At 33.5% G+C, this 56,941-nt stretch overlaps 2 protein-coding genes across 2 annotated transcripts; both read right to left on the minus strand.

Annotated features, from left to right (window-relative positions):
- Window positions 1–10,181: 10,181 nt before the first annotated feature.
- On the minus strand, window positions 10,182–11,504 carry LOC128180242 (uncharacterized). Its single transcript, XM_052848169.1, has 4 exons — window positions 11,264–11,504; window positions 11,093–11,170; window positions 10,650–10,886; window positions 10,182–10,426 (listed from the first exon to the last, which is right to left on the minus strand). Exons 1-4 carry the CDS (start codon window positions 11,493–11,495, stop codon window positions 10,182–10,184), a joined length of 792 nt encoding a protein of 263 aa, XP_052704129.1. The 5' UTR covers window positions 11,496–11,504.
- Window positions 11,505–49,767: 38,263 nt separating this feature from the next.
- LOC128180226 (uncharacterized) lies at window positions 49,768–51,617 on the minus strand. Its single transcript, XM_052848155.1, is given in 4 exon segments — window positions 49,768–50,020; window positions 50,690–50,926; window positions 51,134–51,211; window positions 51,365–51,617. Coding segments are annotated over 4 exon segments (813 nt in total). The 3' UTR covers window positions 49,768–49,775.
- Between the last annotated feature and the right edge of the window lie 5,324 nt (window positions 51,618–56,941).

Here is a 56,941-nt window from a genome sequence, read left to right on the forward strand (position 1 = left end):
CCAGCACTGTGTCCAAGGCCACTGTACACCACTGTACATCAATGTATGACCAGTACTGTATCCCAGGCCACTGTACACCACTCTACACCAATGTATGACCAGCACTGTGTCCCAGGCCATTGGACACCACTGTACATCAATGTATGAACAGCACTGTATCCCAGGCCACTATACACCACTGTACATCGATGTATAACCGGTACTGTATCCCAGGCCACTCTACACCACTGTTCATCTATGTATGACTGGCACTGTATCCCAGGCCACTATACACCACTGAACATCTATGTATGAACGGTATTGTATCCAAGGCCACTATACACCACTGAACATCTATGTATGAACGGTATTGTATCCAAGGCCATTGTACACCTTTGTACATCATTGTATGACCGGTACTGTATCCCAGGCCACTGTATCCCACTGTACAGCAATGTATGACCAGCACTGTATCCCAGGCCACTTTTCACCACTGTACATCAATGTATGGACAGCACTGTATTCAAGGCCAGTGTATCCAACTGTACATCAATGTAAGACCGTTACTGTATCCCAGGCCACTGTACACCACTGTATATCATTGTATGACCGGTACTGTATCCCAGGCCACTATACACCACTAAACATCATTGTATGACCGGTTCTGTATCCCAGGCCACTGTGTCCCACTGTACATCAATGTATGACCAGCACTGTATCCAAGGCCACTGTACACCACTGTACATCAATGTATAACCGGCACTGATCCCAGGCGACTATACACCACTGAACATCATTGTATGATCGGTACTGTATCCCAGGCCACTGTACATCAATGTATGACCAGCACTGTGTCCCAGGCCACTGTACACCACTGTACATCAGTGTATAACCGGTACTGTATCCCAGGCCACTATACACCACTGTATATTAATGTATGAACAGCACTGTATCCCAGGCCACTGTACACCACTGTACATCAGTGTATAACCGGTACTGTATCCCAGGCCACTGTACACAACTGTATATCAATTTAAGACCGGTACTGTATCCCAGGCCACTGTACACCACTGTACATCAATATATGACCAGCACTGTATCCCAGGCCACTATACACCACTGTATATCAATGTATGACGAGCACTGTGTCCAAGGCCACTGTACACCATTGTACAGGTAACCGACAAACACTGTACATTACCATCACGCACTGTACATATGTTGATAAGTTAAAACTTTTTTAAAAATATTTACTTTGTTTTAAAGTGCATATTTTATGACAAAATCTAGAATATTTTTTATTTGTTTAAATTCGATACAAGAGAATCCAATTAGCATCAAAATTATAAACAGCTTATCAAATTGAAATAAAGCATTTTATCCTGATTTGAAAATTACTGTAAAAGTGACAATATTTTTGCAGTGAATAAAAATAAATCCTGTAAGAAAATATATGTGAACATTTTTTTCAACAAGGAAAAAATCAACATATAGCGCTCTCTCTCTCTCTCTCTCTCTCTCTCTCTCTCTCTCTCTCTCTCTCTCTCTCTCTCTCTCTCTCTCCCTCTCTCTCTACTATCATTAGTCTTGCGTGACGCGATTTCAAAGGTTGCGGACTCTTTGCGACAAAAATGGACGTTGCCTTTGTTTTGCCAACAGAAATAACAGAGTGATGTTTGTAGATGTAGAAGGGTTTTAAAAAGGCGTTCGAACACTTTCATTATTCACTGTACATTTAACTGAACTCTTTTCCGTATTAACAAATGCATCCTTTGTATATGGGGAAGTACATGATGCCGGGATGGCAAAGAAAAGATCCTTCCCAATTTTTTGCAATCTATAAACCTTCCTCCTGTATTTTTCGCATATTTTTTTTTAGCAAATTTTTAAAATGTCACCAATACACACGTTCTTTGCAAAGAGCAATCTATATTTATTCAATTTGCAATTCTTACTTAATTGTACCATTTTTTGTCAGAGCAACAGTTTTGACACAGAAGTCCATAAGGATAGACGCATCCTAAAATTCTTCCGTGTTTGTTGTAAATGGTCCTAGCATATTTTTACAATGCTTTAAGCACACCTACTGTACTTTGTTTCATACCTATGGTCCAGCTTCTCTGAGGTAAGTCTATGTTGTTTATAGCTATTGTGTTATTTAATACTATTGTCGTATAATTATTGTAACTGTCTTGATTCATTCATTCACGAAGTTTTTCGGTAATTTTAACTTAAAGCTTTTCACGTTAATTATTACATATTTATAAAAGCTGTTAATTATATCTAATAATACAGTCCCTGAAACGTTCTACTTGTACTTTTTAATTTTTGCGTGCGTTCAGGATGTGTTTATTGTTCAAAATGATGCTCTCTCCGCTCCTCTCAAGGCTTGCTCATCCTTTGCAAAGAGTTATACCGTGTGTTCAGTATGCGCTCAACTATCGTTAAGCGCTTGCTCTGTATTTGCGCTGTATCTTACTTATAACTGTATGACTGACTCTACTTATTTTTCGTTATATAAGGGTAATTTCATATATTTCGTTGATTACCTGAGAATCGCCGTAAACAAAATGATTCCCTTCAAAAAGATGATTCATCGGATCAGTTCGATGAACTGATAAACAAATTTTCGGAACACTTAGACAGTTCTGATAACCAAAGTAAAAAAATCTAAAATATTCCGAACAAAATCATGAATATTCATAATTATTTGATTTAATTCTTGTTTTATGTCCTTTTTGATTTGCTATACTAATTTCTCTTTATCGTATAACATAACTGGCCTACGATACAATTCGACGTGCGTGCAATTTAATTTATATACTTTGACGTTATATTACAGTAAAACACGGTTATAGCGAACACGCTTATAATGAATTGACGCTTACAGCGAAGTCAATTCCATTCCTCAAGTCTCTATTTCATGTTGTAAACTTGACGGATATAACGATTTACGCTTATAACGAAGTTAAATTGGCCGTCCCTGGGACTTCGTTATAAGCGTGTTTTACTGTAGTTATACCCTTTTGGATACACGAAGAAATATGTTAACTTAAACTTTTTCTGATTGATTGTATCGTATTAATAAAACAGTTAAAGTATACCATTGAGGGAGTCAGTAAGATTCCTGTTCACATCTAGCAAGCCTATTTCCATCGCCTTCACCTCGGGTAATAGACTTGCTCTTGGGAAACTGGAATCTTGCTGACTCCCTCAATGGTATACTTTAATTGTATACTGTCCTTTTTAAATAAACAGTGATAACGTAATGCTACTGTCATACATCGTGTCTTTACATCTGGTGATATGGGATATTCATATGCCCATATTAATGTAGGTAAAAGTACATTATAATAAAATAGTTTCATCAGTTTAGAATTTTAAAATTGATATACCGTGGAATCATTTTTAATTCTAGGGGTCAATGTTCGTGTGTAGCCAACATTTTTTTTTGGTTCGTGGAGACGTGATTTCGTTGGTAGCAAGTTTGGAATAGTTTTAATACATATTGAAAAATGTTGGTATTTATACGTTCGTGGGAACGTCAATTCATGGGCTACCCACTAAAGCTACAAACATAAGCCCCCTACGAACAATTATGATTTCATATAATTCATACACATTTTATATATTTTACAATATTTGTCTTAAAGAATGTGTTTTGAAATATCTCGGGTAGCTAGAAATAATTAAAGCTAAAGCGAGATTCAAACGCATGACTTACAAATTTCTAGTTCACGCTCTAATCTATTGAGTGACTCTATAAGGTAACAATGTAGAGTGAAATATTTGTAAAACTATACTTAATTTTATTGTTTATTTCGATGGGAAGCTCCCAACATAGAGGTGCCCCTACCACTTTAAACGTCAGTGGTAATAAACACACATGGACTATATACATTTATTTGAGGAAAAAAATACGATCACTTTATAACCAGAAAATAAAAATCAACATCGATTTCAATAATAATTTATAAAATCCAGTATATCTTTTAAAAAAAATGAAAATAAAAACTGCAAAAATGTGAAAAAAAATTTGTGTTATGTATACTTTGTTGGAAGTAATTTTTCTAAAAATAGGACAAATACCTAAATAATATCTATTTATAATAACGTAGAATCTACCACCGCCAAGCAACAGATACCGCACTATAGAAAACCTCCGTGCATCAGGTACCGTACTATAGACCAACATTCTGCATCTGGTACCGTTCTTTATACCACTGCCCTGCAACAGATACTATACTATAGACCATCTCCCTGCATCTGGTACTGTTTTTTTAGACCACCGCCTTGCAACAGATACTGTGCTATAGACCACTGCCCTTCTAACAGATACTGCACTATAGACCACCACCATTTCAACAGATACTGCACTATAGACCACCGCCCTGCAACAGATACTGTACTATAGACCACCGCCCTTTCAACAGATACTGCATTATAGAACACTACCCTTTCAACAGATACTGCACTATAGACAACCGCCCTGCAACAGATACTGTACTATAGACCACCGCCCTGCATCTGGTACCGTTTTATAGACCACCGCCCTGCAACAGATACTGTACTATAGATCACCGCCCTGCAACAGGTACTGTACTATGCACCACCGCCCTGCAACAGGTACTGTACTATGGACCACCGTTTTATGCAACAGATACTGTATTATAGACCACCGCCCTGCAACAGATACTGTACTATAGACCACCGCTCTGCAACAGATACTGTACTATTGATCACCGCCCTGCAACAGATACTGTACTATGGACCACTTCCCTGCCACAGGTACCGTACTATGGACCACTGTCCTGCAACAGGTACTGTACTATAGACCACCGCCCTGCAACAGGTACCGTACTATAGACCACCGCCCTGCAACAGGTACCGTACTATAGACCACTACCCTGCAACAGATACCTATTTATAGACCACCGCCCTGCAACAGGTACTGTACTATGGACCGACGCCCTGCAACAGGTACCGTACTATAGACCACCGCCCTTGCAACATATACTGTTCTATAGACCACCGCCCTTGCAACAGATACTGTACTATAGACCACCGCCCTGCAACAGGTACCGTACTATAGACCACCGCCCTGCAACAGATACCTATTTATAGACCACCGCCCTGCAACAGGTACCGCACTATAGACCACCGCCCTGCAACAGGTACCGTACTATAGACCACCGTTCTGCAACAGATACTGTACTATAGACCACCGCCCTGCAACAGGTACCGTACTATAGACCACCGCCCTGCAACAGATACCAATTTATAGACCACCACCCTGCAACAGGTACTGTACTATGGACCACCACCCTGCAACAGATACCGTACTATAGACCACCGTCCTGCAACAGATACTGTACTATAGACCACCTCCCTGCAATAGGTACCGTATTATAGACCACCGCCCTTGAAACAGATACCGTACTATAGACCACCGTCCTTGCAACAGATACTGTACTATAGACCACTGCCCTGCCGGAGATCCACTTGTCTCATGAGTTTTTTGGGTTTTGTTTTTAACTGGAAAGAACATGTGATTTTTTTTATTTATAAGGAATTTATTGCAGGGCGGGAGTTTTTATTACGGTACAAGATGTTGTGGTTGATAATACGGTATCTAATGTAAATTGGTGGTCTAGATTATGGTACCTGTTGCAGACAACTAGTAAATTGTACGGAACCTGATGCAGGACGGTCGTTTATTAAAGAGTACCTGTTGCAGGGGAGTGGCATATGGTACGGTACCTGTTACAAGCGATTATCTATACCTAACGGTACCTGATGCAGGGAGGTGATTTATAATACGGTACCTGTTGCAGGGGTGGTGATTTATTATACAATTCCTGTTGCCAAGAGGTGGTCTATAGAATGGTATATTTTGCAAGGCAGTTGTCTGTAGAACGGTACCTGATGCATGGCGGTGGTCTATAGTACGGTACCTGATGCAGGGCTGTAGCTTATAGTACTGTACCTACTGCAGGGCGGTAATCTATAGTACGGTACATGTACCAGATGCAGGGCGCTGGTCTATAGTTCTGTACCTGATGCAGGGTGGCGATCTATAGTACTGTGCCTGTTGCGGGGCGATGGTGTGAGGTATGGAACATGTTGCAAGGCGTTGGTTTTTAAACCGGTAATTGATGCAGGGCGGTGATTTACAGTACAGTATCTGTTGCATGGCGGTGATCTTTAGTACTATATCTGATGATTGGCGTTGGTGTGTCCTAAAGTATGGTACCTGTTGCAGGGCAGTGATGTATTGCGTTGGTATATAGTAAGGTACCTGTTAAAGGGCGGTAGTCTATAATACGGTTCCTTTTGCAGGGCGGTGATATATAGTACGGTACCTGTTGCGGGGCATTGATTTATAGTACAGTACCTGTTGTAAGGCGGTAGTCTAAAATACGGTACCAGATACAGGGCGTTGGTATATAGTATAGCACATGTTGTATGGTGCTGGTATATTAAGGTTACCTGTTGCATGGCGGCAGTCTATAGTACGGTAACTATTGCAGGGCGCTGGTGCATAAAACGGTTCTCGTTGCAAGGCAGTAGTTTATATTACGATACGTACCTGTTGCATGGCGGTGATCTATAGTACAATACCTGATGCAGGGTGTCGGCCTATAGTATGGTACCTGTTGCAGGGCGGTGATCTATAAAACGGTACCTAATGTAGGGTGGTGGTCTATAGTATGGTACTTAATGCAGGGCGGTGATCTATAGCACGATAGAACATAAATATTTTATAAAAATATCTCCTTAGTGAAGCACTTAAGGGTGTTGTTTACTGAGGGTTTGAGTTCTCAAATTAATGCACTACTAGGGGTTGAGTTCTCAAATTCGGATTGTTATAAAGTTCAATGTCAGGAGTAAAAATTGATTATTTATGAAATGAATAATTGTTAACATAACATTCGATATGTTTACTTTATTATGCAGTAAGACTCCGGCAAAATTGCACATTTTTGCCAAACAGAGGAAATTCGGACTAAATTTTGCAGATTTTGTTTTCTTCTGAAACATTTTTGGCAGTACTCTAATAATAAAAGTAAGGATTTAATATTTTAGTCTTTATAATTTTGCATACTTTCTGTTGCTTTTACCTCACTTATTATTAACTCAAATGAATGACACGAATTGTGAAAATATTGAAAAATGCTTAAAAACGATAAAAGAAACCATATCTCAAACTTTTGACCAGTGACCTCATACAAATTGTATTACAACAGAATAAGGTCAGTATAAGTAGTTTAATGCTATATATGTGTTGCATTATCGTTATTCAATTTTTTGATCAAAAATGGGTAGGAATTTGAAATCTGATAGGAGAAATTCGGTCTGGAATATTTTTAAAAATTGTCGCCGATATCTTAATGCTTTGTATCTATTTAGTGCCACTACCATTCATTAACTGTATTTCATTTTTTAAAGTGTTTAATTATTAATAATATTCTTACAAATCTTAATAACTATGTAAAATTTTATGAGATTTTTCTTGATTTTTTTTTTTTTAAATATTCAATGACCATTTACTCAAAATGTAGGTCATTGACCTATTTTTTATGAAAATAACACTACAATCAAAGGTTTGTACCATACAATTGATTCATTAACATTAGTGGGTTTTTTTTCATTCTGAGGAAACGTCATCCCTAATTCAAAACCCTAAAAACTGCGAAAAACTGAGGTTTATTCCCCCTATATTGTTTTTTTTTTTTGGTATCCGGTAAAGAAAACCCATAGTAAACACCTCAAACATACACCGATGTACTCATACATACTATTCGCACGCTAGATTGATGTTCCGCCTTCTTATTCAAATAAAACGATTTACCATGACCTACAGGTTTACTTAATTGATATAGTATGTTTATAATTTTTTTTAATGTTTCCATTAAAACAAACCATGCTTGAATTTGTTTTTTAGTTGAATTTTATCAATATTTTCCTTTTAAACGGTGAATTTCAATTTCGGTGTTTAAAAGGGCCAATTCGTAGTGGTATGAATATCCCCTCTTTTGCAATGTGATCTACAATTAAACCATACAAGTATACGTTTTAACTGCTGACAGTTGGCTTATGCAAATTAATACTGGAGTCTCGAGTTATAAAAAAAAGAAAGGATAAAAGGATTTTATTCCCAGACTTTTCTGCATTTTACAAAAGGATAATTTTACAAAATGATAATTTACAAAAGTGTCCTTTGATTTACATTGTTTCCCCCTAGATTAACATGTAGATGTGAAATATATATACGATTGAAATGCTTAGCCATTTTAGAACTAAAATGTGTACGAGTTAATAATTAACAGTTTGTAAGCAAGATAACTTATACCAGCACATGGAAAGATAACTCCTGTCTGCCTCCATGCAGGCGGAACCGGATAGTCACAACCTATAATGCATCACATTACACATCGGAATATATTTATATATGGCTGAAAATAAAAAGAAGTATTCCTTTTAAAGGAATGATCGGCCATGAAACACCATTGGTCAACTCTGTTAATATAATATACGATACATGCAGTGAAATATATATAACACCGTTTTGATGATTTCCGAAATGGCAAGGCATGAATGAACTTTACACTTAGTAGGCGAATCATGCTAACGACTAATAGTCCTACGCATATGTGAAAAAGACGTGATTTGAATCATTATTTATGTAACCCTATAAATGTTTTATTTTCAGGTTAAATGATAAAAGTAACGTTTATAGTTATATACGTCTATTTATAGTTTAAAATAAGGCTGTCATTGCATAGAAAATAAAATAGTGCAAGGCGCAATGCGTGCGCAAATAGTTAAATTTGCCTAATGCCTCATATGGACACAACTGTGATCGGCTGAAGCCGATCACAAAAATAATGATTCAATAATAGCGCCAGTGCTATGTTTCTCAGTAAGGGGAGGTTGTGTAAATGGAACAGTAGCACGCTTTATTTGATATCAATCAAAGTTTAAATTATGGAGGATAAAGAGAAGGATGAAACACCAGACTACATTTTAGAAAAAAAAGAATTATGATTGAAACAAATAAATGGGTGAAGGAATGAACGCGCTAATGAACGTTCTTAAACAACTCGCTGACATTGCAATCACATATACAGATATTTTGCACAATTGAATCTGATAGAAACGGACGGAATTCTAATGAATGAATCTGACTCATTACGAAGTTACTTAGGATGGGTTTCTTTTCTGGATGATTTTGAAATCTATAAGAAAGTCAAAGTGCATCTTCGCCGACAGGCCCCCTTCCACTAAATAAACTAATCATACGAAGACGGATTGTTAACAAAGTACAACAACTCTTACAGGTACAAACACAAATAAAAGGAAATAAAACAGAATGCCTTTTGTAATTCCGAAAAAACAATCTAAAGCTTTTTCATGATAAATTGTTTTTCTCATCTTAATTTTAAGAAAACTTTTTTTTTTTATTATAGATATATGATTTAAACAACATAACAGTGTTGTTTTGATATCGGTCCTAGTATCAGCCTAGGTGGTTGGTATCGTCCCGATCCCTTCAATTAAAACAACAGTATGATTTCTTGTATTCATAACACACCTCCAGGTTTTTTTGTACCTACGGTTATGCAAATTTATCGGTTTATATTGAAGAGGGTAAAAAAGAAGTATAGTTTTTGTAAGTAAACGATATAATAGGGATTCTAGGTGAAACAAAAAATATATATTCTATTGTTCTCCTATTTGTTTAGCAAAATCGCAATTTTTAAATTTGTAACATTGCATTTGATCAGTATAACGAGGTATCGAACAAAATTCAGTTATTGAGCAAATTTAGTTGTCGGTAGTGTTATTTCATATTAAGACTGGACACGGATATCAACATTACCGGAATGCATCTGCAATGTAGTAAAAACACAATATGCCCTTTATATATTTATTCTTTGGAACAAACAGCACAGACAAATTCTCTTCCCTCAACATAGATTGGACACTTTAAGGAGCCACAACGAGCCTCTACGGAGTAAAACAGGTAACCATTTTTTTTAACAAATCAATATTACCAATACTGTTGTATGTTATTTCACAGGAAAAGTAAATTGGAATGTTCTTTGTAATTGAACGACAATATTAGAAACATATATCAACATTTCCGAAAAAAACTTGTTCAACAAAGAAAAACACAAGACAAGATTTCCTTTATATATTTATTCTTTGGAACAAACAGCACACACTAATTCTCTTCCCTCAACGTAGGGTGGACACTTTAAGGAGCCACAACGAGCCTCTACGGAATAAAACAGTCTACCGTCTTTACTAGAATGACCTCCATGTAAGGTATCTGGATGTTCGTCAACACATGTATACATTGAACCAGCTGCATGACCATAATATCCAGCCATTAGGTAACCATGGTACTCTAACTTCCATCCTTTGTAACACGTTTTTCTGGCTACAAAGTCATCAATGTTTATTTTCTACACAATAATAACAGAATCTAAACAGTTTAAAAAAAAGTTTCATGTCTATCAATTTGTAAAATGATAACAAACATTTTTACTTTCTTCATAAGTAAATCCAAATTATCGCCCCCCCCCCCCCTTCACATAATAAGGACATTTTTTTTTATTTTTTTTTTTTGGGGGGGGGGCTTTTTTGCAAACATTTTCACTAACCGGGAAACATTTTGACGACATATCTATTTCTAAGAAGGCAAACAGCACAGGGTACATCATGATCATAGAATGTGTGTAGGTAACCGGGAGAGTTGTGTGTTTCGTATTCCGCGCCATAAACAAGAGCTCTGCCTTCATCAGTTCCATCACTATAAGTCCCCCACTCTGGATCTCTTGGTAAACACAGAAGATCAACTGCTGCACCTTTATGATTATACCATGAACCACCAGTGAAACCTTACGAAATCAGAAAAAAATATTATGATAATATTTTGTTTTTCTGTCACTTTTTTTATATTAACATTTTAAAATAATCACAAGATTATTTTTTTTCATTTAATTTAAAAAAAAAAAAATACAATTTCGAGACTAAAATCATAAATTCGGCTGTAAAAAATGTTTCTCATGGTGTCAAATAAGAGTATATTTTAAGTTTATTTTACCTGATATAACTAACTCAGCATCCGAATGACATGTTTTCTTTCCCCATCTTGTGTAAACAACGCTACTATTTTTTGTTTCTAAAACATAATCATTAATGTAAGAATCGTACTTGTAAAATTAGATTCTTAAATACTTCTATTCAACTACATGTCATAAAAACATATATCTACCTTGCATTTTTTGTGCATCAACCTCTATTTTTTCTTGAATCGTTTTCAATGATTTTTCAATTTGATCAGTAAAACTTTTGAATTCCCGCTTCAAAGCCTCTACTTGATATGCTCCTAGAGCAGAAGACAGTTGTCCTGTCAGATAACCCTGCATCATGTCCTTACAACTTCCATTGCCTGTTTCAGCCCGAACTTCCAGTGCAAAAATCAGGAGAATAGGAGCAACAATCATCTGCAGTACATTTAAAATCAAAATTAATTTTGTCAGGACTTAACATCATATCTATATAACGTTACTCTAAGTTCTATATTATTATGAACGGATGAGAAAATATAATGATAAAGTTAATTGTGAAAGTCAACTTACCATTATCAATCCTTAAACTATCACGTATTGTCTATATCAGAAAGTATTTTAGAACTCTTTATGAACGGATGAGAAAATATAATGATAAAGTGAATTGTGAAAGTCAACTTACCATTATCAATCCTTAAACCATCACGTATTGTCTATATCAGAAAATATTTTAGAACTCTTTATGAACGGATGAGAAAATATAATGATAAAGTGAATTGTGAAAGTCAACTTACCATTATCAACCCTTAAACTATCACGTATTGTCTATATCAGAAAGTATTTATATATGTCACAAGAGAGTAGCCACAACATCCGATGACTTTGTTCAACCTACGCATTTGTAAAATTCTAATCAGATCGAAATTAAATTGTAATTGTATACCAAGCCCAGGTCTTGAGTTACACAATCGAATATAATGTGCGTTAAAAAAACTTTTGACAAAAACTATCCTTACTAGCTTATGACATATTTTATCATCTATTTCTGCAGTTGTACCAGTTAAGATAGATACATTTTAAAGCTATTTTCAGGTCGGTTAACGTTGTGCAACGCCTTCCCAAATATTATAAAAATATCACATTTGAATTTTTGTTTAATCGAGAGTTTAATAATAATTTTCACAATTTATTCCCAAAGACGTGTGTATTAATTATTCTTTTAGGTATAAACTTACTGAATCTAGTATTGTAAAACTAATTTGATTTAATTATATTTTTCCTTAAATAGAGAGGATAACTTCAGTAGAAAAAATGTGTAAATATCGCAACATCAAGAATGTTTTGTTCTTACACGTCTACGATAATGCTCACAACAAGAGATTCCTACAGATAAAAATTGCCAATAACACAACAAGGATAACTGACTTATGAATTAAGTTCATGGAATAAATCTCATTTGTGGTTTGAAACAAAACAAAGCAATGACAAAGTCAGAATGGCCCTTTTTTAATATTCTTCTCCATGTGTGCGAACACGTGTAAGGTCATATAGGGTTAACCGTATCCTGTTTCATAGAAAGTAAAGTTATATCGCGATAGGAACGTGTTTAATTAGTAAACCTGTATTGTGGACAGAGTGAATAGCGGCGGTAAATTGATTTGACATTTATTATTCCCGGTTTTGCAAAATACATTTCTCAAAGATTTGTTCTATGCTTATTAATTGATTTTTTAAAGTATGAATATGTACATGTTTATTCAGGCATTTTTAAAACTTAATACATGTATATTATTAATACAGAGAATCAAATAGGATTTTAAAAAAGAGTAAAACATCATTTTAAATTTAAATTATATTTCAATAAGAGCATTGCACACCTTAGGTTTTGTATACATACAATTGTGTAAATTAGTTTATTTTTTTAAGCAAGTATCGATACTAAAAGCCGGAAAATTGGTAAATAAAAAATAAAAATATGACATTGAACAGTCGATTTGTTCCTGAGATACATGTATGAGTTTTTGAAAATACAGAATACTTGATGTTGGCGACTGAAAATCATTTTAGAAATTCACCAAACGCATAAAAATGGACACATATACGACCAACACAAAAGGTACAGATTGAATTTTTGAAATGTTGAAATAGATATAACGACTAATTGTAAACTGTAGTACAAATAATTTTCCTCAAATCATGACGTGCAGATACGCAATGGGCGTGAACATCATGACACTCGGGATCTACTCGATTAACTACTGCTATCAACATTGTGAAGTGCCAGTCTGACATCTTATTTTCAATGTTACGCAAAGTCCTTATAAGAATATTTTTTTATCTTAAAAATATTTATTCAAAATTAAAAAAAAAAAAATGAATATTTAGTTAGCGATATGAAGCAACAGAAAAAAGTTCTTTATCGTTTCGGGGATTTTTTTTTAAATATCATTAAGGCAGAGACTATTCTAAATACAGTTCTTAAAACATGGTTTAGATTTAATGTTTACATGGCTTCTTTTGACATACATCAAGAAATTGGAATTAGGATTAATCAAGAATTTTGTTAGAAGTATGTGGTGCTTCTGACTAATAAATGGCATAATATTTTACAAACAAGGTGTTTGTCGGACAAAAAGAAAAGAACCAATCGATTTATAAATCAATCAAATAAAAAGATACTCTCTCTCTCTCTCTCTCTCTCTCTCTCTCTCTCTCTCTCTCTCTCTCAACTATATGTGATACCTCGATATGTAGGCAAACATGCCGTTAACTCTATCCGTTACTTAGTTGATTTATAGAAATACGATTATGCGTCAACAAATCATATTTATTTTGTCAACATGTCCTCATGCCGTTAGATTAATGTGTTGTAGCGCTACCGAGCGTGCGGTCTTATTTCTCAACTATTCTCTATAAATTAATCCATTTTAATTCACCTCTAATTTCCTTCTTTGGTAGCGTAAATAAAAGTCCAATTATCTATTAACAAATTTTTTTCCGTTTTCTTACATATTAACAATTTACACAGACATAGGTCACTTTCTAAATCTGCCTCTCGAACTACTCTACTCTGTACATCTCTTCTCACTCACGCTTTTACCCATATATATACATAACGGGGGCAGCTCCGCTGGAGCTGCTAGTACCCGGCAGCTCCTCGGTAGCTGCCGGTCAGTGATTACGTAATACACATACACACGCTTTAGTTGACAAACAAATCACTCTCTACAGTGTCATATGATACATAAGATAATAACTACCGCGATACTGTGTACACACTGGTGAGTGAACTGTACTGTAAATTCTTAGTTAAAGTCCTAAGTTATATAATAAACGCGTTTAGTTTTGACAAGCATGCATTTTATAAAACAATGACTAAAAGTCAGCGTTGACGATTTTATACTCTCGCGATCTCATGCAAAACATTTAAATGGCGGTTAAGTACTCTCGTAAAATAAGGAATCTACAGTAATTATTAAACATTTTAATGTAGATTTATGAAAAAAAATATGTTAAGGTGTAATAACATATATGTTTTTTAATTAAGGTCTTCCGTTTCCAACGGAAGACCTTATAGTGATTGTAATGTTTCTTTTTAAGGTCTTCCGTTTCCAACGGAAGACCTTATAGTGATTGTAATGTTTCTTATTAAGGTCTTCCGTTACAACGGAAGACCTTCTAGTGATTGTAATGTTTTTTATTATTATTAAGGTCTTCCGTTTCCAACGGAAGACCTTATTGTTACGCGGGTAGGTTAAGGCAACTTTTAGTTTAATGACCGTCAGAATTATGATCTATTTGAAAACTGTTTATTTTTATGAAAACAGTGTGTTATATTAATACCAAGTGAACGTGTTCACCAAGATATTATTTTTCTACTTCGGAATCGACTCGATCTTTGAAGCTGCCGTGCCATGGTATCACGTGACAGTTATAAATAGATCAATTTTTTACCTTAACAAAAAATCAAAAAGTGTAACACTACCCCGAAGTTCATTTGTCTGTTTGTTACAATAATTCGATCGTCAATTAGTTCAGGTTTATTAGTATTACTGCTAGAATCCTATTGTTAATCGCATAAAATAAATATTGTAAATATTTATCGGAAACCCTCTCAACTTCTATAATTTCATTGAAAATATTACGGATATTTCATTTAAAACAACAATTCACAGGATTCTAGCAGCACTTTTCAAGTAGTTTAGGTCATACACCGTTGATATTTAACAAAGTCATCTTTCATAATATCCGGGGTAGTGTTACACTTTTGCCTTTTTCTGTACATACTGACAGAGGAAAGGCTGGTCAAGCCATATAAATGTCGATATGCTTACCTTATAACACTCGCTGATTAAACAAAATATCCATGCCTGTATTATCCTGATTATATCCTAACTGACACTCATCTAAATCTTAGGTATCTGTATTAAATAAGTCTTATTTCGGCATTGTTTACACTGCATTCCGATGATTTGTCTCCCGACATGATCTTCTCTATTAAACATGCTTGTGACGTCATCAATGATAATTATACGTAATAGAGAAAAATCAAAGATATATTCAGTTAGAAGAGTTTTTAGTGATATTTTATGTCTGTAGTTTTTATAATTTAAACCAGAGATAAAGTTAACATCGACATGTTTCTGAGTAAAATATGACATCATGCTGCTTATTGTGACGTCATATCGATCAGAGGAATTTGATCGCTGTTAGTTGCCTTATCATACCCGCGTATTGCTTTGTTTCTTTTTCACTATTATTTTTATTCTTTTTTTTTTCTGTCACGTTTTCTCAAAAATGCTTCAGCCAATTTTCATGAAATTTTCAGATCTTATTCATGATAAAATTTGTAAGAAAAGTATACGGACTCTTTTTGGTCGTCACTTCCGGTACCAAGATATTAAAGATTTTACGTTTTTGCTTGTTCACGATTTTTCTCAAAAAGTATTTACGATAGAACCTTCAAATTTTCAGAGAAGGTAGAGAGTGAACGGCCGCAGTGCCCTTCGCATATCCGAACGTCTGCCGTCACTTCCGGTCGTCACCGGAAGGAAATGAAAAACCTTAATTTTTCAAATTTTTAGATTTGAATTTTATTTATGTTTTTATTCGATAGAGACGCTTAAAACACTTCAGAATATGAAATTCGTGTTAAAATCGATCCAGGCATTCCCGAGATTTTGAGTTCAAAAGTTCTGAAGCGAGAGTCCGCGTAGCTCAGTCGTTAGAGTGTTGGACTTGTGCCCAGGCGACCCGGTTCTATCCCCGAGTGCCGATTATTTTTTCTTCCCTAATTTTGTTTTCTTTAACGATTTTACCTTTAAGATGATTTCCGTTTTATTGTTATCATAAATAAAAATAATAACAGCTTTTTTAGTACAAATATAGAGCTCGTTTTTGTCAGCAGTTCGCATCGCCGCCATCAAAGACATGCCGCCGAAGCGCCTCTGCAGTACGACCGCATTAGAGTTCACTGGGTCGCTTTGCCGGCATCAAAGAAATGCCGCCATTTCAATGCTGTATGCACACAACATTTAGCAATGCACCAACGTTATTCTACATGGCTTTAAAAGGAGGACTTATTAGTATTTGTTCACATATATAGATACACGCTAGCATGTATGCATGCATTTATTGACATACGTTGCTGATATATTGATTCCCTAAACACTACAAAAAACTAGAAAATCTCTCTCTCTCTCTCTCTCTCTCTCTCTCTCTCTCTCTCTCTCTCTCTCTCTCTCTCGTACATAAGAACTAAGTACAGGTAACATGCAGTAAATTGGATAGAGGCTAAATGTACATTGGCGTCCAAAAATTATACCTGTATTTATTTCAGGTTACGGGATAATGTCTATGGATTCAAATAATTTGAAATTCATTGTTAAATGATTGTCTTCTTACTGATTGGAAGTCAACGCTAAAAAGTCATTTTTATTAAAGATGGTGTACTTTTTCCTTTTTTTGTGCATGTCTATATACTGATACAAATATGTTGCCTGTCGGGATTAAGAAAAACCTCCGAAGTTTATACACGTAACTATACAAACGAACGGGTGACTGCGACAAGGTTTAAAAACTGACCACCCGTTTATGAATGTTTGAGCCTAAAATAAATAGATGTAAAAAAAATCAATAGTTACATCTGTCAAACAACGCTTATATATTGTTCTAACATATGTATTTTATTTAGAAATTGTGTAATATGTGATATTTAGAATTTAATATTCTACGTTTAATAAAGCAGTCAACGACCGACCCCCCCCCCCTCTCAATTCATAAAATCATTCAGTTTTTCTGGCCCGATTTTACTTGATCTTTGATCTTGGGCCTTTAATTTTAACTAATTACCATTCTAGATAACGGTACTAATTACCAGATTAATTCGTTCATTAATAACAGAGTTATGAAGTTTTTGGCATTTGAGTTTCAATTGTCGTGTTTGACATGTACTATAAAAAAATTCTTAACTTTCAAGCCCTTCGCTCAATCCTAATGAAAATTTGTGAAAATGAACCTCGGACCCCATTCTTATTGTCTGTGAAATATGCAGCGGATTGAACAATGAAGACAAAATTCCTGAAAAAATGAAATGGTGCTTATTGCCTTTACCTGGAAATTAAATTTACACAGTACACGCACCGACCCCCCCCCCCCCCCGCCCCTTCCTATTCACAAAATCATTTAGTTTTCCTGGCCTGATTTAACTGGATCTGTCATCTTGAACCTTTATTTTCAACCTAGTTCAAGTCTAGATTACTGTACTGATGACCAGACCTATTCGTTCATTTTCAAGAGAGTAATGGATTTCTAAGAGAGATATGAATTTTTGGGCATTCGAGTTTCGATTGGCGTGCTTGACATGTACTGTAGAAAAAAATTCTAACTCCCGAGCCCCTTACTCAATCCTAATGAAATTTTGTGTAAATGTACCTCGGACCCCATTCTTATTGTCTGCCAAATATGCAGCGGATTGAACAATTAAGAAGAAATTCCTGAGATCAAACGGCGAGTATAGCCTGTACGGGGACTTAAAATTTACACAGTACAAGGGATGTAAGCAGCAGCGTAATATTTCTGTTGCATGTATATTTCTTGTTTTCCGTTTAGTCTGTATCTACGATAGCGTGTGAACTACTTATGAATGTTAGAACTGTGGAAATTACTGTCATCGAATTTTTACCGAATAAATTTACGTGTTACTGATTTCGTTATTTCTACATTTATAAAGATTTTATCAATCCTGCTGAAATAAAACAGTCAAACATAATAGTAAACGACACGAAAAAACATTCTCAACACTGAAATACATGGGTAAAATGCATCAGTCATTGTTTTAGGACTTCCCCAAATTGTTGTTAACCGAATCCGAGATCCACACCTCAAAATTCTATTTTCGATTTATTTAAGACGAAAATCAAGCTCGGGTCTTTTCACCCCCCCCCCCCCTCCAGACACAAACACGCATCAATATTTCAAATGACCTCGCACTGTTACCAAACCTGAATAGTCAGACATCTTACACGTTGTTTTTCATCTCATACAAAAACTCAGCTCCTCTCCCGGGCGGAAACTCTCAAAATTCAAAGACAAATTCGGGAATTATTTCGCGTCAGCCATGTTTTGAGACACCTGCAAAGGCTGTGTGTTCTAATCTCGCCGGAGCCAAGATTTGTTCTTTCTCTCTATTTCTTTCTCTCCTTTTTGTCTAATTTTCTAACTAAAATATTCAAAATAAAAGGGTGTTTGACTGTAGTACAAGTTGAAAAACACTCTTTAATTAAGATTTAGAGAAAAACAGTGTTTTATTATTAGGGTCTTCCGTCTTCAGCGGACGGAAGACCTCCTCGTTGCTCGCAACGAGATCGTGTCTAGTTATTAAGGTCTTCCGTTTCCAAAGGAAGACCTTATAGAGATTGTAATGTTTTTAAGGTCTTCCGTTTCCAACGGAAGACCTTATAGTGATTGTAATGTTTCTTTTTATTAAGGTCTTCCGTTTCCAACGGAAGACCTTATAGTGATTGTAAGGTTTTTTATTAAGGTCTTCCGTTTCCAACGGAAGACCTTATAGTGATTGTAATGTTTCTTTTTATTATTAGGGTCTTCCGTTTCCAACGGAAGACCCTCTTGTTATTCTTCGGTTTCTTTTTATTAGGGTCTTCCGTTTTCAACGGAAGACCCTCTTGTTATTCTTCGGTTTCTTTTTATTAGGGTCTTCCGTTTTCAACGGAAGACCCTTTTGTTATTCTTCGGTTTCTTTTTATTATTATACTTTTTATTTTTTTTTCTGACTCCTTCTCGGCTTTATAACTCAAAAAGTTTACAACCGATTTTGACGAAACTTTCAGAGATTATGTGCATTCATTATATCTAAAAGTTTGTAAAGTTTCTTTGAAAACGTCACTTCCGTTTTTACGTTACGTCATTTTTTAAATTTTCAAAAAGTCATTTAGTCCGCAGCGTTTCTCAAAAATGCTTTAAGATAGAGGCTTGAAATTTTCAATGCTTATAATTTAATCGATTTACCTCTGTAACAAGGCTGGAAATGAAAATCTGTCACTTTCGGTCGAAACCGGAAGTGAAACAAATTTTTCGGAAAAATGAATTTTCTGATCCAATCAAAAATGAATATGTGTTTTGTAGAGCTTATTAAGCTGAATCTAACACTGAAAACCGTTTTAAAATCGGACGATGCATTACAGAGATATCGGGGTTTAAAAATTGATTTTCCCGGAAATTATGATTCCGCGTCCTTGGTTTCAAAAAAAGCATAATGTTCAAAGTAAAATTAACTCGTACCAAAAATAATTGTCAAGTCGTACTTGAACACATTCGTATTTTTTTTGTTAAGTCGTTCTTGAAATCAGAAAGGTTTTTGTTAATTCGTACTTAAAATCATTCGGATTTTGTTAAGTCGTACCAGGAATAATTCGATTTTTTCATCTTTTTATTTTTGTTACTCTTGTTATTGGTTTAAGAGCTCTGCTTCTTACAGGAACTTCCAGCTTTACTTCCGACATTAACGGGAGACCCACTCGTTGCTTTGCAACGAGCTTTGCTCTAGTTATTATTATTAGGGTCTTCCGTTTTAAACGGAAGACCCTTTTGTTTTTCTACGGTTTCTTTTTTTTCTTATTCTTATTATTATTATTAAGGTCTTCCGTTTTCCAACGGAAGACCTTATTGTTTTCGTTCGGTTTCTTTTTCCCTATTATTATTTTTTTTTTTCTTACAAAATTTGTGCAGGCGATTTCTCGAAAATGGCTCAGCCGATTTTCGTGAAACTTTCAGATCTAATAGATATCAATCCGAACTTAATATACATTTTTTTATTTTGATGACGTCATTTCTGTTCTTGAGAAAATGACGTTTTAACGATTTTCAGAGGGTCGGTTTGTCCAGGGATCTCCTCCTAAACGGTAAAAGATATTGAGTTCAAACTTTCAGGGATTGTAGACAAGAGATTGTAGATGTGCTATTTGGCGTTCATATTTGTCATGCTCAAAAGGCGTTTAAGCTCGCCTGGTCCCGAAAATTGAGACTAAAAAAACGTCGTAATTTTTAATGGTTTTCTTAGTTTATCTCTTTTCTGAAAAATATTTTGTTAACACTTGTAATGCACAAAAGATTTATATTTATAAGACCTTTCATTTGATATAAAGAAAAAGGGGCTGGCCCCTCAAATTAAAAGCCTAAAGGGCTCTAAAGTCTTTCATCTGTAGCTCTTTACTGAGTGATATTTTGTGAACAGTTATATTAGCAAATGTGTTTATCTTACAGTTATGTATCCAATAAATGTAATGATTTTATCATGTGTTACGTAATTAGGGGTTTTTAGGGGCCAAAAGTCCAGAATTTTGATCACCCATATCTCAATAAGGAAAAATATTTTGAAATAAAGTATAGAAGTAAAGATGCTCAAAATGATGTACTAAATAATATGCAATTTTCAAAATTTCGTTAAATGGCCCCTATAAGGAGTTATGGGATCGGCCCCTAAAACGTTCTTTCCCATATATCTCAAGAACGGTAACGAATTTCTAAACACTTCTTGAACAAAATGTGTTGAGATTTTAATGACCTTTTATTTGATATCAAGAAAAAGGGGCTGGCCCCTCAAATTAAGGGACCAAAGGGCTCTAAAGTCTTTCATATGTAGCCCTTTACTGAGGGATATTTTGTGAAAGGCTATAGAAGCAAATATGTTTATCTTACAGTTATGTATCCAAACAATGTAATGATTTTATCGTGTGTTACGTAATTAGGGGTTTTTAGGGGCCAAAAGTCCAGAATTTTGATCACCCATATCTCAGAAAGGAAATATATTTTGAAAGGCAGTATAGAAGTAAAGATAGTCAAAATGATGTACTAAATAATATGCAATTTTCAAAATTTCGTTTAATGGCCCCTATAAGGAGTTAAGGGATCGGCCCCTAAAACGCTCTTTCCCATATATCTCAAGAACGGTAACAAATCTCTGAACACTTGTTTCACAAAATGTGTTGAAATTTAAATGACCTTTTATTTGATATCAAGAAAAAGGGGCTGGCCCCTCAAATTAGGAAACCAAAGGGCTCTAAAGTCTTTCATCTGTACCTCTTTACTGAGGGATATTTTGTGAAAGGCTATAGAAGCAAATATGTTAATCTTACAATTATGTATCCAAGCAATTTAATGTCATGTGTTATGTAATGAGGGTTTTTTAGGGGTCGAGAGTCCAAAACTATGACAACCTATATCTCAAAAAGAAAAAATATTTTGAAATGCAGTTTAGAAGAAAAGATGCTAAAAATGATGTACTTAACAACATGCAATCTTCAAAATTTGGTTCAGCGGCTCCAATAAGGAGATAAGGGACCGGCCCCTAAAACTTTTTCTTCTAAGATATCTCAAGAACAGAGACGTTTAAACACTTGTTGAACAAAGCTCTTACACCTGTAACAAAATAGTATCTGGCCCCCCTAGAATGTAGACCCTGTTTTTTATTCTAAATCATGTTTAGCTGTTAAATAGCAAAATCAAGATAGAACATATATCTCAAATTCCAAAATCATACGGAAGACCTCCTCGTTGCTCGCAACGAGATCGTGTCTAGTTCTTTTTATTTTTTTTCCAACTCAAATATTTCAAAAACGCTTGCATCGATTGTTTTGAAATTTACAGGTGTAATGTGTATCTAAAAGATCTCTATGATATGAAAAAATTATTTGATGACGTCATCAATTTCGTCAGATATTGACGTTTTTCACGTTTTAAAAAGTGATTTTGTCCGGAGCTTTTCTCATTTTTGATTTAAGATAAAGCTATGAGATTTACAGAGAAGATAGAACAATCGTTTTACTTATGACATAAGGCTGGAAACTCAATTCGGACACTTCCGGTCGAAACCGGAAGCAAAACCAATTTTTTTGAATTTTCATGTTTTTAAATTTTAAATATTTTACGTACGTATCTTACAGTAATTTTCATGCTGAGTTCAAAACTGAAATCCGTTTTTGAATCGGACGATGCATAACAGAGATATCGGGGTTTAAAAATTGATTTTTCCGGAAATTTTGATTCCGCGTCCTTGGTTTAAAAAATAGCGTTTTGTTTAAAGTGAAATTAATTCGTACCAAAAATAATTGCTAAGTCGTACTTAAACACATTCGGATTTTTTTGTTAAGTCGTTCTTGAAATCAGAGGGTTTTTTTTAAGTCGTACTTAAAATGATTCGGATATTGTTAAGTCGTACCAGGAATAATTCGATTGTTTTCATCTTTTTATTTTAGTTACTTTTGTTATTGGTTTAGGAGCTCTGCTTCTTACAGGAACTTCCAGCTTTACATCCGATATTAACGGAAGACCCACTCGTTGCTTTGCAACGAGCTTTGCTCTAGTTATTATTCTTTTTCTTTTCTTCTGACTCCTTTTTTGCTTCATAACTCAAAAGGTGTTTAACCGATTTTTATGAAATTTCCAGAGATTTTTGCAAGTTGGCGTCCCTCAAATGTATTAAAATTTTAAAGAGAACGTCACTCTCGTTTTGACGTGACGTCATTTTTAAAAATTTAAAAAAGTCATTTTGTCCCGGACTTTTCTCAAAAATGCTTTAAGATAGAGGCTTGAAATTTTCAATGGTTATGATTTGGTCGATTTACCTCTGTAATAAGGCTCGAAATGAAAATCGGTCACTTCCGGTCGAAACCGGAAGTGAAACAAATTTTTCGAAAAAATGAATTTTCAGATCAAATCAAAAATGAATATGTTTTTTGTAGAGCTTACTTAGCTGAATCTAACACTGAAAGCCGTTTTAAAATCGGACGATGCATTACAGAGATATTGGGGTTTAAAAATTGATTTTTCCGGAAACTGAGATTCCGCGTCCTTGGTTTAAAAAAATAGTGTAATGTTAAAAGTAAAATTAACTTGTACTATAAATAATTGTTAAGTCGTACTGTAACACATTCGGATTTTTTTTGGTTAAGTCGTTCTTAAAATCGGAAAGGTTTTTGTTAAGTCGTACTTAAAATCATTCGTATTTTGTTAAGTCGTACCAGGAATATTCGATTTTTTTCATCTTTTTATTTTAGTTACTTTTGTTATTGGTTTAAGAGCTTTGCTTCTTACAGGAAATTCCAGCTTTACTTCCAACATAAACGGAAGACCCACTCGTTGCTTTGCAACGAGCTTTGCTCTAGTTATTATTATTATTATTCTTTTTCTTTTCTTCTGACTCCTTTTTTGCTTCATAACTCAAAAAGTGTTTAACCGATTTTGATGAAATTTTCAGAGATTTTTGTAAGTTGGCGTCCCTCAAAAATATTAAAGTTTTAAAGAGAACGTCACTCCCGTTTTGACGTGACGTCATTTTTAAAAATTTCAAAAAGTCATTTCGTCCCGGACTTTTCTCAAAAACACTTTAAGATAGAGGCTTGAAATTTTGAATGGTTATGATTTGATTGATTTACCTCTGTAATAAGGCTGGAAATGAAAATCTATCACTTCCGGTCGAAACCGGAAGTAAAACAAAATTTTCGAAAAAATGAATTTTCTGATTTAATAAATGTATATGTGTTTTGTAGAACTTATTAAGCTGAATCTAACACTGAAAACCGTTTTAAAATCGGACGATGCATTACAGAGATATCGGGGTTTAAAAATTGATTTTCCCGGAAATTATGATTCCGCGTCCTTGGTTTAAAAAAAGCATAATGTTCAAAGTAAAATTAACTTGTACCTAAAAATTAATTGTTAAGTCGTACTGTAACACATTCGGATTTTTTTTGTTAAGTCTTTCTTGAAATCGGAAAGGTTTTTGTTAAGTCGTACGTAAAATTATTCGGTTTTTGTTAAGTCGTACCAGGAATAATTCGATTTTTTTCATCTTTTTCTTTTTATTACTCTTGTAATTGGTTAAAGAGCTCTGCTTCTTACAGGAACTTCCAGCTTTACTTCTGACATTAACGGAAGACCCACTCGTTGCTTTGCAACGAGCTTTGCTCTAGTTATTATTCTTTTTATTTTTTTTTCTGACTCCTTTTCGGCTTTATAACTCAAAAAGTTTACAACCGATTTTGATGAAATTTTCAGAGGTTGTGTGCAACTATAATACCTCAAAGTTTGTGAAGTTTCTTAGAAAACGTCAATTCCGTTTTTACGTTACGTCATTTTAAAAATTTTCAAAAAGTCATTTTGTCCGCGGCGTTTCTCAAAAACGCTTTGAGATAGAGGCTTGAAATTTCCAATGGTTATGATTTAATCGATTTACCTCTGTAATAAGGCTGGAGATGAAAATCTGTCACTTCCGGTCGAAACCGGAAGGGAATCGACTTTTTCGAAAAAATGAATTTTCTGATCAAATCAAAAATGAATATGTGTTTTATAGAGCTTATTTAGCTGAATCTAACACTGAAAGCCGTTTTAAAATCGGACGATGCATTACAGAGATATACGAGTTCAAAAAATGATTTTTCCGGAAATTTTGATTCCGCGTTTTTGGTTAAGAAATTAGTATCAAGTTCTTGGTTAAATTAACTTGTACCTAAAAATTAATTGTTAAGTCGTACTGTAACACATTCGGATTTTTTTGTTAAGTCGTTCTTGAAATGGGAAAGGTTTTTGTGAAGTCGTACGTAAAATTATTCGGTTTTTGTTAAGTCGTACCAGGAATAATTCGATTTTTTCATCTTGTTATTTAAGGTACTCTTGTTATTGGTTTAAGAGCTCTGCTTCTTACAGGAACTTCCAGCTTTACTTCCGACATAAACGGGAGACCCACTCGTTGCTTTGCAACGAGCTTTGCTCTAGTTATTATTATTCTTTTTATTTTTTTTTTCTGACTCCTTTTCGGCTTTTTAACTCAAAAAGTTTACAACCGATTTTGATGAAACTTTCAGAGATTATGTGCAATTATTATACCTTGAAGTTTGCGAAGATTCATTGTTAACGTCACTTCTGTTTTTACGTTACGTCATTTTTAAAATTTTTAAAAAGTCATTTTGTCCGCGGCGTTTCTCAAAAATGCTTTAAAATAGAGGCTTGAAATTTTCAATGCTTATGATTTGGTCGATTTACCTCTGTAATAAGGCTCGAAATGAAAATCTGTCACTTCCGGTCGAAACCGGAAGGGAATCAAATTTTTCGAAAAAATGAATTTTCTGATCAAATCAAAAATGAATATGTGTTTTATAGAGCTTATAAAGCTGAATCTAACACTGAAAACCGTTTTAAAATCGGACGATGCATTACAGAGATATACGAGTTCAAAAAATGATTTTTCCGGAAATTTTGATTCCGCGTTTTTAGTTAAGAAATTAGTATCAAGTTCTTGGTTAAATTAACTTGTACCTAAAAATTAATTGTTAAGTCGTACTGTAACACATTCGGAAAGGTTTTTGTTAAGTCGTACGTGAAATTATTCGGTTTTTGTTAAGTCGTACCAGGAATAATTCGATTTTTTCATCTTTTTATTTAAGGTACTCTTGCTATTGGTTTAAGAGCTCTGCTTCTTACAGGGACTTCCAGCTTTACTTCCGACATTAACGGAAGACCCACTCGTTGCTTTGCAACGAGCTTTGCTCTAGTTATTATTATTATTTTTCTTTTTCTTTATTTTTCTGACTTTTTTAAAACTTAATATCTCAAAAAGTTTTCAACAGATTTACATGAAACTTTCAGGGATTATGTAACATTATTGTGCCTCAAAGATGATAAATTTTTAACTACAACGTCACTTCCGTTTTTACGTTACGTCAATTTTTGAATTTTAAAAAAGTGATTTTGTCCAGGGCGTTTTTCAAAAACGCTTGAAGATAGAGACTTGGAATTTTTTGTGTTGAAGCATTGATCGTTTTTATTTAGACATCAGGCTGGAATTTAGTTTCCGTCACTTCCGGTCCAAACCGGAAGTGTTTTAAAATTTTCGAATTTTCGATTTTTTTGTTTCAATTTCAAATGTTTATGAGGTTTGTAGGGTTGGTCATGCTGAATACGAAACTGAAATCCTTTTGAAAATCGGAAGATGCATTACAGAGATATCGGGGTTTAAAAATTGATTTTTCCGGAAATTTTCTTTCTGCATCCTTGGTTTAAAAAATAGCGTAATGTTCAAAGTAAAATTAACTCGTACCAAAAATAATTGCTAAGTCGTACTTGAAAACATTCGAATTTTTTTTGTTCAGTGGTTCTTAAAATCAAAAAGGTTTTTGTTAAGTCGTACTTAAAATCATTCGTATTTTGTTAAGTCGTACCAGGAATATTCGATTTTTTCATCTTTCTATTTTAGTTCCTCTTGTTATCGGTTAAAGAGCTCTGCTTCTTACAGGAACTTTCAGCTTTACTTCCAACATTAACGGAAGACCCACTCGTTGCTTTGCAACGAGCTTTGCTCTAGTTATTATTATTATTCTTTTTCTTTTCTTCTGACTCCTTTTTTGCTTCATAACTCAAAAGGTTTTTAACCGATTTTTATGAAATTTCCAGAGATTTTTGCAAGTTGACGTCCCTCAAATGTATTAAAATTTTAAAGAGAACGTCACTCTCGTTTTGACGTGACGTCATTTTTAAAAATTTAAAAAAGTCATTTTGTCCCGGACTTTTCTCAAAAATGCTTTAAGATAGAGGCTTGAAATTTTCAATGGTTATGATTTGGTCGATTTACCTCTGTAATAAGGCTCGAAATGAAAATCGGTCACTTCCGGTCGAAACCGGAAGTGAAACAAATTTTTCGAAAAAATGAATTTTCAGATCAAATCAAAAATGAATATGTTTTTTGTAGAGCTTACTTAGCTGAATCTAACACTGAAAGCCGTTTTAAAATCGGACGATGCATTACAGAGATATTGGGGTTTAAAAATTGATTTTTCCGGAAACTGAGATTCCGCGTCCTTGGTTTAAAAAATAGTGTAATGTTAAAAGTAAAATTAACTTGTACTATAAATAATTGTTAAGTCGTACTGTAACACATTCGGATTTTTTTTGGTTAAGTCGTTCTTAAAATCGGAAAGGTTTTTGTTAAGTCGTACTTAAAATCATTCGTATTTTGTTAAGTCGTACCAGGAATATTCGATTTTTTTCATCTTTTTATATTAGTGTCTTTTGTTATTGGTTTAAGAGCTTTGCTTCTTACAGGAAATTCCAGCTTTACTTCCAACATTAACGGAAGACCCACTCGTTGCTTTGCAACGAGCTTTGCTCTAGTTATTAAGGTCTTCCGTTTCCAACGGAAGACCTTATTGTTTTCGTTCGGTTTCTTTTTTCCTATTATTATTATTATTTTTATTTTTTTTCCAACCAATTTTGTGTACGCGATTTCTCTGAATCTACCCGACCGATTTACATGAAACTTTCAGGTCTGATAGATTATGATCTGAACCTTATTGGAAATTTTTTTTAATGATGACGTCACTTCCGGTTTTGAGTTATTTACAATTTAACGATTTTCAGAGGGTCGGCTTGTCCAGGGGTAAACTCCTAAACAATTTAAGATATTGAGTTCAAAATTTCAGGGATTGTAGACAAAAGGTTGTAGATCTGACATGTGGTATATATATTTTCCTGTGACCAAAAGCGCCGAAGCTCGCCCGAGCTCGAAAATTACAGTTAAAAAAGCGTCGTGATTTTTCTTGGTTTTCTTTCAATATCTCTTTCTTCGAAAGTATTTTGTTATAACATGTAGAACAAAAAATCTTCAAAAAGTCAAGAGCTTTCATGTGACATCAAGAAAAAGGGGCTGGCCCCTCAAATAAGGGGCTGAAGGGGCTCTAAAGTCTTTTAATGATAACCTTTTACTGTGAAATATTTTGTGATACATTATAGAAGCAATTTTGTTTATTTTAAAGGTATTCACCTATACATTGCAATCATTTACTCCTATGTTACATAGTTAGGGATTTTAAAGGGCCAGAAGTCCAAAACTTTGATGCTCAATATCTCAAAATGGAGGAAAATTTTGAAAAGCAATATTGAACAAAAGATGCTCAAAATATTGAGTTTAACAATAATCAACCATAATTTCTTTGATATGCGGTCCTTAAAGGGAGTTACAGGGTCGGCCCCTAAAACGACCCTCTCAAGATATCTCGAGAACGGTACAAAATTTGTAATTAGTTGTTGAACAAAAAGTGTTTGAATTGACAAGAGCTTTCATTTGAAATCACGAAAAAGGGGCTGGCCCTTCAAATAAGGGGCTGAGGGGGCTCTAAAGTCTTTTGATGATAACTTTTTACTGTGAGACATTTTGTGATACATTATAGAAGCAATATTGTTCATTCTAACGGTATTCACCTATACTTGGCAATCATTTACTCCTATGTTACATAATTAAGGATTTTAAAAGGCCAGAAGTCCAAAACTTTGATGCTCAATATCTCAAAATGGAGGAAAATTTTGAAAAGCAATATTGAACAAAAGATGCTCAAAATATTGAGCTTAACAATCTGCAACCATAATTTCTTTGTTATGCGGTCCCTAAAAGGAGTTTCTGGGTCGGCCCCTAAAATGACCCTCTAAAGAGATCTCGAGAACGGTACAGAATTTCTATCACTTGTGGAACAAAATCTGTTTGAATTGACAAGAACAGTCTTATGACATCAAGACAAAGGGACTCATTTACTCCTATGTTATGTAATTAAGGATTTTAAGGGGCCAGAAGTCAAACACTTTGATCCTCAATATCTCGAAATAGAGGAAAATTCTGGAAAGCAGTATTCATCAAAAGATGCTCAAAATAATGTGCTTAAGAATGTACAACCATATATTGTTTGTTATTTGGACCCTAAAAGGAGTTTAAGGACCGGATATAAACACGATTTTTTCCAGGTATGACAAAAACGGTAACCAATTTCTAAACACTTATTAGCAGTACACAAAAATACCTAAACTAAATTGAATTAAAAGGAACTGATCCCTCAAATAAGGGACACCAAAGGGATAGATAGTCTTCCACCCATTACACTCATAGATTCCGCCTTCTTTTCCGGATACGTTTTGTTGACGAAGATCAAGAGTAAGGTCATTCCTTATTCTAAAAATCGGACGGAAGACCTCCTCGTTGCTCGCAACGAGATCGTGTCTAGTTATTATTATTATTCTTTTTCTTTTCTTCTGACTCCTTTTTTGCTTCATAACTCAAAAAGTGTTTAACCGATTTTGATGAAATTTTCAGAGATTTTTGTAAGTTGGCGTCCCTCAAAAATATTAAAGTTTTAAAGAGAACGTCACTCCCGTTTTGACGTGACGTCATTTTTAAAAATTTCAAAAAGTCATTTCGTCCCGGACTTTTCTCAAAAACACTTTAAGATAGAAGCTTGAAATTTTGAATGGTTATGATTTGATTGATTTACCTCTGTAATAAGGCTGGAAATGAAAATCTATCACTTCCGGTCGAAACCGGAAGTAAAACAAAATTTTCGAAAAAATGAATTTTCTGATTTAATAAATGTATATGTGTTTTGTAGAGCTTATTAAGCTGAATCTAACACTGAAAGCCGTTTTAAAATCGGACGATGCATTGCAGAGATATAAGGGTTTTAAAATTGATTTTTCCGGAAATTTTTATTCTGCGTCCTTGGTTTAAAAAATAGCGTAATGTTCAAAGTAATATTAACTCGTTCCAAAAATAATTGTTCAGTCGTACTTTGACACATTCGGATTTTTTTGTTAAGTCGTTCTTGAAATCAAAAAGGTTTTTGTTAAGTCGTACTTAAAATCATTCGGATTTTGTTAAGTCGTACCAGGAATAATTCGATTTTTAACTTTTTATTTTAGTTACTCTTGTTATTGGTTTAAGAGTTGTGCTTCTTACAGGATTTTCCAGCTTTACTTCCGACATTAACGGAAGACCCACTCGTTGCTTTGCAACGAGCTTTGCTCTAGTTATTATTTTTTTTCTTTTTCTTTTTTTTCTGACCCCTTTTCGGCTTCATAACTCAAAAAGTTTTCAACTTATTTCAAGGAAACTTTCAGGGATTATGTGCAATTATAATGCCTCAAAGATGTTAAAGTTTCCATAATAACGTCACTTCCGTTTTGACGTTACGTCATTTTTAAACTTAAAAAAAAGTCATTTTGTCCGCAACATTTCTCAAAAACGCTTTAAGATAAAGTCTTGAAATTTTCTGTGGTTTTGAATTTGGCAATTTACATGTGCAATAAGGCTGGAAATAAAAATCCGTCACTTCCGGTCGAAACCGGAAGTGAAACAAATTTTTCGAAAAAATGAATTTTCTGATCACATCAAAAATGAATATGTGTTTTATAGAACTTATCAAGCTGAATCTAACACTGAAATCTGTTTTAAAATCGGACAATGCATTAAAGAGATATTGGGGTTTAAAAATTGATTTTTTCCGGAAATTTTTATTCCGCGTCCTTGGTTTAAAAAATAGCGTAATGTTCAAAGTAATATTAACTCGTACCAAAAATAATTGTTAAGTCGTACTTGGACACATTCGGATTTTTTTTGTTAAGTCCTTCTTGAAATCAGAAAGGTTTTTGTTAAGTCGTACTTAAAATCATTCGGGTTTTGTTAAGTCGTACCAGGAATAATTCGATTTTTTTCATCTTTTTATTTTAGTTACTCTTGTTATTGGTTTAAGAGATGTGCATCTTACAGGAACTTCCATCTTTACTTCCGACATTAACGGAAGACCTTTTTGTTGCTTTGCAACGAGCTTTGCTCTAGTTATTATTAAGGTCTTCCGTTTCCAACGGAAGACCTTATAGTGATTGTAAGGTTTTTTATTATTATTTTTTTTTTTCTTTTTTTGTCCACAAGATTTCTCGGAGATGGCTGGATAGATTTTTTTGAAATTTATTGGAATGAAAGAGAATGATAACATCTCTAGGCGTTTTTTTCATTTTTTCAAAATTCATTTCCGGTCGTCCGTTTCCTGTCCCGCGTTGAAAAAGCTTGTCACCACGAGATCTCAAAAACGGTAAATTTTTGAACACCCAAACTTTGTGGGATGATAGACCTATAGTTGTTAATGTGTTTAAACTATTTTGTTTTGTTCGTCGTAACTTCCGGTCGTCACCGGAAGCACTTCAAAAATAATTATTTTTACGCATTGAATTACTTTTCCATAGAATAAACATAGAACTATAATTCTAAACATAAGTTATCTATGCGATGTTATATCAACAAAAAAATTCTACTTCCGGTGAGATATCTCAATTATCTCAGGTAGCTTTTTTAAAACATATTTTGTACCCGCGAGTTCTCGGAAACTATAAATGATCAAATCATGAAACTTTCATGAATGATAGACATTTGATTGAAGATATGTTTAACCGGTTTTATTTTGTCTTCCGTCACTTCCGGTCCACACAGGAAGAGTTAAAAAAAATCAAGCTGTTTATAAGTTAAACGGTTTTCTTTTGATATTTTAAGTTTTTTTGATTAACAATTATGTACAAAAGGCAAGTATACAAGAAATATTTAATGCAATTTACACTGCGCACTTCCGTTTGTCCGTTTCCTGTCCCGAGACAAAAAACCTTATTTCGACGAGATCTTAAAAACGGTAACAATTTGAACAACCAAACATTGTGGGATGATAGATCTATGTATGTACATGGGTTCACATTAGTTTGTTTTATCCGGCGTAACTTCCGGTCGTCACAGGAAGTACACCCAATTTTGATTTTTTAAAAATATTTGGTTAATTAGCATGGAAGAAACATTTAAGCTATAGAAATACAAAAGTTCATATACACATTATAAATAAACAACAAAAAGTTCTACTTCCGGTGAGACATCTCAAATATCTCAGGTAGCCTTCTTTTTAAAAAAACAAAGTACCCACAAGATTTCAGAAACTGTGAGAGATCAAGAAACAAAATTTATATGTATAATTAACATTTGATTGAACATGTGTTTAACGGGTTTCATTTGGTCGTACGTCATTTCCGGTTCTCATTTGAAGCGTTCAAGGAATAGAAGTTTTTTTTTAACTTTAGATTTGTTTTAATATTTTACTTAATTTGATTAACAGAAACGTACCGTAGGTAAATGTACTAAAATATCTACTTTTAATTTCTAAAATCACTTCCGTTTGTTCGTTTCCGGTACCGAGACTAAAAACCTTTGCTCAAAGAGATATCATAACTTAAATTAAAACTTGAACATCAAAACTTCGAGGAAAGACAGAACAATGTATGAAGATATGTTTACTATGTTCTGTATGATCCGGCGTAACTTCCGGTCGTCACAGAAAGTACTCAAAAATTGACATTTTGCCTTTTCGTTTTTTTTCTTTGGAATTCTTTTACATTATATGTTATATCCACTTTCTGTTTACAAGAGAAATGGATTTTGTACAGATTAATACATGAGGAACGGAAGACCTTTTTGTTGCTATAGCAACAAGAGTCTAGTTCTTATTATTATTCTTATTTTTTTCCCCGTTTTTCTCAGAGGTGTTAAATATATTTTCTTGAAATTTTCAGGAATGATAGAGAATGATAATATCTCGAGATGTTTTTTTATTTTTTGAAAATTCATTTCCGGTTGTCCGTTTCCTGTACCGCAACGAAAAAGCTTGTCACCTCGAAATCTCAAAAATGGTAAAGTCTTGAGCAACAAAACTTTGTACGATGATAGACCTGTGTATGTAGATGTGTTTAAACTATTTTGTTTTGTTCGTCGTAACTTCCGGTCGTCACCGGAAGCATTTCAAAAATAGTTTTTTTACGCATTAAATTCATTTTCGAAATATATAAGTATAAATCTATACATATGTTATCTATGCAATGTTAAGTCAACGAAAAAATTCTACTTTCGGTGAGACATCTCAATCGTCTCAGGTAACCTTTTTAAAACACATTTTGTACCCGCGAGATCTCAGAAACTATAAGTGATCAAATCGCGAAACTTTCATGGATGAAAGACATTTGATTGAAGATGTGTTTAACCGGTTTTATTTTGTCTTCCGTCGCTTCCGGTCCACACCGGAAGAGTTCAAACAAATCGAGCTGTTTATTTGTTTAACTGTTTACCTTTGACATTTTTTTGTTAGATAAATGGTAAATAATCAACAAAATTCAAGTATACAAGAAATATTTCATACAATTTAAATTGAGCACTTCCGCATGTCCGTTTCCTGTCCCGAGACAAAAAACCTTATTTCGACGAGATCTCAAAAACGGTGACAACTTGAACAACCAAACTTTGTGGGATGATAGACCTATGTAAGAACATGTGTTAACCCTATTTTTTTTTTGTTCGGCGTAACTTCCTGTCGTCACCGGAAGCACTTTAATTTTTTTTCTTCATATTTTATTCATTTTACACAAAATGAAAATATCAGTATACAATCTTACATATGTCATCTATATAATGTTTAATTAGCAAATAAATTTTACTTCCGGTGAGATATCTCAAATATCTCTTTGTAGCTTTCTTTTTTACAAATTTGATATCCGCGAGAATTTTGTCATTGTAAGTGATTGAGACACGAATCTTTCATGATTGATAAAAATTTGATTGGGGATATGTTTAACGGGTTTAATTTTGTGAACTGTCACTTCCGGTTCTTACCGGAATGGTTCAGACAAATCATGTTTTTAACAAGTTTAACTGACTTTCGTGGGTGTTTCATCTAGCCTGATAAACAGTGATGTACGTTAAGCAAATGTACGAGAAAAGCCATCTTTTGTTTTCATTAATCACTTCCGTTCGTCCGTTTCCGGTCCCGAGACAAAAAATATTGTTTTATAGAGATCAGAGATGTGAACAACTAAACTTTGAGGAAAGATTGACTTATGATTGTACAAATGGTTAAAATTTTTGTTCAGTTCGGCGTTCCTTCCGGTCATCACAGAAATTACTTCAAAAATTGATTTCTTTTTCATTCCCGTTGTTTTTATTAGAAGTAACGTCTGGATATATCATTCACAATAATTATCATATCCACTTTTTTTTTTCTATGTGAGAGAAGCAATGTCTTACAGTTGAATTGATTCATGTATATCAAAACGGAAGACCTTTTTGTTGCTTTTGCAACAAGAGTCTAGTTAAGGTCTTCCGTTGGAAACGGAAGACCTTATTGTTTTTGCTTTGTTTCTTTTCCTCTATTATTATTATTATTTTTTTTTCTCCCACGTTTTCTCGAAAACGCTTCAGTCGATTTTGATTAAACTTTCAGATCTTCTTTATGACAACATTTGTAAGAAAAGTTCGTGGGATTTTTTTGGTCGTCACTTCCGGTCCCGAGATATTAAAGATTTTATGTTTTTGCTTGTTCACGAGTTTTCTCCAAAAGTATTTAAGATAGAACTTTCAAATTTTCAGAGATCGTAGAGAGTGAACGGCCGCAGTGTACTACGCATATCCGAACGTCCGCCGTCACTTCCGGTCGTCAGCGGAAGGAAATGAAAAACCTTAATTTTCAATTTTTTGAACTTGAATTTTTTTTATGTTACTATTCGATAGAGACACTCTAAAAACCTCTGAATATGAAATCTGTTTTAAAATCGATCCATGCATTCTCGAGATTTTGGGTTCCAAAGTTCTGAAGCGAGAGTCCGCGTAGCTCAGTCGTTAGAGTGGTGGACTTGTGTCCAGGCGACCCGGGTTCAGTCCCCGAGTGCCGATTATTTGTTCTTGCTTAACTGTGTTTTGTTTAACGATTTTATCTTTATAATGATGGATTTGAATGTTTTCCGTTTTCTTTTTGTCATAAATAAAAATAATAGCGGCTTTTTTTCAGTACAAATAGTTAGCTCTTTTCTGTCAACTGCTCGCTAAATTCGGACGATTGTCGCATTGCCGGCATCAAAGACATGCCGCCGAAGCACCCCTGCAGTTCGACCGCATTAGAGTTCACTGGATCGCTTTGCCGGCATCAAAGAAATGCCGCCATTTCAATGATTGTATACACACAACATTTAGCAATGCACCAACGTTTTTAGTATTTCACATGGCTAAAAAAGAAAGGTTGTTTTGTATTTATTCAAACATTTAGATATGTACATGTATGCATGTATACATGCGTTTATTGACAAATGTTGCGTTTATATTGAATTCCTGAACACTAAAATCTCTCTCTCTCTCTCTCTCTCTCTCTCTCTCTCTCTCTCTCTCTCTCTCTCTCTCTCTCTCTCTCTCTCTCTCTCAAAGATCTACTACAGGTAACATGGAGTAATGAGGCTAGAGGCTAATGTACATTTGACGTCAAAAAAGTAAATACGTATTTTTTTCTAGTTACGGGATATTGTCTACGGATGTTATTTTTTGAAATTCACTGTTCAATGATTTCATAACAAATCTATTGACTGTCTGGGATTAAAAAAAAACGATTTTTATTATCAACTGAATGCTTAACATTGGTCATTTAGACATAACACTTGGGTATCGTTTGGATTCGGGAAAATGGGGAATAAATAATCATACTATATTTCTAATGATGTAGGTTATTTTATTTGCTGACTTACCAGAATTTTTTATTATGCAGTTATTGCGGCAAAGAAAAACTTGAGACAAAAAGAAATATAATAGATAAAACAATTATAAATTTCTTTATCAAATCAGAGACGTAAATGTTATTTATGTCTCTGATCAAATCGATTTCTGATTAATCTCTCTCTCTCTCTCTCTCTCTCTCTCTCTCTCTCTCTCTCTCTCTCTCTCTCTCTCTCTCTCTCTCTCTCTCTCTCTCTCTCTCTCTCTCTCTCTCTCTCTCATCATACATATGTAGTGTTAAGCATGTAAATGTTATGGCATTTTATATATCTTATTTCTGAAAACTTTAAAAGTAAAAAGTAAATCCATAAATTGCGTTTGATTTTAAAAGATTATTGCAAATGTTTCTCGACTTGTTGCAATACTGCTGTTGTCATAGGCAAAATCCCATCGTGAGCTCTGGACCGGTAAATGTCCGAGTAAAAATAAACTGGCGACTTCGAGAGAATAATGCGTATATCTCCGCTATTGTAAGACCCATCAACTTAAAATTCGGCAGGAGTGTATCTCAGACATTACTTTTATGAAAAATACATGCACGTTGCGAGTGTTTTAAAGATTAATTGATTTTTTAGGATTTTGAAGCGAGCTGGTAGTTTTCTATCAGGGTCAGAGTTCGACCTCTTTCTTTATTTATGGTTTCATTGAAATTAATGTTGAAATGGGCTTGGCCCCTGTGCAGCCACGTAATATTTCTGTTGCATGTATATTTCTTTTTTTCCGTTTAGTCTGAATCTACGATAACGTGTGAACCACTTATGAATGTTAGAACTGTGGAAATTACTGCATCAAATTTTTACCGAATAAATTTACGTGTTACTGATTTCGTTATTTCTACATTTATAAAGATTCTATCAATCCTGCTGAAATAAAACAGTCAAACATAATAGTAAACGACACGAACAAAAATTCTCAACACTGAAATACATGGGTAAACTGCATCAGTCATTGTTTTAGGACTTCCCCTAATAGTTGTTACACGAATCCGAGATCCACACCTCAAAATTCTATTTTCGATTTATTTACGACGAAAATCAAGCTCGGGTCTTTTCACCCCCCTCCAGACAAAAACACGCGTCAATATTTCAAATAACATCGCACTGTTACCAAACCTAAATAGTCAGACATCTTACACTTTGTTTTTCATCTCATACAAAAACTCAGCTCTTCTCCCGGGCGGAAACGCCCCAAATTCAAAGACAAATTCGGGAATTATTTCGCGTCAGCCATGTTTTGAGACACCTGCAAAGGCTGTGTGTTCTAATCTCGCCGGAGCCAAGATTTGTTCTTTCTCTCTATTTCTTTCTCTGCTTTTTATTTAATTTTCTAACTAAAATAATCAACATAAAAGGGTTGTTGGACTGTAGTACAAGTTGAAAAACACTTTTCAATTAAGATTTAGACAAAAAGTCTTTTATTATTAGGGTCTTCCGTCTTCAGCGGAAGACCTTTCTATTCTTATTGTTATTAGGGTCTTCCGTTTACAAAGGAAGGCCCTCTTTTTTTTCTTCGGTTTCTTTTTATTACAGGTTATTAGACCTGTTATTAAGTCAAAAGACCTCTTATTTGATATGAAATAAAATGGGACTGGTCCTTAAAATTAAGGATCCTACAGGTGTATAATCCTTCATCCATCGCTCTTTTAGATCACATCTGCATTTCCTGATATGTTTCGTTGATGAAGATAAATAAAAGGCAAGGTCATTTCCTGTTCTAAAAATCGGACGGATTTCGCAACGAGATTTCGCAACGAGATCGTGTCTAGTTATTATTATTTTTTTCCCAGTTTTTGTCCACAAGATTTCTCAGAGATGACTGGATAGATTTATGTGAAAATTTCTGGAATGGAAGAAAATGACAATATCTCGAGGCATTTTTTTCATTTTGTCAAAAATCGTTTCCGGTCGTCCGTTTCCTGTCCCGCGTTGAAAAAGCTTGTACCAACGAGATCTCAGAAACGGTAAAGACTTGAGCAACAAACTTTGTGGGATGATTGACCTATAGTTGTAAATGTGTTTAAACATTTTTGTTTTGTTCGGCTTAACTTCCGGTCGTCACCGGAAGCTCTTGAATTTTTATGTTTTTACGTATTTAATTTATTATCCGTAAAATAAAGATATAAGTATAGATCCTTACATATGTCATCTATGCGATGTTAAATCAACAAAAAAATTCTTCTTCCGGTGAGACATCTCAATCATCTCAGGTAGCTTTTTTAAAACATATTTTGTACCCGCGAGATCTCAGAAACTATAAGTGATCAAGACACGAAACTTTCATGGATGATAGACATTTGATTGAAGATGTGTTTAACGGGTTTCATTTTGTCTTCCGTCACTTCCGGTCCACACCGGAAGAGGTCAAACAAATCGAGCTGTTTATCAGTTTAACTATTTTCCTTTCATATTTTAGTTACATAAATGAAGAATAATGTACAAAAGGCAAGTATACAAGAAATATTTAATACAAGTTTCCTGTACCGCGACAAAAAGCTTGTCACATCGAGATGTCAGAAAAGATAAAGACTTGAACATCCAAACTTTGAGGGATGATAAACCTATAGTTGTAGATGTGTTTAAACATTTTCGTTTTGTTCGTCGTAACTTCCGGTCGTCACCGGAAGCACTTCAATTTTTTTTTATTTTTACTTATTTAATTTATTTTCCGTAAAATAAAGATATAAGTATAGATCCTTACATATGTCATCTATGCGATGTTAAATCAACAAAAAAATTCTTCTTCCGGTGAGACATCTCAATCATCTCAGGTAGCTTTTTTAAAACATATTTTGTACCCGCGAGATCTCAGAAACTATAAGTGATCAAGACACGAAACTTTCATGGATGATAGACATTTGATTGAAGATGTGTTTAACCGGTTTCATTTTGTCTTCCATCACTTCCGGTCCACACCGGAAGAGTTCAAACAAATCGAGCTGTTTATCAGTTTAACTGTTTTCCTTTGATATTTTTAGTTAGATAAATGAAAAATAATATACAAAAGGCAACTATACACGATAATTTTTATAAAATGTACATTGAACACTTCCGTTTGCCTGTTTCCTGTCCAGAGACCAAAAATCTTATTTCGACGAGATCTCAAAAACGGTGACGACTTGAACAACCAAACTTTGTGGGATGATAGACCTATGTATCTACATGTGTTAACGCTATTTTGTTTTATCCGGCGTTACTTCCGGTCGTCACAGGAAGTACACCCAATTTTGATATTTTTAAAAATATTTTGGTTATTTAGCATTAAAGTAACATTTTAGCTATAGAAATACAAAAAGTCAACTACACATGGTCAAAAAAGTTCTACTTCCGGTGAGACATCTCATATATCTCAGATAGCCTTCTTTTTTTAAAACAAAGTATAAGTAAGATCTCAGAAACTGTGATAGATCAAGACACAAAACTTATATATTATATATCCATTTTCTGTTTACAAGATAACTGGTTTTTTGTGCAGATTAATACATGAAGAACGGAAGACCTTTTTGTTGCTATAGCAACAAGAGTCTAGTAAGGGTCTTCCGTTTTCAAGGGAAGACCCTCTTGTTATTCTTCGGTTTCTTTTTATTAGGGTCTTCCGTTTCCAACGGAAGACCCTCTTGTTATTCTATTGTTTCTTTTTATTAGGGTCTTCCGTTTTCAACGGAAGACCCTTTTGTTATTCTTCGGTTTCTTTTTATTATTATTATACTTTTTCTTTTTTTTTCTGACTCCTTCTCGGCTTTATAACTCAAAAAGTTTCCAACCGATTTTTATGAAACTTTCAGAGATAATGTGAAACTATTATCCCTCAAAGATGTTAAAATTTTCTTGAAAACGTCACTTCCGTTTTTACGTTACGTCATTTTTAAAATTTTCAAAAAGTCATTTTGTCCGCGGCGTTTCTCAAAAACGCTTTAAGATAGAGGCTTGAAATTTTTATTGGTTATGATTTTGTCGATTTACCTCTGTAATAAGGCTCGAAATGAAAATCTGTCTCTTCCGGTCCAAACCGGAAGTAAAACAAATTTTTTGAAAAAATGAATTTTCTGATCAAATCAAAAATGAATATGTGTTTTGTAGAGCTTATCAAGTTGAATCTAACACTGAAATCCGTTTTAAAATCGGACGATGCATTACAGAGATATCGGGGTTTAAAACTTGATTTTTCCGGAAATGTTGATTCCGCGTCCTTGGTTTAAAAAATAGCGTGATGTTCAAAGTAAAATTAACTCGTACCAAAAATAATTGCTAAGTCGTACTTGAACACATTCGGATTCTTTTGTTAAGTCGTTCTTGAAATCAGGAAGGTTTTTGTTAAGTCGTACTTAACATCATTCGTATTTTGTTAAGTCGTACAAGGAATAATTCGATTTTTTTTCATCTTTTTATTTTAGTTTCTCTTGTCATTGGTTTAAGAGCTCTGCTTCTTACAGGAACTTCAAGCTTTACTTTCGACATTAAAGGAAGACCCACTCGTTGCTTTGCAACGAGCTTTGCTCTAGTTATTATTAGGGTCTTCCGTTTCCAACGGAAGACCCTCTTGTTATTCTATTGTTTCTTTTTATTATTAGGGTCTTCCGTTTCCAACGGAAGACCCTCTTGTTATTCTATTGTTTCTTTTTATTAGGGTCTTCCGTTTTCAACGGAAGACCCTTTTGTTTTTCTACGGTTTCTTTTTTTTCTTATTCTTATTATTATTATTCTTTTTATTTTTTTTCCAACTCAAATATTTCAAAAACGCTTGCATCGATTGTTTTGAAATTTACAGATTTAATGTGTATCTAAAAGATCTCTATGATGTGAAAAAATTAATTGATGACGTCATCAATTTCGTCAGATATTGACGTTTTTCACGTTTTAAAAAGTGATTTTGTCCGGAGCTTTTCTCATTTTTGATTTAAGATAAAGCTGTGAGATTTACAGAGATGGTAGAACTATCGTTTTACTTATGACATAAGGCTGGAAACTCAATTCGGACACTTCCGGTCGAAACCGGAAGCAAAACCAATTTTTTTGAATTTTCATGTTTTTCAATTTTAAAAATTTTACGTACGTATCTTACAGTAACTTTCATGCTGAGTTCAAAACTGAAATCCGTTTTTGAATCGGACGATGCATTACAGAGATATCGGAGTTTAAAATTGATTTTTCCGGAAATTTTGATTCCGTGTCCTTGGTTTAAAAAATAGCGTGATGTTCAAAGTAAAATTAACTCGTACCAAAAATAATTGCTAAGTCGTACTTCAACATATTCGGATTTTTTTGTTAAGTCGTTCTTGAAATCGGAAAGGTTTTTGTTATGTCGTACTTAAAATCAGTCGTATTTTGTTAAGTCGTACCAGGAATAATTCGATTATTTCATCTTTTTATTTTAGTTAATCTTGTTATTGGTTTAAGAGCTCTGCTTCTTACAGGAACTTCCAGCTTTACTTCCGACATTAACGGAAGACCCACTCGTTGCTTTGCAACGAGCTTTGCTCTAGTTATTATTATTATTCTTTTTCTTTTCTTCTGACTCCTTTTTTGCTTCATAACTCAAAAGGTTTTGAACCGATTTTAATGAAATGTTCAGAGATTTTTGCAAGTTGGCGTCCCTCAAAAATGTAAAAGTTTTAAAGAGAACGTCACATCCGTTTTGACGTGACGTCATTTTTAAAAATTTCAAAAAGTCATTTTGTCCCGGACTTTTCTCAAAAATGCTTTAAGATAGAGGCTTGAAATTTTCAATGGTTATGATTTGGTCGATTTACCTCTGTAATAAGGCTCGAAATGAAAATCTGTCACTTCCGGTCGAAACCGGAAGTGAAACAAATTTTTCGAAAAAATGAATTTTCTGATCAAATCAAAAATGAATATGTTTTTTGTAGAGCTTATTAAGCTGAATCTAACACTGAAAGCCGTTTTAAAATCGGACGATGCATTACAGAGATATCGGGGTTTAAATATTGATTTTTCCGGAAATTTTGATTCCGCGTCCTTGGTTTAAAAAATAGCATAATGTTTATCGTAAAGTTAACTCGTACCAAAAAAAATTGTTAAGTCGTACTTAAACACATTCGGATTTTTTTGTTAAGTCGTTCTTAAAATCAAAAAGGTTTTTGTTAATTCGTACTTAAAATCATTCGGATTTTGTTAAGTCGTACCAGGAATAATTCGATTTTTTTCATCTTTTTCTTTTTATTACTCTTGTTATTGGTTTAAGAGCTCTGCTTCTTACAGGAACTTCCAGCTTTACTTCTGACATTAACGGAAGACCCACTCGTTGCTTTGCAACGAGCTTTGCTCTAGTTATTATTCTTATTCTTTTTCTTTTCTTCTGACTCCTTTTTTGCCTCATAACTCAACAAATTTTTAACCGCTTTTGATGAAATTTTCAGAGATTTTTGCAAGTTGGCGTCCCTCAAAAATGTAAAAGTTTTAAAGAGAACGTCACCTCCGTTTTGACGTGACGTCATTTTTAAAAATTTCAAAAAGTCATTTTGTCCCGGACTTTTCTCAAAAACGCTTTAAGATAGAGGCTTGAAATTTTGAATGGTTATGATTTGATCGATTTACCTCTGTAATAAGGCTGGAAATGAAAATCTATCACTTCCGGTCGAAACTGGAAGTAAAACAATTTTTTTGAAAAAATGAATTTTCTGATTTAATCAAAAACGTATATGTGTTTTGTAGAGCTTATTAAGCTGAATCTAACACTGAAAGCCGTTTTAAAATCGGACAATGCATTACAGAGATATCGGGGTTTAAAAATTGATTTTTCCGGAAATTTTGATTCCGCGTCCTTGGTTTAAAAAATAGCGTAATGTTCAAAGTAATATTAACTCGTTCCAAAAATAATTGTTAAGTCGTACTTGGACACATTCGGATTTTTTTTGTTAAGTCGTTCTTGAAATCAGAAAGGTTTTTGTTAAGTCGTACTTAAAATCATTCGGATTTTGTTAAGTCGTACCAGGAATAATTCGATTTTTTTCATCTTTTTATTTTAGTTACTCTTGTTATTGGTTTAAGAGCTCTGCTTCTTACAGGAACTTCAAGCTTTACTTTCAACAATTACGGAAGACCCACTCGTTGCTTTGCAACGAGCTTTGCTCTAGTTTATTATTATTTTTTTCCCAGTTTTTGTCCACAAGATATCTCAGAGATGGCTGGATAGATTTACTTCAGGTTTTCAGGAGTGATAGAAAATGATCGTATCTCGAGGCGTTTTTTTCATTTTTTCAAAATTGACTTCCTGTCGTCCGTTTCTGGTCTCGCGGCAAAAAGCTTGTCACATCGAGATCTCAGAAATGATAAAGATTTGAACATCCAAACTTTGAGGGATGATAGACCTATAGTTGTAGATGTGTTTAAACACTTTTGTTTTGTTCGTCGTAACTTCCGGTCGTCACCGGAAGCTCTTCAAAAAATTTGATTTTTACGTATTTAATTTATTTTCAATAGAATAAAAATATTAGTATAGATCCTAACATAAGTCATCTATGCAATGCTAAATAAACAAAAAAGTTCTACTTTCGGTGAGATATCTCGATTATCTCAGGAAGCTTTTTTAAAACATATTTTGTACCCGCGAGATCTCAGAAACTATAATTGATCAAGACACGAAACTTTCACTAATCATAGACATTTGATTGAAGATGTGTTTATGCATTTTTATTTTGTCGTTTGTCACTTCCGGTCCACAGCGGAAGAGTTCAAACAAATCAAACCGTTAGACTGTTTTTATTTGATAGTTTTAGCTACTTCGATGAATAATAATTAAAAATAGGAAAGTAAACAAGATATACAAAATTTTAATTTTATTAAGCACTTCCGTCTGTCCGTTTCCTGTCCCGAGACAAAAAACCTTATATCGAAGAGATATCAAAAACAGTAACGACTTCAACAACCAAACTTTGTAGGATTCTAGACCTGTGTATGGACACGTGTTAACACCATTTTATTTTATCCGGCGTAACTTCCGGTCGTCACAGGAAGTACACCCAATTTTGATATTTTCAAAGATATTTTGGTTATTTAGCATTGAAATAACATTTAAGCTATAGAAATACAAAAAGTCATCTACACATGGTAAAAAAAGTACTACTTCCGGTGAGACATCTCAAATACATGTATCTCAGTACCCACAAGATCTCAGAAACTGTGAAAGATCTAGACACAAAACTTATATAGAATATGTTCATTTGGCCTTATGTCACTTCCGGTTCTCACTCGAAGCGTTCAAGCAATAGAAGTTTTGTTTTAACTTTAAATTTTTTAAACTTTTTACTCAACGTGATGAACAGCAACGTACCAAAGGTAAATGTACTAAAATATCTACTTTCAATTTCTTAAATCACTTCCGTTTGTTCGTTTTCGGTTCCGAGACAAAAACCTTTTCTCAAAGAGATATTAAAACTAACAAAAACTTGAATATTCGAACATTAAGGAAAGAAAAAAATAATGTATGAAGTTATGATTACTATGTTCTGTATGATACGGCGTAACTTCCGGTCGTCACAGAAAGTACTCAAAAATTGACATTTTGTCTTTTGTTTTGTTTAACTTAGAAATAATTTCTTAGGAATTCCTTTACAGTATATGTTATATCTATTTTCTGTTAACAAGAGAAATGGATTTGTATGTGCAAATTGATACTTGAGGAACGGAAGACCTTTTTGTTGCTATAGCAACAAGAGTCTAGTTAAGGTCTTCCGTTTCCAACGGAAGACCTTATAGTGATTGTAATGTTTCTTTTTATTAAGGTCTTCCGTTTCCAACGGAAGACCTTATAGTGATTGTAAGGTTTTTAAGGTCTTCCGTTTCCAACGGAAGACCTTATAGTGATTGTAATGTTTCTTATTATTATTATTATTTTTTTTTTTTGTCCGTTTTTTGTCCACAAGATTTCTCAGAGATGGCTGGATAGATTCTCTTAAAATTTTCAGGACTGATAGAAAATGATAATATCTCTAGGCGTTTTTTTCATTTTGTCAAAATTCACTTCCTGTCGTCCGTTTCCTGTCCCGCAACAAAAAGCTATGGACAATGAGATCTCAGAAACGATAAAGACTTGAACCTCCAAACTTTGAGGGATGATAGACCTATAGTTGTAGATGTGTTAAAACTATTTTGTTTTGTTCGTCGTAACTTCCGGTCGTCAGCGGAAGCTCTTCAAAAATTATGCTTTTACGCATTTAATATATTTCTCGGAGAATTGAAGTATAAGTATACATGCTTACATATGTCATCTATCCGATGATTATTAAACATAACAATTCTACTTCCGGTGAGATATCTCAAATATCTCATGAAGCCTTTTTTAAAATAAATGTTTGAACCCCGAGATCTCAGAAACTGTAAGAGATCAAGACACGAAACTTACAGGGATGATAGACATTTGATAGAAGATGTGTTTAACTTGGGGGTTTTTTGTCGACCGTCACTTCCGGTCCACACAGGAAGAGTTCAAACAAATCAAGTTTTTTAAAAGTTTAACACGATTTCTCAGAGATGCATGGATGGATTTTCTTGAAATTTTTAGGACTGAAAAAGAACGATAATATCTCCAGGAGTTTTTTTTTCATTTTTTCAAAATTCACTTCCTGTCGTCCGTTTCCTGTCCCGCGACAAAAAGCTATGGACAATGAGATCTCAGAAACGATAAAGACTTGAACCTCCAAACTTTGAGAGATGATAGACCTATTATTGTAGATGTGTTTAAACTATTTTGTTTTGTTCGTCGTAACTTCCGGTCGTCACCGGAAGCACTTCAAAAATTATGTTTTTACGCATTTTATTTCTTTAACACAAAATTGAAATATAAGTATAAGCGCTTTCATATGTCATCTATCTGATGATTAATAAACAAAAAAAATTACTTCCGGTGAGATATCTCAAATATCTCAGGTACTCTTTTTAAAACAACTATTATTACAGCGATATCTCAGAAACTGTAAGTGATCAAGACACGAAACTTACAGGGATGATAGACATTTGATAGAAGATGTGTTTAGCCGTTTTTATTTTGTCAACCGTCACTTCCGGTCCACACCCGAATAGTTCAAACAATTCAAGTTGGTTAAGAGTTTAACTGTTTTTGTTTGACAATGTAAGACAAATTGATAGCCAATAAAGTCCTGTTGTGTAATGGTTAAGAAATACTAACTTTCATTTTCATCAAACACTTCCGTTTGTCCGTTTCCTGTCCCGAAACAAAAAAACCTGATTCCTAGAGATCTTAAAAACGGTGACGACTTGAATAATCAAACTTTGTGGGATGATAGAAGTATGTATGTACATGTGTTAACACTATAATTTATTGTTCGGCGTAACTTCCGGTCGTCACCGGAAGCACTTCAAAAATTTGGTTTTTTTTCAAATATTATTCATTTTACATAAAAAGAAAATATCAGTATATAATCTTACAAATGTCATCTATATAATGTTAAATTAGCAAATAAATTTTACTTCCGGTGAGAAATCTGAAATATATCTGTGTAACTCATCTTTACAAATTTGATGTCCGCGAGATTTTTGTCACTGTAAGTGATTCAGACACGAAGCTCTCTTGATTAATAGAAATTTGATTGGGGATGTGTTTAATGGGTTTAATTCTGTCAACTTTAAGAACCGGTTCTTACCGGAAGGGTTCAAACAAATCATGTTTTTAACAAGTTTAACTGATTTTATTGGGTGTTTCATCTAGCCTGATAAACATTGATGTACGCTAAGCAAATGTACGAGAAATACCAGTTTTTGTTTTTATTAATCACTTCCGTTTGTCTGTTTCCGGTCCCGAGACAAAAACTATTGTTTCAAAGAGATCTTAGATTTGGCAGAGATGTGAACAACCAAACTCTGAGGAAGGATTAACTTATGATTGTACAAATGGTTAACATTTTTGTTTAGATCGGCGTTGCTTCCGGTCGTCACAGAAAGTACTTAAAAAATTGATTTCTTTTTCATTCTCGTTGTTTTACATGTAAGTAACGTCTGGATATATCATTCACAATAATTATCATATCCACTTCTTTTTCTATGTCAGAGAAGCAATGTCTTACAGTTAAATTGATACATGTATATCAAAACGGAAGACCTTTTTGTTGCTTTTGCAACAAGTGTCTAGTTTATTATTATTATTTTTTTCCCAGTTTTTGTCCACAAGATTTCTCAGAGATGACTGGATAGATTTATGTGAACATTTCTGAAATGAAAGAAAATGACAATATCTCGAGGCGTTTTTTTCATTTTGTCAAAAATCGTTTCCGGTCGTCCGTTTCCTGTCCCGCGTTGAAAAAGCTTGTACCAACGAGATCTCAGAAACGGTAAAGAATTGAACATCCAAACTTTGTGGGATGATAGACCCTATAGTTGTAGATGTGTTTAAACATTTTTGTTTTGTTCGGCGTAACTTCCGGTCGTCACCGGAAGCTCTTGAATGTTTTTGTTTTTACGTATTTAATTAATTTTCCGTAAAATAAAGATATTAGTATAGATCCTTACATATGTCATCTATGCGATGTTAAATCAACAAAAAAATTATACTTCCGGTGAGACATCTCAATTATCTCAGGTAGCTTTTTTAAAACATATTTTGTACCCGCGAGATCTCAGAAACTATAAGTGATCAAGACACGAAACTTTCATGGATGATAGACATTTGATTGAAGATGTGTTTAACGGGTTTCATTTTGTCTTCCGTCACTTCCGGTCCACACCGGAAGAGGTCAAACAAATCGAGCTGTTTATCAGTTTAACTATTTCCCTTTCATATTTTAGTTAGATAAATGAAAAATAATGTACAAAAGGCAAGTATACAAGAAATATTTAATACAATTTACATTGAACACTTCCGTTTGCCCGTTTCCTGTCCAGAGACCAACAATCTTATTTCGACGAGATCTCAAAAACGGGAACGACTTGAACAACCAAACTTTGTGGGATGATAGACCTATGTATCTACATGTGTTAACACTATTTTGTTTAATCCGGCGTAACTTCCGGTCGTCACAGGAAGTACTCTAATTTTGATATTTTTAAAAATATTTTGGTTATTTAGCATTGAAGTAACAGTTTAGCTATAGAAATACAAAAAGTCATCTACACATGGTAAAAAAGTTCTACTTCCGGTGAGACATCTTATATATCTCAGATAGCCTTCTTTTTTAAAAACAAAGTATGAATAAGATCTCAGAAACTGTGATAGATCAAGACACAAAACTTATATATATATTATATCCATTTTCTGTTTACAAGATAACTGGATTTTTTGTGCAGATTAATACATGAGGAACGGAAGACCTTTTTGTTGCTATAGCAACAAGAGTCTAGTTATATATCTTGTTTAAATGACGCGATATTCTTTAGTAGATTGCGATATGCTTAGAATTACAGTAAAACTCATTTAGTACAAACACAGAAATAGCAAAATCTCGGATACGGTGGTAGCAGTTAGATTTTTTGATACGATTGACTGAAGCCAGGTGTTGCGTTTCTTCGGAACTTTGTAACTAGAATTTCTCAGTTGAATTAAAATTAATTACCTTTAATATTTACTTCTTATAAGATCAATCACAAAAATCTAAGTAAAATTACTAGTCAGAAAGTGTACAATTTTCTACAAAGTGGTTTGTTTGTTTGGTTGGTTTTTTTTTGGGGGGGGGGGTTCGATTTCGACCATTATATATTTCGCTACTTTTCATGATTTTTCAGCTCTAAAGATTTCCTCGGCTCGTTTCCTGCAAAGGGTTTACGTTCCGTACCGTATGCATGTTGCACCATCACATGTCAGAAACGTACGGTGTATAGTTTATTATGTTCCATCCACATACAGCTGTACTTTTCTTGTTAATTTACCTCCCACCTCTGTAACTAGACTGTGTAAGGTCAACACAACAATTATAGCGCAAGTTTTGCAATTCACTTCTGGTTCTCATGTACTTAACATTCGGATCCTACTTTTTGCATATTAATTTGAACAAAAGACATCCCTCTAACTAATGATAATCATTAAAAATTATTTAATGAATTTTAGCAACACTCAAAAGCTTTCAAGAACAACAACTTTCAATTTTATAAAAATATTGCCGGATACTTTTTTCGAAACTGTCCGCTGATTTTGTTTTGTGGCCTTGGTAAATTTTTTTTACAAAATTAAAAAAAGTTTGCACTACCATTTAACATAATAGTTTGAAGTATTTATTTTTACATGAATTCTTTACTTTACAATTGAATATTAAATGGTTTGAAGAATGTATTTTCATTTAAAGTATCAATTAAAAAAACAAATTGTATTCTGTTGAAAGAAAACATATAGTGAAACCGCTATAGTAATCATTACAAAGTTATCTGATATCTTTTCTTTTAAGATTTAATTGAAACATATACCAAAAAACACTTCTGTAAACTATAACGAGATTCGAGCTTTGTTTACAAAACAAAGAACTTTAAACTTTGTAGCTTGCTTGTTACTCGATAATTAACATTCACATATTCAACAAAGCATTAAAAATACCCATATTAATCATTTTAAATATTCGAAATAAATATCAACATTTCTAATTTTAAGCTGACATCGTCTTTAATTCCCTTTAAATGGGATGACGAAAATACACTTTTTAATGTTAATGATAATGTAATATACTATCCTTTCTTTAGCCTATTGTTCCATATCTGAAGCAGATAATAAGTATCCAGGAGTTATTTTTATTGTTGACGGATGTAACGTGCTGTTTTTGGCTGAATCAATTGTTAGCTAAAATGCGGAAATGAAAAAAAAAGTAACTACTTTTCTGATATTTATTCCATAGAACAAACAGCACACACGAGTTCTCTTCCTTCCACATAGGGTGGGCATTTCAATGATCCACATCGTGCCTCAACGGAGTAAAACAGGTAGCCATTTTTATTGGCATGGCCTCCATGTAAGGTATCTGGATGCTCGTCAATACAGGTGTACATTGTACTAGCTAGTTGGCCATGATACCCTGCCATTAGATAGCCATTATATTCCAACTTCCACCCTTTGTAACACGATTTCCTTGCTACAAATGCATAAAATACAGGTAAATGAAATAAAATAAGATTTGTAAAACTGTCCCTCTTTGTTTTGCTGTACAAGATATAAGACCAGCCCCTACTGAGTCATCTCAAAGTGACTTTTCAAACATGAATTAACATGCAACTGTTTACTAAACGGTTTCAAGCTTCATTAATAAGTCCTTAAATAGTCAGATATCTTTATCTCAAAAAACAGCTTGCTCGTCTATTTTATGCTAAGCAATTTTTCGGCCAAATTATGAAAAGATTAATTCTATCTCCGTGTAAAATGCAAACAACAAAAACACAAATTTTCAATATACAGTTTGTAATGAATTAGTCTACTGCGCGACACATTTTTGGATATTAGGTACGATATTGATATACAAACACTTCAGCGAATCATAAGCTGAAAGGTCAACGGCAGTGATTTCATCGCTAGATCTTATTAAGCGTATTTAAGAGGGGCGGGTTTAAAAATCGAATATTAATTGGATTGAAATGCACAATATATTTGTTATCTGTGCCATAATGAAAACGAATGTGCGAAAACTGCATGTTCATCTTTTGGGGGAGAAATGCTATATAATTAATCTATGTTGTTTTGATAAAAATAAGACAACTTTATCCAAACACAAGACAATTTGACATTTTTTGCAAACATTTTCACTAACCTGGAAACATTTTGACGACTGATTTATTTCTAAGAAGACAAACAGCACAGGGTACATCATGTTGATAGAATGTGCGTATGTACCCGGGAGAAGCGTGTGTTTCGTATTCCGCACCATAAACACGAGCTCTGCTATCGTCATCCCCATCAGTGTATATCCCCCACTCTGGATCTCTTGGTAAACACAGGAGATCAACTGCTGCTCCCTTGTGGTCATACCAAGAACCGCCAGTGTAACCTTCAGATTTCATCAAAACATTCGCATTACATTTACATATTGTGATTCAACGCCTTATAATACTGACCTTAACATTTTGTTTAATAGAGAAGTGAAAAGTTTTTCGTTTTTAATTTAAAAAAAACAAATACTGTCTCGACTGAATTGCAAAAGGAAATTGTAAGACGATTTGTGTCAGATAGAAGTGATTTCAGGGAAAACAATTACCTGATAGAACTAACTCGGCATTTGAAGGACACGTCTTCTTTCCCCATCTTGTGTACACAACGCTGCTGTTTTTAGTTTCTTAAAATATTGTCAATTATGTAATTTAAAAAATGCACGTAAAATTAAGGTATTTGAATAAAAAAGTTTTTTTTCCTAGATTTATTTAATAAATATAATATCATATATAATAAAATATACAAGGATCATCTCTAAATAGCATAAAAATGTTGCCTTGTATTTTCTGTGCGCCAAACTCTGTTTTTTCTTGAATTGTTTTTATTGATTTTTCAATTTGGTCGGTGAAACTCTTGAATTCCCGCCTCAGCGCCTCTACTTGGTATGCTCCTAGAGCAGACGACAATTGTCCTGTCAGATAACCCTGCAGCATGTCTTTACAACTTCCATTGCTTGTTTCCGCTCGTACGCCGATCACAAAAATCACAAAAATAAGAGCCACAGTCATCTAAAGTACAATTTAATACATTATTAATTTTGTAAACACTCTAATCTAATCTAACTAAATGTTAACCTAGTTTTATTTTTTTTTTAAATTCCGGTTTTGTTAGATATATTTCTGGTATATTCATTTTGTCAGACTTTTGTTATATTCAAAACAACTATGTTAAATAGATATAAACTGCTTTTGATTAACAATTAACACCATAAAGATGAATGTAAACAATACAGTTTATATCGCATATGCACATATTTATTTTAACCAAAACGACTAGAACGCGGGTTAACGGATTAATAAATAGCACTTTCTTACGATAAACTCTTTTTGGTATCTCTGATTTAAAGTCCTGGTTCAAATATCCTCATCAGAGAATAAAAGATAAGAACATCTAATGATAGATTTGTAAACTGTTAAAATAAACTTACTATTATCAATCCATAAAATATCGCTATTCATCTTTTTCAGTAAGTATTTATATATTTTATAACAGAGCAGGTGCATTTGTTTAACCTACGCATTTTCAATATCCTTATCAAATCTAAATTAAATTGAAACGTATACCACACCTAGGTTTAATGTTACACAAATGAATGTCCCGTGCGTGTAATAGAGTTTTCTGTACATCATGTATAAGTTATCACAAACTATAGAAAACCTTATAGTAAATTTATCTTTTTTATCATTTAAATAATATGCTTCTTTACGACAGATATGGAAATATTAAACACAGTCTTCAGAGAGAGAGAGAGAGAGAGAGAGAGAGAGAGAGAGAGAGAGAGATTATACATCCAACGCAGCTAACATGGTGCATATGGGAATTATTAGGTTGTTATAATTATTGTTTTCAGTAATATACTTTTCATTTTGATTAACTAAATATTATTAGATATTACGTAATATCTTAAGTTAGGTGTTAGACTGACAATTTACAAGGTTGATGTTTCCTACATTCACACTTCTTAATCCGCTAATAGTATGTATTCTATAGACATATAGTTCTTCGCTGATCTTTACGTGAAGTTAAACTTCCAAAGAATTTTGAAGTCCTGACAAGGTATTGTCTATGTTTTTTTTATTGTTGAAACAAAAATGCCCACCACATTTAGAAATTAAATATTTGTGTGGAGTCTGTCTATAACTGCAAATGTATCAATTTTTACCCGGCTTTCTAACATTACATTTAAATTGTGATAAATAAATAAACAAATTATATACAAATAAAATCTTGTAAGTTAAACGCATAACTAACGAATAGTATAACATACTCTAAAATAAAATGCGTTAAATCTGAATTATGTCTTTCTAATCAAAATAAAAATGTTTTTGGCTTTAAAAATATTATCAGAAAATATAAGAAAATATCTGTACTAACAATATGTCTCAGTATAAATTTCAGTTATTATCAAAACTAACGACAAAACCGTCAGTAAATATCAGAACTAACAGCAATATTCAGTAACAGCACCAATAGTATCAGTAAATATCAGCAACAATAAGCAATAACAGAACAAAACCAGTAAATATCAGAAATTATCAGTAAAACTGGCAATTTTAGTATACATTAGAGACAGTAGAACACTATGCTGGCTGTCAAATCATTCTAGTAATTTATGTATTGAAAACAACGAAAACATTAAACTGTTAAAATCGAAATTAATAACAATATTTTGTGCAAACCATATCTTATTGTGTTTACGATTATTATAACAGTAAACAAACGTTCAATGTATTACATAATACATCATTAAAATTATTTCGTACTTGTTTTATCATTTTTCAAATAAATAATTTTGACAAATTTGAATATAACTTTCGATTTTTTCGGTAGAGTTACATAACTATGTAAAGATCTACATTCATATGAAATCAATGCTAGAGCATATGAGCTGTATATTCAAAGATTATTTGCGTGCTTTTAAAAAGTTAGGAAAAACATGATGAGACATACATAAACATGATCAACAATGAATCCTTTTTATACAGCAAAAAAACACAAAAAAAACAAAAAAAAATCGCACCACTGTTTGTGACAAAAGCCTAATTGACCTCGAATTTGAACATACCATGAATAGTCATTTTAATTTAAAATTTTCATCTAAAACAACATGATAATATTTATCTAAATAAGCAACTTTAGGCATTTAGTTTTGATATAAAACGAATACTTAATCTTAAGCAAACCCTCGCCTCAGCATTTGCATTTAACTAAACAATCTGGTAATGTCCCTAAAATGCTCATATACTCATGGTCTACAATTAACTGCATAGCCTGATCTATGCATGTCTATGCTGTTTTTTATACTGATTAAAATGAAGCTGCATAGCTATTGGTTCATGAAGTGTATCAAATGCTGTTGAAAATAGAGACATATTTTGACTTTTTCAAATAATCATTTTTGAATTATAGTTATTTCACACAACATGCAAACCTGATAAAACATGAGATGCAGTTATTTTTATACTTTTCTTGTTTTTAACTAATCATAATTTTCACTTTGCCCTGTTGTCTGATCTTCAATTTCACAATATTGTATCCTTATCTAAAATGTTAAGTTAAACGTTTTTAGTAATTGACTAAACCATCAAAAGAACACTACACAGTTTAGCAAGCATCTGTCATAGTTGGCAGTATCAGATCATCATCATCTTCGACATTATCATTCCTTTCAAAAGTCTCGTCATACAATGTCTGCAAAACAAGAGCATTAGTAACTCTACAAAGTATATCGAACGTCTTCTCAAGGTAGGCTTGTGGTTATTAAACAGGTCCAGTTGGGTCGAAGGAGGCCTTCATAGCAGCAGTAGGTTTAGGTTTTGTTCTGTCTATCCTAATGTCGATGTCGATGATCTCCTTGGGGTTGGATTTCTTTCTAAGCGTATATCAGAAATACTGCGTATTTGTGCCAACTTCTGTTCCCCTGTCTCTCTGTCGCTCGCAAAAAATAGTGAGGGAGGATATTGTTGAATTAATGTCTTTTAGCTTCGTCTTTTTTTTCTGGTACTGTAACTTATAGTTATTTAAGTCAAAATATTTAGAAGAGTATTTAACTTGCGCACGATTTTATCTTTTGACAAAATCAAATTTTTAATTTATTGCTTCAGGAACTTGATAAGCTATCCAATGATCAATTATTTGGTTTTGACAAAAATAGTGGATGCTTAAAAACAGACAGATGTTTAAAAATGCTATGAGAGAAGTCACAAGCTTTAGTGCTCGTATAATATTGAAAAGGGGGAAAATTCAAATTCGGAAGACCTTAATAAGATAGTGAGATAATATTTGATGAAATGGTAGGACTTGTAAGATCGTTTCAAGACTACAAAACACATATTTAAGATTACCACAATAACACAGTTAATACTACAACAACGATATTTTTATTATTTAGAACAAACAGCACACACGAGTTCTCTTCCTTGTACATAGGGTGGACACTTCAAGGAACCACATAGAGCCTCTACGGAATAGAATTTTTACAGTTTTTTAACTTCAATTTTAATTCACATTAACGAAATGATAAAATGTATACGCATCTGTATCACATATAATCATGCATGCAGTCCTCATTTAATTATGCCGAGCTTGCGAAGATGCTTATTATTACAATGATATAAATTATACTGGAACTTGGTGAACTCAGTATATATTTTATTGATACACGGAGAAGCGAATTGTCTCTCTAAGAGTTAAACGTCTCAAAATCTTACTAAGCTTGTCGCGTATTTTCATAAACCGGAATGCCGGGGAGGGGGGGGGCAATGACGGCAAACATTATAATTATATGCTAAGAAATGCGACTTTTCATATAAATGACTTGATTGAATTTACGTTTTTCATATAGACATTATTAATGTAGTAAGGAACAAGAGTAAATATAAAAGAAAGAAAGTTCGAAAATCAAGCCATGAAGAATTAATAACTAATCAAAGTAAAATATGATAACCATTCATTTGAAAGCAATAAAGCGACAGTTATGTGTAAATATACAGAAAAATATAGAAGTTAAAGCAAAATGAGAAAAAAGAAAGATCGATTTTTGTCGAAGTTTCTTTTTTCAAATAGCATGCACAGGAATCCAATGCGCATATATTGGCACCATGCACTTTTAAAATGCCATGTTCATTGTACTTGGTTATTGATAATGAATAATTTTAGATAAATTCTTTGCATTGTGCAATCATGTAGTTTATAAAAGACTAAGCTATGATTTATTCAGAAAAATGAATGTGCGTTAAAAAATACTTCAGAGTTTTTTTGACAATTACATTTTCAATGTGCACGGAATTTATAAAAAAAAAAAAAAGAATAGAGAAAGGCTTATATTTAAGTCAGAAACCAGGAAGATTTGAAATGTTTGAAGCATAATGACTAATTTGTATTAATTGAAGGTTTTTTAACTGATAATCCTGCAATAGATGCAAGTCTGACAGTGCTTTAGATTAGGAATGACATAGCTTTTTTCACTGAACGATGTCTTTATTAACACTCTCTCGTTTTATTTAATTTAAGAAAAGTACACTTATACAAGGAAACATTTCTATGTGTTTGTGAGTAAAAAAAACCCATATGTGTAAGAAACGAATCTTGTTTTGTAGATAATCTTTGATCGATAGTTAGTTCAGCCGCAATTGATTGATGGAGGGTATGTTGGGTAATGGCACACACACACACACACACACACAGCTCATAAAGAATTTCAAAACATGCAGTATAATAGCTAAAATGTATTAGAAGTTATCTTTTAAATCCGTAATTGAGTTTTACAAGCAAACAAGCAAAGAAAAAGATGTTTATATTTCCTGTTGCTTGATTTCAAAGGATTGTTCACTGTAAGAACTATACAAAAATGACTAATATTCCTCAGATAAAAACCTAAATACTAAAAACAAACTTTTTTATGAAGTAAGGCATACCGTATATTTTACGTTATTTATTTTATTACTATTATTATTCTGTGGTAACTTTAAGTCATTTGTACGCACAAACAACTTTTAACTCTATCAAAGGTAATACTTTGTACTCTCATATTATACATTACCCGAACACAAAAACAGTTTTATGAGATTAATTAGATCACAAACATCATTTTCGCAGCGACGCCTCACTGGAAAAATTTACTGTGTAAGAGTTATAAAGTAAAGTTTCAAAGGGATCTAGATCTCTTATTTAAGGGGTTAGTTCCTTTTTTATGGTATAAAATAAAAGCCACTTACTAATATTTGTTGCACAATTAAACAACGTTTAATTGCTCTTTATATGGTTAAAAAATATTCATAACTAAAAAGTTATAGAGCAATAGATAGCAAAAGTTGGCACTTTTTGAATTTTTTAAGTAGTATTCGGGAAATAA

The sequence above is a fragment of the Crassostrea angulata genome, chromosome 4 (assembly GCF_025612915.1).
Source record: "Crassostrea angulata isolate pt1a10 chromosome 4, ASM2561291v2, whole genome shotgun sequence".
NCBI classification, from domain to species: domain Eukaryota; kingdom Metazoa; phylum Mollusca; class Bivalvia; order Ostreida; family Ostreidae; genus Magallana; species Magallana angulata.

Excerpts from the sequence above, each read along its gene's own strand:
- LOC128180242 (XM_052848169.1), bottom strand. The coding sequence starts at position 11,495 with ATGATTGTTGCTCCTATTCTCCTGATTTTTGCACTGGAAGTTCGGGCT. Across the intron at positions 11,171-11,263 it reads TGATGCACAAAAAATGCAAG|AAACAAAAAATAGTAGCGTT; the intron begins GTAGATATATGT and ends ATTATGTTTTAG. Across the intron at positions 10,887-11,092 it reads TGCTGAGTTAGTTATATCAG|GTTTCACTGGTGGTTCATGG; the intron begins GTAAAATAAACT and ends TGATTTCGTAAG.